Here is a 72,089-nt window from a genome sequence, read left to right as displayed (position 1 = left end):
TTTCATCTGAGAGCAGAGTTCAACAATGACAACCTTAATAGCTTGTCTTATAACACCAAATTGATAGGCACCAATATTTCCAGGAAGCTTATTCAAAATGGCAGTAGTTACCCAATTTGGTAAAGAAGCAATGAAGATTTCTTTCCATTTGGGATCTAGAATCATGTCAGAAGAAAGAGTATGCAGACGATGGAGATATTCCATAACATATTCATCAAAATGCTGGATATTAGTAAGCTTCATGGATGTAAGTGCGACTGCAGCAAGTTCATTATTGATCTGAGGATAACCACAAAAATTGACAAGAATGCCATGCATTAAGCAACCAATCATGTTATTCACAGGTAATGAAGTCTGTGGATCCATATATGTAGTATTATCTGGGTTCATTACCACAGATGTTTCCCAAGAAGGAATGAGGACAGGATCATAATGAATTTCTGCTTTAAGCCAAGAATCAAGGAGTCCTTTGAATCCACTGATGATTTTCCTGGTTGCATTTATTGGAGAAATGTCATCTGCTAAATATGTGCGGTAGCAAACCAACATGGAACTTAATGTAGACAGTATTTCTGCTTCAGAACAATTGTCAATATTCCATGAATATGTGGAAGAAGCAGACCAATCTTTATGATATTATGATTTCATAACATCTCTTTTATCAGGAGCAGGTGACCAAGAAGAATTCCAAGAACTTCTATCAGATACTTTATGTACAGTTGTATCTTTGGGTTCTTCTTCATCAGAAAATGAAATCAGATCAGGAATGTCTTTTCCTATCTAAAAAGTTTCTTTATCAGGAGGCGACAAATTATTCACAAGAAATTCAAAAACTTCTAGAGTAGGAGGAGCAAAGGGTGCTGCTTCAAATTTGTTGAGTACTGTATCAGAACTGGAAGGCTTATCAGGATCATCTCTTGATTTCAACCACTCAAAAGCTGTCATTTTATGTTCAGGGCTTGAAGAGTTTAGACTGGAAACATGCTAGGATTAGCCATAGGAGCATAGACAAAGGTAGTTTCTAGTTTAGGAAAAATGATATCACCAGGATTCTTCGTTTTTGATTGAAGAGTAGTAGGAACAACATGGAAAGGCAATTGATCTTGAGGATCTCAGAAATAAGTAGTAGCTTTAAAAGTAGGATTAGGAGTGTTTTTCTTTTTCAGATTTTCAACAGAAGTAGAGACAACCCAAACTTTTTTCTTTACTACTTCAAGTGACGTTTTTAAGCTTGTCATTATAACCCTATTCTTATCTGCTACTGAATGTACTTTTCCAATCCATTTAGAATTATCATTAATCCCTTTTTCTAAAACATCAATAGTTTTAGCAATATGCAAATCATTTGATCCAAGAGTTTTTATTCCATCTAGTAATTGATCTCTGGTAAAATCTACCTTTTGAAGAATTTTATCAATTATTTCTTGGAGCATTTTATTTTCTCTGGCTGCATATTGATGATTTCTTTCTAGATGTTTAATCAAACTATCTAGAGCAAGATTTGTCTTGTGTGTTGCTACAGCCGATTCCCTGTCTGAAAGATGAGACTGGTCAGACTGAAGTGGAAGTAACTTAAAAATCTTATCATCTTGTCTGATAACAAGATTTTTCCAAGGAGGAATTGCTGTCTCAATGCTAAGAATAGTGCCATCTATTAATTCCCATTTGTGTTGTGGCACTTCTGTCTGTAAAGCTGACCCTTGCATCATATTCACTCTAAGGGTTTGATAGATGTGTTCTAACAAAAGCTGCCCTTTCATCTTAACAGACTGTAAATGTTTCAGAACATTTGATTTTTGCAACATATTTTTATATTTATCATCTATGTGAGGGATGATAAGAGGTCCAGGAATTTAGCCTGGATTTTCCTTAATCTTTGTTTGTATATCTTCGCAAGATAGATTCTTGAACTTTTTGACCAAAGCCATTTCTACTTCATTTGTACTTGGATAATAAAATTCATAAAAAGAAATCCATTGGTTATTCTCTTCCATCCAAGCTTTCCAATTTTTATTGTTGACTTTGTTGATTGTTGACCTATCTTTCTTTGAATAGGTTTTCATTTCTTCATAGTATCTATACTCTTATTGATGAGTATACAGATCCTAGTTAAACATTTTCTTATACCATTCATTTGAGGGATCATAATGACTTATTCCTTTGTATATCTTAATAAATTGAATGATTTCTTCATCAGAAGGAAGCTATATTTTACTAGGAATCTTATTCCTAGGATCCAATCTGTAGCTGGGGATTTCTTCTGGATATCCTAAGCCTTTTGTAGCATTTTTTCCTACTTATTGAAGAAAAATTTCTTCATGAGCTGAAAAAGGAGTAAACTTTGTATATTCCTATGTTTGACTTCCAGAACTTGGAACAAAACGAATCATGTTTATTCTTCTTCTGTCTTTATCCTGTTCTTCTTTTTCATGGGGTTTTGGAAGACTAGGAGTTTGCTGAAAAAAGCTAGGAGAACATTGAGGATGATTACATACAGATGGTTGTGGAAATTGTGGAATTTGGAATGTTGATTGCATATTAATTGTTCTAGGAGGAACAATATTTGAATGCGGAGACTGAAGAGTTTGTGCAATCATATTTGATAACATATGCATGAATTTTGGATCAGAAGTAAGATCATATGAAGGACTTGGTGATCCTTTAGGAATAGATGCAATAGAGGACATTTGTGGTTTTATTGCGACTTCAGTTTTTACAGGGTTTTGTATAATAGGAGGAGGAGGAGGAGGTCCACCATGCTCAGACTGTGCATACTATGATTGGGGAAAGAAACGAGTTCGAACAAGGCCATTATCTTCTCGAATAGAAGTTTGAGCAGTGATAGGCTGTGGATAGGGAGAAGTACAAATAGAAGCCCAATTTGTGACCCATTCTGTTGGCGGTTTAAAATCTCGACGAGATATCATTTGAGGAGAAACAAGATTTAAGCCATAGTCATGAGTGATTAGAGTAGTGAACTCAGAGGTTTCAGAAACTTGTTGGACAACAGAAGGAGTGGTCTTCTTATAAAATTTAATGACACATCGCCAATGAATAGCAACATTATTGCGATTATCTTCAAAATCATCATATCCATGTGTTTGGATGCAGAGCATTAGAGCATTGATGGCATTAGGATCATCTAAGAAAATAGAAAAATCAGGAACACATGACCAAGAAATTGGACCGTAGGCTAATGTTCCTTGACATCCTCCAATTAAAACTTTATGAAAAGTTTTCCATCGGCGATCAAACACACAAGAGAAGACAACAACGTCTTGACCTTTTCTATGTAGTGGATGAATTCCAATTTGGATATGACCAAAATTCATTCTGCAGATATTCCCTCTCATATAAAGCATCTTAATATATTCTACAAGAGAGTAAAAGAAAAAGGTATAGTTTTATCAGATTCAAAAATGAAGTTATTTCAAACTACGATAGATTTCTTGGGATATGTGATTCAATATGGATCATATTACATTATGCAACATAGTCTTGATTTCATAGATAAATTTCGAGACAAAATCACTGATAAAACTCAACTACAAAGATTCTTGGATACTTTGAAGTACATCTCCAAATTTGTCAAACATTGTGCCCAAGATAGAGTCTTATTGGATAACAGATTGCAAAAAGATCCAATTCCATGGACAGAGGATTTAACAAAGGCAATCAGAAGAATTAAAGGAAAAATTAGGAATATTTCTCCTTTAAGCGCAACCAATGAAGAATGGCCTAAAACCATCATTACAGATGCCAGTGATATCGGATGGGGTGCAATTTTCTACCAACATGATCCTAATAAAAATAAAATGGAATATGAAATTTGCCAGTATGCCTCTAGAATTTGGTCAACTACACAAAAAAATTGGTCCAACCTAAAGAAAGAACTTAGAGCTATCTACCTTGGCATTGCCAAATTCAAAGATTTTGTGAGCTATAAACATTTTACAGTCAAAACAGATTGCCAAGCCTTTAAGTTTGATATCCATAAATGTGACTTTGAAGATGCAACAATGGTTAGATGGATAATGACATTGGCTCAATATCATTTTGATGTAGAGTTCATTTCTGGAGTTAAGAATTCCTTCGCAGATCTTCTCAGTCGGGAATTTTTACAGAGAAATGACGTAAATAATCTCAGATGTAACATCATAAGAATATTAGAAAATGAGATTCACATTGAATGTGTTGATGGTTCTCACACTGAATTTGCAGAAACCTCTACTCGATTATCAAACAGATTGGTTTCAAATAAAATAAATCAAATATCGGCATGGAACTGGACAACATTATTTCTCATGGGATGATCAAATGCAAAAAAATGATGAAGCTTTTGAAGCTTTAAGCTTTCTTCAAGATTTGAGAAATCTTGATTTCACATTACAGAGAGATGCAGATGAAAATCTAATCTGCTGTGAAATCTACATTGATCGCTTCCTATTGCCACCCAACTTTCAGAACTATGAAGATCATGAATGCCAAGAGAAAGCCTAGTATACAGGTATGTGTTTTGAAAATAAAACTAACTCGTTTTTCTATAATGTGTAGTTTTCTTTTATATATCATGGGATGCAAGTTACACAAATCGAAGAACAAGACCCCACACCTGAATGGTTTAAATAATGGTGGAACATTTATGGTATCAGTCCTCTATTTTTTTACCCATTCTCTCTCTGGTTATTACAACTTCCTGGATTTACATAACCATGGGCACATCAATCAAGAATTTTATACAAAAGGATTTTGGATATCAGCAATATCACCAATTATCACATGCTTGCAACACTCCGCACCAATGGATCCTTTCATTGGTTTATTACACGAAATCTTTTCTTCAGAAGATTTGGGGGAAATATGAATGGCTCCTATTCACATGACTATGAGTCATTTCATGCCATGACAGATCCAGATTTAAATCCTTTTGGCCCACTACTTTTTCAGGACGAAGTACCAGAATATGCTGAAGTACCAATTTGGGAATGTGAGGAAGAAATTTACTCACAGTATTTTAATAATGACTCCTTGACTAGGTTCAGAGAACATCATTATTCTCGTGAACAACTAGAACATTTTGTCATTTTTTAATGTCTTTCCGTCCGACTTTGGTGGCAGACAGGTTTTTCGTAAGGTTCCCTGAAAAAGAATCTCTTACAGTGTAATCAATCCAACATATATAATTAAATAAAGGGATAAGAATAAATATAAAATATTTTATGATTGAATTACTCTGTGGATGTCCTCCGGGTTACCCAAAAGCAGGATTCTCTCATATCTAATGCAAGGATTTGATTTTGATGTAAAGTAAGATACTGTGCAGATGTCCTCCGGGTTACCCGAAAGTAGGATTCTCTCTTATCTGATGTAAGGACAGGATTCTCTCTTATCTGATGTAAGGACCGGATTCTCTCTTATCTAATGTAAGGATTTTATTTTGATGTAAAGTAAGATTCTCTCATATCCGATATGGAGGTATCACCAAACCCAGAACTAGGAGGATCTATAAATAGATGAAGACTAGGGAAGAGAGGCATTCGTGTTTTGAGAAATTTATAGAGCCTTTCTCCTGGAGAAGTAACTTGGTATTGCTTGAGAAGAAACTTTGTAATACTTGAGTTTTGAAGTTCATCAATAAAGATTCCTCAATTTCTATAAATCTATGTCTCCTTTGTAGATTATTTTGGATTCTATTCTCGAACTTGTATTCAAGAAGATAATGGCCTTGTTCGAACTCGTTTCTTTCCCCAATCAGAGTATGCATAGTCTGAGCATGGTGGACCTCCTCCTCCTCTTGTTATACAAAACCCTGTAAAAACTGAAGTCGCAATAAAACCACAAAGATGATTTCTTGAAGAGTTTGTGCAATCATATTTGATAACATACGCATGAATTTTGAATCTAATAAAACTATACCTTTTTCTTTGACTCTCTTGTAGAATATATTAAGATGCTTTATATGAGAGGGAATATCTGCAAAATGAATTAGAAGATCGTCAATATATTTCTTCAAGAAATCATCCATACCTTCAAAAGTTTCATCCATAATCCTCTGGAAGGCGGATGGAGCATTTACTAGTCCAAAGGGCATAATATTCCATTCAAAATGTCCTTCTGGTACTGAAAAAGTTGTTTTCCACTTATCTTCTTCTTTTATCCCTACTTGCCAGAAACCAGACTTTAAATCAAACTTGGAAAATATTTTTGACTGTGATATCCGAGACAAAAGCACTAAGGGCTTTGGCAAGGGATACGCATCATAATCAAGAATATTATTCAGAGGCTTGTAGTTTACTACCAATCTTGGTTTTCTTCTGATAATCTCTAAATGTTTGTTGACATAAAATCCAAAACAAGCAATAGGGCTAGGAGATTTTCTGATCAAACCTTTTTGTAGTAAGGATTTTATTTCTTCTTTACAATACCTGAGTTGTTCAGAATTCATCGGTATTGCTTTTGATCTTCTGAGTTTTCCATGAAATTCCTTTTTCAAAGGCAATTCTACTTCATGTTTATGAATATGCCAAAAGGCATTTGGATCTTCAGAACAACAAGATTTTAGTTTCTCAGAGATCTCACTTATTATTTTTCAAATTTGCCTTTCAGAAGATTTTCATCAATCTTGAGCATTTCTTTCTTCTTCTCCATCTTTTTCAAGGTATTCTGTAACCTGTCAAATCTATTCAATCTATTAGGAGAATTGGAATGAATAAAAGGATAGAAATAATCTATACCTTTGAAGAGAAGAAAATATGCCCATTTTTGTGATTTTTCATCATAAGTGCTTCCATGTCTTCTAAAATTGCTCAGGAAAGGAGTTCCTAAGTACATAGCACAATCAAGCCCTGTGACTAATGGAGCATGAACTTGAATTCCTTCAGATTGAGAAACGAAGACATCTATTATAGCTTCTTCCGTTGTCTTGATTTCTCCATTTGCAATAACAACTCATGGACACTTTGTCTTTTGTCTTTGAGGATAGGGAATTACATCGCCACTTACTATGTTCAATCTTGAACCTGTATCAATTAGAACCTTCCACCATTCTATGGAAGAGCCAATTCTGATTTTCATTTTTACACAATACATTACATCTGCGTTCATTGCATTCATTCCTAATCTAGATCTAGGATCTTCAAATTCTTCATCTGGAATTTCAAACTCTTTATATTTGAAAATCCCTTTCATTGGATCATGATATGGATCAGGCTGTCTTTCTAGTTCTTTGTGTTCTGTCTATGAAGATTCTACTTTTGTGGGTTGTGCATGTAAAGAATGTATATTGTGCCCTTGATGTGATTCAATGCATAGCCTTCTATTCTCTCTGACTTCTTTTCTGAGATCTTTGATAGCTTGACTAATTGCAGGAAGTGTTTGAGGAAGATCATCTTCAATTGTTTGTTGTCTGAATTGTCTTGTTAGACCATCAACTGAAAATAAGGCTGTAGAAGGAATATAGCTATGTTGATGATTTATCTGTAACTTTTGCTATTCTTGATATTGCTGTGACTTGGACTGTTGAAGATGGGTCATCAACAATCCTTTATACATTTCTTTGAGTTTTCGATCATCAGCATTAACCATTTGTGTAAATAATTTCTAGAAAGCTCATCATGATCTAAGCTTTCATTTGATATTGGTCTGAACATCCTGACTGCATTACATTTGCAAATGTCAGGATCACTGCATTCACAGAGTTCTTGAAAACATTCATTACAGTGTGGATCTTTGCAATATTCAACTTTAGAATATTCTTCTTCATAAACAGCATGTATCTGGTCATTTAGATCATAATAATTTTCTGAATCTGTTAATTCTTCAAAGCTAGAAGGGAGATCAATAATATTTACCTTGCCAGATTTATTCTTATAGCTAAATTGTTTCTTCTTCTCAGATTGTTTTTTTAGTTTTGGACAATTTGGAGCAATATGTCCTTTTTCATTGCAATGGAAGCAAAATATTTGCTTCTATTTTGGCCTTTGATGAAACTGGCATGTTTTTTTGTATTCTTTGAGAGGCCTTCTATGAATGATTTTTTTGTTTTCTGCAGATCTAAAATTTTGCTTAGAGTAAGCTTTTCCTTTTAGAGCGATGACAATCATACCCCACTAAACTTTTAGAGCCATGTAAATGCCATTTTTTACATAATTGTTAATAGGCATGTGGTTTAGTGGAGCTGGTGGCAGCTCGAGCAACTTTCATTTGAGAGAAGAGTTCAACAATGACAACCTTAATAGCTTGTCTTATAACACCAAATTTATAGGCACCAATCTTTCCAAGAAGCTTATTCAAAATGGCAGTAGTTACCCAATTTGGTAAAGAAGAAATGAAGATTTCTTTCCATTTGGGATCTAGAATCATGTCAGAAGAAAGAGTATGCAGACGATGGAGATATTCCATAAAATATTCATCAAAATGTTGCATATTAGTAAGCTTCATGGATGTAAGTGTGACTGCAGCAAGTTCATTATTGATATGAGGATAACCACAAAAATTGACAAGAATGCCATGCATTAAGCAACCAATCATGTTATTCACAAATAATGAAGTTTGTGGATCCATATATGTAGTATTATCTGGGTTCATTACCACAGATGTTTCCCAAGAAGGAACGAGGACAGGTTCATAATGAATTTCTTCTTTAACCAAGAATCAAGGAGTCCTTCAAATCCATGAATATGTGGAAGAAGCAGACCAATCTTTATGATATTATGATTTCATGACAATTGTCAATATTTATCATGGATTTCATGCAGGTGACCAAGAAGAATTCCAAGAACTTCTATCAGATACTTTATGTACAGTTGTATCTTTGGGTTCTTATTCATCAGAAAATGAAATAAAATCAGGAATGTCTTTTTCTATCTGAAAAGTTTCTTTATCGGGAGGAGAAAAATTATTCACAAGAAACTCTAAATCTTCTAGAGTAGGAGGAGTAGAGGGCGCTGCTTCAAATTTGTTGAGTATTATATCAGAGCTGGAAGGATTATTAGGATCATCTCCTTTGTAAATTGTTTTGGATTCTATTCTCAAACTTGTATGAGCCTTGTTAAGGTTGAAGAAGTCACAAAGACACAGAAGTAGACCGTTGGGCCAGAGTTCGTGTTTTGGCACGAGGATATTGTTCAGAAGAATTGTCAGATATTGGAGTGATTAAACAGACCTGGTATTTATTATGAACTAATACTCTTGTTGGCATTCATATTCAAATATATTCAAAAATAGATTTGTGATGCTAGATTGTGTAGTAGAGGAGTCTCTTCCCTCTCTGTGATTAAAGTATCAGTCACCGATCTTGTTTATTTCTTCATCCCTCTCTGTGATTAAAGTATCAGTCATAGATCTTGTTTATTTCCACATTTCCGCATTCTCGCTTTCGCTGTGTGCGCTTTGTAGTTGGTATCAGAGCTGGAAGGCTTATTAGGATCATCTCCTAATTTCAACCACTCAGAAACTGTCATTTTATGTCCAGGGCTTGAAGAGTTTAGACTGGAAAACATGCCAGGATTAGCCATAGGAGCATAGACAAAGGTAGTTTCTAGTTTAGGAAAAATGATATCACCAGGATTCTTCATTTTTTATTGAAGAGTAGTAGGAACAACATGGAAAGGCAATTGATCTTAAGGATCTGAGAAATAAGTAGTAGCTTTAAAAGTAAGATCAAGAGTGTTTTTCTTTTTCAAACTTTCAACAGAAGTAGAGACAACCCAAACTTGTTTCTTTACTACTTCAAGTGACGTTTTTAAGCTTGTCATCATATCCTGATTCTTATCTGCTACTAAATGTACTTTGCCAATCCATTTGGAATTATCATTAATCCCTTTTTCTAAAACATCAATAGTTTTAGCAATATGCAAATCATTTGATCCAAGAGTTTTTATTCCATCTAATAATTGATCTCTGGTAAAATCTACCTTTTGAAGAATTTTATCAATTATTTCTTGGAGCATTTTATTTTCTCTGGCTGCATATTGATGATTTCTTTCTAGATGTTTAATCAAACTATCTAGAGCAAGATTTGTCCAGTTTTTTGCTGCAATCGATTCCCTATCTAAAAGATGAGACTAGTTAGACTGAAGTGGAAGTAACATAAAAATCTTATCATATTGTCTAATAACAAGATTTTTCCAAGGAGGAATTGCTGTCTCAGTGCTAAGAATAGTGCCATCTATTAATTCCCATTTGTGTTGTGGCACTTCTGTCTGTAAGGCTGACCCTTGCATCATATTCACTCTAAGGGTTTGACAGATGTGTTCTAACAAAAGCTGCCCTTTCATCTTAACAGACTGTAAATGTTTTGGAACATTTGATTTTTTCAACATATTTTTATATTTATCATCCATGTGAGGGATGATAAGAGGTCCAGGAATTTCAACTGGATTTTCCTTAATCTTTGTTTTTATATCTTCGCAAGATAGATTCTTGAACCTTTTGACCAAAGCCATTTCTACTTCATTTGTACTTGGATAATAAAATTCATAAAAGGAAATCCATTGGTTATTCTGTTCCATCCAAGCTTTCCAATTTTTATTGTTGACTTTGTTGCTTGTTGACCTATCTTTCTTTGAATAGTTTTCATTTCTTCATAGTATCTATACTCTTGTTAATGAGTTTACAGATCCCAGTTAAACATTTTCTTGTACCATTCATTTGAGGGATCATAAGGACTTAATCCTTTGTATATCTTAAGAAATTGAATGATTTCTTCATCAGAAGGAAGCTGTATTTTACTAGGAACCTTATTCCTAGGATCCAATCTGTCGCTGGGGATTTCTTCTAGATATCATAAGCCTTTTGTAGCAGTTTTTCCTACTGATTGAAGCAAAATTTCTTCATGAGCTGAAAAAGGAGTACACTTTGTATATTCCTGTGTTTGATTTCCAGAACTTGGAAAAAATTGAATCATGTTTATTCTTCTTCTATCTTTATCCTGTTCTTCTTTTTCATGGGGTTTTGGAAGACTAGGAGTTTGCTGACAAAAGCTAGGAGAACAATGAGGATGATTACATACAGATGGTTGTGGAAATTGTGGAATTTAGAATGCTGATTGCATATTAATTGTTCTGGGAGGAACAATATTCAAATGTGGAGGCTGAAGAGTTTGTGCAATCATATTTGATAACATATGCATGAATTTTGGATCAGAAGTAAGATCATATGAAGGACTTGGTGATCCTTCAGGAAAGTGCACACAACGAAAGCGAGAATGCAGAAATGCGGAAATAAACAAGATCCACGACTGATACTTTAATCACAGAGAGGGATGCGGAAATAAACAAGATCCGTGACTGATACTTTAATCACAGAGAGGGAAGAGACTCCTCTACTGCGCAATCTAGCATCACGAATCTGTTTTTGAATATATTTGAATACGAATGCCAATAAGAGTATTAGTTCATAATAAATACCAGGTCTGCTTAATCACTCCAATATCTAACAATTCTTCTGAACAATATCCTCGTGACGAAACATGAACTCTGGCCCAACAGTCTACTTCTGCATCTTTGCGACTTCTTTAACCTTAACAAGGCTCATACAAGTTCGAGAATAGAATCCAAAACAATCTACAAAGGAGACATAGATTTACAGAAATTGACGAATCTTTATTGATGAACTTCAAAACTCAAGTATTACAAAGTTGCTTCTCAAGCAATACCAAGTTACTTCTCCAGCAGAAAGGCTCTCTAAATTTCTCAAAACCCGAATGCCTCTCTTCCCTAGTCTTCATCTATTTATAGATCCTCCCAGTTCTGGGTTTGGTGATACCTCCATATCGGGTATGAGAGAATCTTACTTTACATCAAAATAAAATCCTTACATTAGATAAGAGAGAATCCTGTCCTTACATCAGATAAGAGAGAATCCTGCTTTCGAGTAACCCAGAGTCTTACTTTACATCAAAATCAAATCCTTACATCAGATAAGAGAGAATCTTGTCCTTACATCAGATAAGAGAGAATCCTGCTTTCGGGTAACCCGGAGGACATCCACACAGTATCTTACTTTACATCAAAATCAAATCCTTGCATCAGATATGAGAGAATCCTGCTTTTGGGTAACCCAGAGGACATCTGCAAAGTAATTCAATCATAAAATATTTTATATTTATTCTTATCCCTTTATTTAATTATATATGTCGGGTTGATTACACTGTAAGAGATTCTTTTTCAGGGAACCTTACGAAAAACCTATCTGCCACCAAGGTCAGACAGAAAGACATTAAAAAATGACAAAATGTTCTAGTTGTTCACGAGAATAATGATGTTCTATGAACCTAGTCAAGGAGTCATTATTAATATACTGTGAGTAAATTTCTTCCTCACATTCCCAAGTTGGTACTTCAGCATATTCTGGTACTTCGTCCTGAAAAAGTAGTGGGCCAAAAGGATTTAAATCTGGATCTGTCATGGCATGAAATGACTCATAGTCATGTGAAGAGGAGCCATTCATATTTCCCGCGAATCTTCTGAAGAAAAGATTTCGTGTAATAAACCAATGAAAGGATCCATTGGCGCGGAGTGATGCAAGCATGTGATAATTGGTGATATTGCTGATATCCAAAATCATTTTGTATAAAATTCCTGATTGATCTGCCCGTTGTTCTGTAAATCCAGGAAGTTGTAATAACTGGAGAGAGAATGGGTAAAAACATAGAGGACTGATACCATAAATGTTCCACCATTCTTTAAACCATTCAGGTGTGGGGTCTTGTTCTTCGATTTGTGTATTAACTTGCATCCCATGATATCTAAAAAAAAATTGCACATTATAGAAAAACGAGTTAGTTTTATTTTCAAAACACATACCTGTATACCAGGCTTTCTCTTGGCTTTCATGATCTTCAGAGTTCTGAAAGTTGGGTGACAATAGCAAGCGATCAATGTAGATTTCACAGCAGATTAGATTTTCATCTGCATCTTTGTGTAATGTGAAATCAAGATTTCTTAAATCTTGAAGAAAGCTTAAAGCTTCAAAAGCTTCATCATTTCTTTGCATTTGATCATCCCATGAGAAATAATGTTGTCTAGTTCCATGTCGATATTTGATTTATTTTATTGGAAACCAATCTGCTTGATAATCGAGTAGAGGTTTCTGCAGATTCAAAGTGTGAGAACCATCAACGCATTCAATGTGAATCTCATTTTCTAATATTCTTATGAAGTTACATCTGAGATTGTTTACATAATTTCTCTGTAAAAATTCCCGGCTGAGAAGATCTGCGAAGGAATTCTTAACTCCAGAAATGAACTCTACATCAAAACGATACTGGGCCAATGTCATTATCCATCTAACCATTGCTGCATCTTCAAAGTCACATTTATGGATAGCAAACTTAAGGGCTTGGCAATCTGTTTTGACTATAAAATGTTTATAGATCACAAAATCTTTGAATTTGGTATTGCCAAGGCAGACAACTCTAAGTTATTTCTTTAGGCTGGACCAATTTTTTTGTGTAGTTGACCAAATTCCAGACGCATACTGGCAAATTTCATATTCCATTTTCTTTTTATTAGGATCATGTTGGCAGAAAATTGCACCCCATCCGATATCACTAGCATATGTAATGGTGGTTTTAGGCCATTCTTCATTGATTGTGCTTAAAGGAGAAATATTCCTAATTTTTCCTTTAATTCTTCTGACTGCCTCTGTTAAATCCTCTGTCCATGGAATTGGATCTTTTTGCAATCTTTTATTCAATAAGAATCTATCTTGCGAAGATATAAAAACAAATATTAAGGAAAATCCAGTTGAAATTCCTGGACCTCTTATCATCCCTCACATAGATGATAAATATAAAAATATGTTGCAAAAATCAAATGTTCTGAAACATTTACAGTCTGTTAAGATGAAAGGGCAGCTTTTGTTAGAACACATCTATCAAACCCTTAGAGTGAATATGATGCAAGGGTCAGCCTTATAGACAGAAGTGCCACAACACAAATGGGAATTAATAGATGCACTATTCTTAGCACTGAGACAACAATTCCTCCTTGGAAAAATCTTGTTATCAGACAAGATGATAAGATTTTTAAGTTACTTCCACTTCAGTCTGACTAGTCTCATCTTTCAGACAGGGAATCGGTTGCAGCAACAAACTAGACAAATCTTGCTTTAGATAGTTTGATTAAACATCTAGAAAGAAATCATCAATATGCAGTCAGAGAAAATAAAATGCTCCAAGAAATAATTGATAAAATTCTTCAAAAGGTAGATTTTACTAGAGATCAATTACTAGATGGAATAAAAACTCTTGGATCAAATGATTTGCATATTGCTAAAACTATTGATGTTTTAGAAAAAAGGATTAATGATAACTCCAAATGGATTGGAAAAGTACATTCAGTAGCAGATAAGAATTAGGATATGATGACAAGCTTAAAAACATCACTTGAAGTAGTAAAGAAACAAGTTTGGGTTGTCTCTACTTCTGTTGAAAGTCTGAAAAAGAAAAACACTCCTAATCCTACTTTTAAAGCTACTACTTATTTCTCAAATCGTCAAGATCAATTGCCTTTCCATGTTGTTCCTACTACTCTTCAATAAAAAATGAAGAATCCCGGTGATATCATTTTTCCTAAACCAGAAACTAACTTTGTCTACGCTCTTATGGCTAATCCTGGCATGTTTTCCAGTCTAAACTATTCAAGCCCTGGACAGAAAATGACAGTTTCTGAGTGGTTGAAATCAGGAGATGATCCTGATAAGCTTTCCAGTTCTCATACAGTACTCAACAAATTTGAAGTAGTGCCCTCTACTCCTCCTACTCTAGAAGATTTAGAGTTTCTTGTGAATAATTTTTCTCCTCCTGATAAAGAAACTTTTCAGATAGCAAAAGACATTCTTGATCTGATTTCATTTTCTGATGAAGAAGAACCCAAAGATACAACTGTACATAAAGTATCTGACAGAAGTTCTTGGAATTCTTCTTGGTCACCTGCTACTGATAAAAGAGATGTCATGAAATCAGAATATCATAAAGATTGGTCTCCTTCTTCCACATATTCATGGAATATTGACAATTGTTCTGAAGCAGAAATACTGTCTACATTAAGTTCCATGTTGGTTTGCTACTACACATATTTAGCAGATGACATTTCTCCAATAAATGCAACCAGGAAAATCATCAATTGATTTGAAAGACTCCTTGATTCTTGGCTTAAAGCAGAAATTCATTATGATCCTGTCCTCATTCCTTCTTGGGAAACATCTGTGGTAATGAACCCAAATAATACTACATATATGGATCCACAAACTTCATTACCTATGAATAACATGATTGGTTGCTTAATGCATGGCATTCTTGTCAATTTTTGTGGTTATCCTAAGATCAATAATGAACTTGCTGCAGTCACACTTACATCCATGAAGCTTGCTAATATGCAGCATTTTGATGAATATTTTATGGAATATCTCCATCGTCTGCATACTCTTTCTTCTGACATGATTCTAGATCCCAAATGGAAAGAAATCTTCATTGCTTCTTTACAAAATTGGGTAACTATTTCCATTTTGAATAAGCTTCCTGGAAAGATTGGTGCCTATAAATTTGGTGTTATAAGACAAGCTATTAAGGCTGTCATTGTTGAACTCTGCTCTCAGATGAAAGTTGCTCGAGCTGCCACCAACTCCTCTAAACCACATGGCTATCAACAACTATGTAAACAATGGCATTTACATGGCTCTAAAAGTTTAGGGGGATATGATCGTCGTCACTCTAAAAAGAAAAGCTTACTCTAAGCAAACTTTTAGATCCGCAGAAAACAAAAAAAATCATTCATAGAAGGCCTCCCATAGAATACAAAAAAACACGCCAGTTTCATCAAAGGCCAAAACAGAAGCAAATATTTTGCTTCCATTGCAATGAAAAAGGACATATTGCTCCAAATTGTCCAAAACTGAAACAACAATCTGGGAAGAAGAAACAATTTAGCTATAAGAATAAATCTGGCAAGGTAAATATTATTGATCTCCCTTCTAGCTGTGAAGAATTAACAGATTTAGAAAATTATTATGATCTAAATGACCAGATACATGCTATTTATGAAGAAGAAGATTCTGAAGTTGAATATTGCAAAGATCCATATTATAATGAATGTTTTCAAGAACTTTGTGAATGCAGTGATCCTGACATTTGCAAATGTAATGCAACCAGGATGTTCAGACCAATATCAAATGAAAGCTTAGATCATGATGAGCTTTCTAGAAATTATTTTACACAAATCGTTAATGTTGATGATCCAAAACTCAAAGAAATGTATAAAGGATTGCTGATGACCCATCTTAAATAGTCCAAGTCAAAACAATATCAAGAACAACAAAAGTCACAGATAAATCATCAACATAGCTATATTCCTTCTGCAGCCTTATTTTCAGTTGATGGTCTAACAAGACAATTTAGACAACAAACAATTGAATATGATCTTCCTCAAACACTTCCTACAATTAGTTAAGCTATCAAAGATCTTAGAAAAGAAGTCAGAGAGAATAGAAGGTTATGCATTAAAGCACATCAGGGGCACAATATACATTCTTTACATGCACAACCCACAAAAGGAGAATCTTCACAGACAGAACACAAAGAACCAGAAAGACACCCTGATCCATATCATGATCCAATGAAAGGGATTTTCAAATATGAAGACTTTGAAATTCTAGATGAAGAATTTGAAGATCCTAGATATGGATTAGGAATGAATGCAATGAACGTAGATGTAATGTACTGTGTAAAAATGAAAATCAGAATTGGCTCTTCCATAGAATGGTGGAAGGTTCTAATTGATACAGGTTCAAGATTGAACATAGTAAGTGGCACTGTAATTCCCTATCCTCAAAGACAAAAGACAAAGTGTCCAAGAGTTGTTACTGCAAGTGGAGAAATCAAGACAACAGAAGAAGCTATAATAGATGTCTTCGTTTCTCAATATGAAGGAATTCAAGTTCATGCTCCATTAGTCATAGGGCTTGATTGTGCTATGTACTTAGGAACTCTTTTCCTGAGCAATTTCAGAAGACATGGAAGCACTTATGATGAAAAATCACAGAAATGGGGATATTTTCTTCTCTTCAAAGGTATAGATTATTTCTATCCTTTTATTCATTCCAATTCTCCTAATAGTTTGAGCAGAATTGTCAGGTTACAGAATACCTTGGCAAAGATGAAGAAGAAAGAAATGCTCAAGATTGATGAAAATGTTCTGAAAGGAAAATTTGAAAAAGAAATAAGCGAGATCTCTCAGAAACTAAAATATTGTTGTTCTGAAGATCCAAATGCCTTTTGGCATATTCATAAGCATGAAGTAGAATTGCCTTTGAAAAAGGAATTTCATGGAAAATTCAGAAGATCAAAAGCAATATCGATGAATTCTGAACAACTCAGGTATTGTAAAGAACAAATAAAATCCTTACTGTAAAAAGGTTTGATAAGAAAATCTCATAGCCCTATTGCTTGTTTTGGATTTTATGTCAACAAACATTCAGAGATTATCAGAGGAAAACCAAGATTGGTAGTCAACTACAAGCCTCTGAATAATATTCTTGATTATGATGCTTATCCCTTGCCAAAGCCCTCAGTGCTTTTGTCTCAGATATCACAGTCAAAAATATTTTCCAAGTTTGATTTAAAGTCTGGTTTCTGGCAAGTAGGGATAAAAGAAGAAGATAAGTGGAAAACAACTTTTTCAGTACCAGAAGGACATCTTGAATGGAATATTATGCCCTTTGGACTAGTAAATGCTCCATCAGCATTCCAGAGGATTATGGATGAAACTTTTGAAGGTATGGATGATTTCTTGAAGAAATATATTGATGATGTTCTAATTCATTCTACAGATATTCCCTCTCATATAAATCATCTTAATATATTCTACAAGAGAGTCAAAGAGAAAGGTATAGTTTTATCAGATTCAAAAATGAAGTTATTTCAGACTATGATAGATTTTTTGGAATATGTGATTCAATATGGATCATATTACATTATGCAACATAGTCTTGATTTCATAGATAAATTTCCAGATAGAATCACTGATAAAACTCAACTACAAAGATTCTTGGGTAGTTTGAATTACATCTCTAAATTTGTGAGACATTGTGCCCAAGATAGAGTCTTATTGAATAAAAAATTGTAAAATGATCCAATTCCATGGACAGAGGATTTAATGAAAAATTATAAAGGAATAAGTCCTTATGATCCCTCAAATGAATGGTATCATATACTCTTAAGGTGAGGGATAGCATTCATAATCATCCAACATGTGATGTGATGAATGCTAAAGGAGATGAGGAGAAAGTTCTAAGTGATCAATGAGGCAATGGATCTTCAGAGTCATTAGATAGAGAAGGCCATATAATGAGAGCAAGGTTTAAAGTAAATGAAGGTGACAATGAATGGCAGAAGAAATTTCCTACCATCATAAAAATGAAGGTCAACATGACAACTGGTTCTCATGCTAGTAGACATGTTGTTGCTTCTATTCCAAGTAATGGTACACATGGTTCAAAGAGTGTGGATAATAAATTAGCAGGGGAGTCTCACATTCAACAATCTCATAGCTCATATGATTATGAGGCCCAGTGTACGAGGATAAAGGAAATTGCGGCACAACGTACAAATCAACTACAAAAAGAAGAAGAGAGAGAGAACAAAAGAGAAGAAGGCAAGGGCTCTTACAAAATTAAAAGAGTTGAAAAAAAGGACTGCAACATTTCAGGAGGGGTTTAATCCTAAAGGTAAAGCTATATCTAGTGTTGTGAGTGACATAGATAAGGAGAACAAGAAAGTTGGAATTGAAGGCACAGGTATTCTTCTATCTCCAGGCCAAGTGGTTGATCAAGAACTTCAAAATCAAATGGCCATTTTCAAGAGTGGTCTGAAGGAATAGCGGCCACTCTCAAACCCAGTCAAGTTCATCCAAAAATGATGAGCATCAAATCCCTACATATCAAGAGGATTCCGGGGCAGAATCTGACACTACAGATGATTCAGATATTACAAAAGTTGGAGCTGAGTTATGTATGGCTGGAGATCAGACATGTGTAGAAATTCTCACTGTAGATTAAACTGATTATGCAATGTATTAAAGAAAAATACTTAATCTACTTCTACAGTAAAACTTGCAGAAGCTTAATTGATTTGAGCAAGAGCAAACAGAACACATATAACAGAGAAGAAGAATTAATACACATGAAACACAGAAGAATACTCTGGGGAAAGCATCAGCTAAAAACCCGCTATCTGTATTATCATACAAGGTGGAAATACATCAAGATTACACAAAGCTTTAGCTCTCACAACTACCCGGCTCTCAGTGCAATCTCCCACTACTGCTCATAGGCAAACAAGGCTTCTCATAAACCTTCTCCTCTGCCCTCCAAGCCTCCTATTTCCTTGTGTTGTTTCTCTGGGATGATTCACCTTCAACCAAGTGAAACACTGCTCTTACACACTGTAAAACTATGCAATCCTCAAGGAACCTTATTCCTTCTACATGGATGAGTTTCCTTTATAGGAAAATTCCTCCAACTGATAGTACAATGTCTTTGTCTTTAATCTCAATTGGGTCTTTGTCTACACTGACATGCATGATTTATTTATGAGAGAATATTCAGTTATCTAGAGAACACTAGTTGCATGCATGCATGCATTAACTGACTGAACTCACAATTAGTTCCACATACTGTTTGGAACTAATTTAACTGGACTTCACTCAGTTAACTGAGCTAACTAATTACAACTCATCCTTATCTCCTTAATTAAGGGATAATCTCCTTAATTTAAGGGATAACTGTTGCATGACTTCACAAAGACTTCTAGTTTGAATTTCTCCAACTAATTAACTCAAGATGAATTAATTAATTATTTTTCAAACAGCTGGTGAGACTAAATTCGAATTTTAATTCTCAATTCTAATTCAAGGAAAAATTAAAATTGGAATATTCTGAATGTTATTTTTAGCATTTCTTGTTGCTATTTTCAACAACATGTTTAGTTCCTTATGAACTAATTCTTTGAATTACCAAACTTGAAGCAAATTGTCTTTGGAAACATGGAATTATGGAATTCTTGTTTGACAGAGGATAGGTATAATGACAGTGAAACTCACATTATCATGCCATGGTTTTGTTCCATTGAAAGACAACTTGAAAGAAAATGTTCAAAGAAGGGATAAAAAATTTATTTCCCTTTCAAAAAGGAAGGATCAACACAATAAAATATGTACATAATTGTTATCCTCATGCAAAACCTTAAAATTGGTTGGACAAAAATTAAAATTAAAACAAAAGTAAAATCTACATGCATCAAATTTCAGAAGAAGAGTAGAGAAAGGGTTGTGTATTTTTTAATGTTATAGGATTTTCCAGAAAATCAAGAAATCAAATTATCAATCAAAATGCACTAACCTTAACTTTGTTGGCCAACAAAATCAGTGTTGAAGGGTTTTATTTATGGAAATTATTTGCCCGGAAGAGTTGTTAATTGGTTGTGGGCCTAACCAGAGTCTTTAGTTCAGTGTGCCGTGAGAAGAGTTGTTAATTGGTTGTGGGCCTAACCAGAGTCTTTAGTTCAATGTGCCTCAATATTGTTAGTTTTTGCGTAGTACACTTTAACTCATTAGAGAAAAAAAGCAACAAGGAATCAAAGAAAAATTCCATACATAAATATAGATGAATATATATTTTCTTTCCGAACACTCACCGTGAAGACATCCTAACATCCTCTATGAATCATGTTTGAAATCTTTGTAAATAATGTTTGTTTCCCATCAAAAGTGATTCCATGTGCTCCTCTTCCATGGTATTTTATTCCCTTTCTCCCTCTCTCAATTATCACGGAACCAAAAACATAAATATGAACAAAATTACATACTAAAATATCACACATAGCACAACTCAATTGAGACAACACTACATAACTCACATTAAAACAAACACTACATTGAAACAACACTACATAACTCACAATAAAACAAAACACTACATTGAAACAACACTACACAAAACTTCACATTAAAACAAACACTACATATTGAGCTACTCCACACAACACACCTTCACATTTCCTGAGAGAAAGAAAGAGACAACCATTAAAGCTAGAAAAGCATTATGGATTCACGTGTTAAGAGAAGGAAATATTAGTAACCCAAGGCGGTGAGGGTAATCTATATTGATCCCAAGCAAATAGATGTAAATTGCAGTGGAACACCATGTAAGTAACATTATCCGTCTTGCCCATCACATTTACAGTGTCAATGACCCTAAAAACCTATCAGACTTCACATACAAGGTCCATTTGACCCTCTTTGCATCCGGAGCCTGGCGATCCAGGTGAAAAAGATATTGGTTTTTCGGATGGTAAATGACATTCAATAACCTTTTCATCTAATCTCAATCTCTCAATCCCCCTGCGGCTACCCTTTATCAGGTATGTCAACGTAGGTTGGCTGTAGAGGCCTTTCAAAACCATTGTGGATTTGGATTTGAACCTGGGACGTCCTAGTGAGAAAATAAATGCCTTTGAATGTCCCGTCCAGGAGTAGAAATCAAGTAGAAATCAACATGACCAGGACGCTCGCCAATCGACGAAACGTCCATTTTCTTTCCGCAGAATGACGATGAAACGTGGATTGGTGCCTTAGTAATTCAAATGAGCACCAAAATTCAAGACACCTACACACCCTCTACGTCCTCTCCTCTCCCACGGTGCTGCTTTTCCCACTCCCACGTGTTCCATTATCCGTGCTCGACGCTAACACGGCTGCGGTTTTTTTGGCAAGTGACGCTAACATGGCTGCGGTTTTTTTTTGGCAAGTGACGTTGACACCATTTTGTTTCATGCCAACACCACTGTTTTTTTGGCATAGTGCCCAATGCACTCTCAGCTCCCACTCCCATGTTTTATTTTCTATGCTGACAGGTGGAAGACATAGATTTTCTTTTCACCACGCAACTCGTTAACAACACATTAATTGAAAACTTTTTGAAAGGTTAGCATATGTTTTTTAATGGTGAAATTAATTGTTAGAAATGATAACAAATGTCATATAAAGTAGTGGAAAAAGGTTAGCATATGTTTTTTAATGGTGAAATTAATCGTGGCTTATTTTGTGTTGTGCCTTATCTTTTCTTTCCCTTGGCCTCTGGATTCTCAAGGAAAGCCTCTAGAAATGATAACAAATGTTCATATAAAGTAGTTGAAAAAGGTTAGCATATGTTTTTTAATGGTGAAATTATTCGTTAAATCATATATATAAATGATAACAAATGTTCATATAAATTAGTGGATGCCTTGTTTGAAAAAACAAATCTGTAAGGAAAAAACAACTGTTATAAACCAGTGGACGCCTTGTTCAAAAAAACAAATCTGTAAGGAAAAAACAACTGTTATAAACCAGTGGACGCCTTGTTCGAAAAGACAAATCTATCTAAAAAATCAGAAAAGACCGACTTATCAAGGTTGATTCACTGGATGACGTGGACTCTATTTCATCATCCTACGGTCACTTAATTTTTTTATACTTTTATCCATTAATTAATATTTGTTAATCCATTCATTTGAATCCAATGTTTCAAAATCAATCAATTTCGAAAATTTTATAGAAAAATGGGGAGGGATGTAGGTTAATAATAATTTTCAAAATTGATTGATTTTGAAACATTGGATTCAAAATATATATTTTAAAATATTATACTATAATAATAATAAAAACTTTAATATTAGGTTAGGTATTTATTTGGTATTATTTGGTATTTATATGATATTATTTCTAAACAGGGGTTATATAGTAATAGTGATTAGTACTAGCGACCTAGCTTAAATATAGCTTAATTAAACTAAAAAATAATAAAGAGAAAAATTTCATCACAAAAATAAAATACTATAACAATTCATAAAATACTATATTGTTGAACATCATCACCAAAAATTAAGAAATATGATTAACTAATATTGTTTGTATTAACATATATACACTTTAAAATATATGGTTTTTTTAGATATTTATGTGTTTAATTTTTTTATATTTATTATATATATATATATATATATATATATATATATATATATATATATATATGTTTTTAATATAATTACGCCGTAAGGCGTTCCTCTCTGAAATCAACTCCCCTCTCGTCTTACTTGTCATCACTGTGTGCGGTTAGATTAATTGTAGATGATTAGAGGATTCTTAGCCCTTCGATCATGAAAAGGTAGTTGGAATGAATTGGTTAAGATTGTTCTTAGTTCTGCCTTGTTGTAGATACTAGAATGCAAGGCTCTAACATCCCTTGCACTTGGTGACTTCCATAGTGATGGGAAATGTCTGGATGTGTCAGCCAAATTTTAGCGGGATGCAATTGAAGGAACCTAAGGTAGCGTTTTAGCGGGATGCAATTGAAGGAACCTGAGGCGGCGTTTACAACATCTTGAGTGTGTTGTTGATAACCCTAATAACAATACTAACAATAATAATTGTGTTAACAACAACACTAACTGCAATGAAATGGATAATGGTGTCTTAGATGAAGATGTTGTTGAGGTTTGTTCTGAACAGAGCATTGGGGAAGGGGACAGACAAGAAGACGGAGATGGAGTTGTCGAGGTTTGTTCTGAAAAGAGCATCAGGGACAGTGAGGGACAAGGAGAAGGAGATGGCGATGGATATGGAGATGCACTTGGTGCTTGTCATTAATTCACTATTTTAATTTCAAAGCAATTGCAGGGGTTTTAGAAAAGTGAAATCTTAATTGTAAAGAAGTTTGGTGCAGGGTATTCATTTAATGTACTTTTTTTGGTTCCAAACCTCTGTACAATGGTTATAGAAATCTTGCAATGTTGACTTAATGTTCTTCTTAATTTTTTTTTGTTCCAAACCTCTATACAATGTTTACAAAATTCTTGCAAGGTTGACTTAATGTTCTTCGTGGGAGGAATTCGAATTAAAGAGATCTCATTTACAATTTTTTTCCTTAAGCAATTTAAAGACTTATTTCAGCTTCCAATATGTAGGATCCTTCAGACTCAATGGGCTTGTGAAATGCTCACAAGCTGTGGAGGTGAGCAATAGATTAATCTTGGCATAGTTTTAGTTTATATTTGCTATGGTAATGTTAAATTCTAGGGAGAAATACATTATGTCGGTGTTGATTTCAATAGGATTAGAAATGTGAAAGTAGATGGGCATCTTTTCTCTGAATATTTTTATTTAGTTTTAGTAGGCAACGGCCATGGTTCTGGATGGATGGATGAGGAGAGGTAATTTTTGTTTTTGATGTGGTTTATATTTTGTTTAAGCTATCTCTTCATTAATATTGTGGTGAGCATCCCCTTACCCATTTTGGGAGTATTACAATAGAATGTAACCAAGTATTCCTTCGACTAGGATGTGACCGAGAAACATGTCCCTCGAGGATTTGAACATTGGTTTGGGTATGAAACACCTTGACTATACTATCAAAGGGAACCAAACTTTCCCAAAATCCTGATCAAAAGTTTTTCCTAAATGCATGAGAGGGAAAGTTCGTTGGTATTGGATCATTGGTGATATTGGTCTCCGAAATTGAATTCTCATTTTGTTACATGTTTTCTCAGCTCTACTTCATCTATCCCATCACAGCATATCAAGATTTAAATGAAATAGAGATGTGGTTTCCATAAATCCTGATGTTTCAGCTTGTGGGAATTGTTGCAAATGATTGCAACAAATCTTGGTTTCAATTCTAACTACGCATTTTCCACAGTGATCGCCTCATCGAGGATTGATTTATCCTGCCTGGTTATGTTTAACTAAATCATCTAATACAACAAGAACCCAATTGCTATGTGAAACAATGAAAACAACTAAGGTCTCAATTAACCCTTCTCTCCCAACATGATCAATCCTTCTACAAAAGCTTATAGGACCTATTGTTTCTGTACAATTTTTTTTTATTGTTTTACTCTTTCGTGTCTTAGTAGCTTCTAGAAAAAATATGGAAAATTAGTATTTAATCACAGTTTTGGTTCATTTCAACTGGTCTTTCCGTATTGAGTGTGATAATCAAGTCCTGAAGTATATGTCAGTAGTTTCAATAGAAATGGAATCCTTGAAAGAATTTCTAGCGCCCAAGTCAACTCCACAACTTTTGCTCTAAAAGAGAATTTAAGCTATCTCCTCACAACATGGCAGGATTTAAATAAGATGAAGATGAGCATGTTACTTCTAATATGATTTTCTTAGGTTCACTATCTATGTAAGGATCTCTCCAATGGGTGGTTTGCCTTTCTCTCCAATCATCCACTACTTGACCTTGATTTTTCTCCATTGAATGGATTCATGTTTGGGATCCACCTGTATACCTCATACGACATGAAAATGTGAAAGAAACCACATCCATTCTCTTGTTGTAACTCTGGAATCCTGTTGAGTATTCCATTCACCTCTTATTTCCTTCTCTATAGGTTTTAGTGCATTTTGAACATTCTTGCTTGCTATAGATTCCATTGCATCCCTTTCCCTTTGGTAGTAGTTTTTTAACATTTTTGGAGGAACCTTTCAACAAAATTTTCTCGAGATATTCATCATGTGATGCAGATTCCAAGTGACAAGAGTTCTGACTTAATGAAAAATAGTTAATTTTTTGGTATTAAGGGTGTTCTCAATGTATGATAAAATTCAACTAGAAATTTACATATGCCTTGTCAAGGGTTATTTCCATGAACAAAACCCAAAACTTTCTATTTGCGACAGTTGTAAACACGGTGTGCATTATTCATCAGTTGCCAGAGCTGCAACTGTCATCACTAGGTAAGTTGGCAGGTGCTAAAAGAGAAACACAACCAAAAAATGGTATTGAATACTTCATGTGGAAAACTCTTAGCTTATTTCCTCCTGCATTATTCTGCTAGTCAACCATGAAGTGTGTGCATTCCCTGAAACAAGTAAAAGAATGTTATTACATCATAATGTACAAAACTACCCTTTTCTCTTTGACCTTTTTGACATTAAAATAGAACTCAAACAAACTAGTGCCAACGTATAGTTCATAAATACACAATATTTGGTATTATAATTACACATTGTGTGCATCTACTTGATGAAGAAATCTAACATGCCTAGTAGTAAGATATGTATAGGATAAACTCACTACAATCATGTCTCCTTGAAAACTAGAATACTTACTTGAGGTCTACTTCATAGTAGCTTGTGTGAAGGGTAAGAGTTGTACTCCAACAAGGATCCTTCCTTAAAGTGTATTGAACAGTGTATACAACAGCAGTAGCAAGCATTGATGGACTGTATACTTTATATCAAAAAATTATTAACATATTTATCTAATATTGCTTTTAGTAAAAATATATAGTTTTAACTGTTCTCCTTGTTAATCCATCTCAAGAATATCAAAATTCTTATATTTCCTTTTTGTTTCTCACTTTAAGGGGTTGAATTTTAAATTCTCATTAAATATATGAGTGGGATTCTTTACAAGTTCATGTAAAGATCAAAATCATGAGAGTGCCACATGAGAATCAATCATCCCTTCTTTATTGGATTACTTAATTTGATAATAGATTTTATGATATGTCAGTACAGCAGGGGATTATAAGAAAAAGTAAAAGAGGAAAAAACATCTAATCTAAGATTGAATGAAAGGTCAAAAAACTAAGGTCCCAATTAACCGTTCTCTCCCAACATGATCAATCCTTCTACAAAAGCTTAGAGGACCTATTGTTTCTATGCAATTTCTTTTTATTGTTTTACCATTTACTGTCTTAATAGATTCTAGAATAGAGATAGAAAATTAGTATTTAGTCACAGTTTTGGTTCATCTCAATTGGTATTTCTGTATTGAGTGTGATAATCAAGTCCTGAAGTATAGGTGCAATAGTTTTACTAGAAATGGAATCCTTGAAAGAATTTATGGTGCCCAGGTCAACTCCACAACTTTTTCTCCAAAAGAGAATTTAATCTATATCCTCCTAACATGGTAGGATTGAAAGAAGACAAAGATGAGGATGTTACTTATGATATGGTTTTCTCAGGTTCACTATCTGTGCAAGGATCTCTCCAACAGGTGGTCTTCCTTTCTCTACAATCATCCACTGCTTGACCTTGCTTCTTCTCCACTGAATGAATTCATGTTTGGGATCCACCTATAGACCTCATACAACATGAAAATGTGAAATAAACCACATCCATTCTCTTTGTACAACTCTGAGAATCCTGTTGAGTATTCCATTCATCTCTTAATTCCTTCTCGATAGGTTTTAGTGCTTTTTTATCATTACTTATTTCTATAGATTTCACTACTTCCCTTTCCCTTTGGTAGTGGTTTTTTAACATTTTTGGAGGAACCTTTCTTCAATTTTTCTCGATATATTCATCATTTGATGTAGAGTTCAAGTGGCAATAGTTCTGACTTTGTTCCTCCCCAATTAGCTATGCATCCAGAATCAGTTGAAGTAACCCTTTATAGGTGTAGAGCACACAAATTCATAGGAAAAGCCTGTGAATGCAAGTGTAGCTACAACTGACAATTATAGTAAGCTAATGGCATATTTGGAAATTGGATAGAAATAATCAGTTGGGAAGTTACTTCAATAATACAAATAGGAGCATGGTACATGAGATTGCTGCCAAAAAACAATTACAGACACAAAGCATACAAACGTGGCCTATTAAGCATCCTTTATTTTTTCTTATATTAAGCAATTCTAGATACTCCAAGTTTGCATTCATGAATACTAAATATTTTGCTGACCTTTGTGTCATAACCTCTTCTTATTATCAACAATTTGAAAAATGTTAAGAAATCACTTCCATTCAGAACCATTTTGATCCTGTATCAGTTGCTTACTCTCAACATGTCACCAAAATAGGCAAGTTAGCCCTTTTTTACTGCAATATTTGCTTATTTCATTCTAGGAAAGAAGTTGAATGCTTCCACTTTGAATCTATATGCATTAGTGAAGGTTCATAAATTGAAGCATCAATATTCTTCAAGCATTCTAGGGAAATATTTAAGATCACCATGGACATTCCTAATTATAATTTTGCATTATGGTATGCATGGATGATTAATTGTACAATGATTGCAAACCTGTTAATGTAGTAAGAGCCCAATTATCTGGTTTGTATTCTCTGAGCATTCTCTCTTGAAACAAGCATTGTTCAATTTTTTCCTATCTCCTTCCATAATTCAAACATCCACTATGTTAGTGGGTTCATTGACGAGGATTCATTCAATGAATGTAGTCCTGTTTTCTTGGAAGATAAAATTGTTTGCTTTCTATTCCCCCTTTTTCATGAGCATATAGCCATGGGAACTTATCTTGGGTAAGAAATTGGAGAAGAACTACATTCCATTGTTGGACTCTATCTATTAGTATCAAGGCATACAACCACCACCTATAGCATGGCTAGAAAAGTCAGTAGCCAGGGTTTGAAAAGCACCTGTTGTTTATGTTGATATAGCAAAAGTAGTAGATATATATATATATATATATATATATATATATATATATATATATATATATACCCCCATAGCTGATCCAGTCATATTTATCTACTAGAGAGATCAAACAAGTAGCTAGAATTAAATCAATTTCTTTATTTACCTTTTCCTTGAATTGGGGATTAAGTCGATATGGTGGATGCTTAACTTGATTGGAATCTAGATGAAGCTCTATATTCATCTCCCCCAACTCCCCTTGTATTCCCTTCATTTCAATGAAACTCCGTGGGAATAGATCTAAATATTATTTGAACAGAGACTCAATTTATTTCATAGATTGTTCATCCCTTACCTATAGAGGCCATCTTGGGCTTCTCCTCTGTTCCCAAATTCACTTTCTGCAACTTCATTTAGAGTTTGGAGATTGGATATGTATATAAAATTATTTTTTTCATTCGTTGTACGATTATAACATGGATTTTGGTAATGTTTAGCTGAATTTATAAGTTTTGTTTTATGATTCGAGACATCATCATTACCATTTTATAAATGAATCAAAAGCCAATCTCCATACTACTTTTGATGGATGGATGGGGAGAGGTAATTTTTGCTTTTGATGTGGTTTATATTTTTTTTAATCTATCCCTTCATTAGTACTGTTGTGAACATCCCCTTCCCCATTCCAGAAGTATTACAATAGAATATAACAGAGTATTCCTTTGGTTGAGATGCGACTGGGAAACATGTCCCTTGGGGATTTGAACCTTGGTTTGGGTACAAAACACCTTGGCTTTTTTATCGAAGCGAACCAAACTTTCCCAAAATTTTGATTAAATTTTTTCCTAAATGCATGAGAGGAAAAGTTCGTTGGTATTGGATCATTGGTGATATTGGTCTCCGAAAATGAATTATCATTCTATTACATGTTTTCTTAGCTCTTGTTCATCTATCCCATCATATCAAGAGTTAAATGAAATTGAGACATGGTTTCCGTAAATCCCAATGTTTCAGCTTGTGGGGATTATTGCAAATGACTGCAACAAGTCTTGGTTTCAATTCTAACTTCGCCTTTTCCACAGTGATCATCTCATCAAGGATTCATTTATCCTACCTAGTTATGTTTAACTAAATCATCTAATACAACAAGAACCCAATTGTTATGTGAAAAAATGAAACCAAAAATATAGGGGGTTGGGAAGCAAAACATACTCTTGGGTCTCCGAGATGTTGTTCTGGGAGCAGCCGCAGCAACAATAGAAGTGTTGGGCCGCTACCATCCATCACAACAACAACGATAATTTGTAAGAACCATACCTGAAATTTTTAGTCTTTTCATGGAGTGCAGAAAATGTATGTCAGTGATAAGTCAAGGGCATGATCTATGAATGTTATTTATGATAAATGTCACTTACGGACCTTCATAACACTTTCGTTTTTATTGGGAATAAAAGATAATTAATGTGGAAAATCTCCCTGGTCATTGGAGGACCATCTTGGTATAAAGCAACTTCTTCTGTAGATCTTCCAAGCATGTGAACAAGGTGTCAATGGAAACCAAAAATTCACAATATTCTATTATTTATGCTTCTATTCAAACAAAACAATATATGGATTTGAAAGATTAAGAATATTCACAATTAGTATTTTGCTTCAGAGCAGGTTAAAACCTGGATTCCCGCCCCTTTGATTCAAGTTGGGGTTATGGTTATCTATTGCTCTTTCCACTTGGAATTTCTCTTGGAATGGTTAAAGTATGTTTTTTTTTTAAAGATTATTCAATCATTGAGTGATAAAGTTTTGGGAGTGCATTTTAATCAGAAGGGTTGTGGACAAGGAGGTTATGTTAAAGAGTGCTTTAAAAAGTGGTAACAAAATTCATATCTCAAAGACCTCAAAGGCCTTCCTTTAATAGTATCATGGGGAATTTGGAAAGATAGAAACGTTGAAGCCTAATCTAGAAAGATAGAAATGTTGAAATCTTTGAAGACATGTATATAACTCTTTTTCAGTGTGCCTTCTAAGGTTAGTCAATCTTCTCAAACTTTTCATCAACCCCTACACATAAAAAGTTGATTCATGCTCCTATGGAAAAATCTAGAACATGGGGATTACTTTGATGGATATAGTCAAGGTACCCCAAAAAAAGGGGAGCTAGAGGTGTTCTCTATCTCAAATTCTCAATAACTCTCATTGTATCAAAATTTAAAATAGATTTAGGTGAGGATAAAATAACTACACCGAGCTTATTGCCCTAACAATACTCTTAAAACTAGAAGCCCATAGTGGCATTTAAAAAATACAAGTGTTTGGTGACTCATTGTTGTTAGATAGTGTACCCCAGATCATATTCTACTAGGTTGGAGCACACATGGAAGATATGTGTTAGTCTTGTTTTCTGGGAAAATAAAATTGTTTGCTTTCTATTCCCCTTTTTCGTAAGGACAACCATTGGAACTTATTTTGGGTTCCTTTTGACTTCCAAAGTACTACTTTGGTAATGTTAAATTCTAGGGAGAAATATGTTGTGTTGGTGTTAATTTCAATAGGATTGGAAATGTTAAAGCAGATGATCATATTTTCTCTCGAGAAATTTTATTTTAGTAGGCAAGGCCATGGTTCTGAAATCAACATCTCTTCTCAATTAAGGGATCATCTGCACATTATTTCCAAAAAATTCGAATTTTTTTGATTGTTTGAAGTCCTAGTGATTTCAATTTGTTTTGTAGGAAGAATCATATTATATGGTTTATATTTTCTCGGAATTCATTTGTTAATGCTTATGGTTTCTCTTTTTTTTATGTTGTTTATTGATTAAAATTTGATAGTTTTTCAAGATGAATTGATAAGGAACTATGTGTTGACTGCAAACTTGTTTTGTAGAATGAAATGTATTATCTAGTTTGTATTCCCTGAGCTTCCTCTTTGTATGTTGAGTTTTGGCTGAGTTTTACATGATCCATTAAAGAGTTATGCGCTGACTGCAAACTTACTTTGCATAATGAAATGTATTATGTAGTTTGTATTCCTTGAGCATCCTGTTTGTATGTTGAGTATTGGCTGAGAGTTTTATGAGATCCATTGAAGAGTGATGTGCTGACTGCAAACTTGTTTTGCATAATGAAATTGATTATTTTTTTGTATTCCCTGAGAATCCTTTTGTATGAGGCTATGCTTTGTCCATATTTTCTGCTTTGCACAATTTCTATTTGATTTCTGCTATATGCATTAGTGAAGGTTTATAAATTGAAGCATCAGTGTTCTTCAAGCATTCTAGGGAACTATTAAAGATCACCATGGACATTTCTAATTATAATTTTACATTATGGTATGCATTGATGATTAAATGTAAAATGATTGCAGACTTGTTAATGCAGTAAGAGCCCAATTATCTGGTTTGTATTCTCTGAGCATTCTCTCTTGAAACGGGCATTGCTCCTTTTTCCCTATCTCCTTCCATAATTCAAACATCCACTATGTTAGTAGGTTCATTGATGATGATTCATTCAATGAATTTAGTCCTGTTTTCTTGCAAGATAAAATTGTTTTCTTTCAATTCCCCCTTTTTCATTAGGGCATAGCCATGGGAACTTATCTTGGATAAGAAATTGGAGAATAACTACATTCCATCGTTGGATTCTGTCTATTAGTATCAAAACATACGACCACCACCTATAGCATGGCTAGCAGAGCTAGTAGCCAGGGTTTGAAAAGCACCCACTATTTATGTTGATCCAACAAAAGCAGTATATGTATATACCCCATAGTTGATCCAGTCATATTTATCTACTGGAGAGATTAAACCAATAGCTAGCATTAAATCAATTTCTTTATTTACCTTTTCCTTGATTGGGGATTGATTCGATATGGTGGATGCTTAACTTGCTTGGCATATAGATGAAGCTCTATATTCATCTCTCCCAACTCTCATTGTATTCCCTTTATTTTAGTGAAACTCTATGGGAATAGATATTAATATTATTTGAACAGAGACTCAATTTATTTCACATTTTTTTCATCCCTCACCTATAGAGGCCATCTTGGGCTTCTCCTCTGTTCCCAAATTCACTTTCTACAACTTCATTTAGAGGTTGGAAATTGGATATATATATAAAAAACATTCAGTTGTATGATTATAGCATGGATTTTGGTAATGTTTAGCCGAATTTATAAGTGTTTTATTTATTTATTTATTTATGATTAGAGACATCACTGATTCGATACATCACCATTACCATTTTATAGATGAATCAAAAGCCAATATCCATACTACTTCTTCATGGATGGATGAGGAGAGGTAATTTTTGTTTTTGATGTTGTTTATTAAATTTCAAATCTATCTCATTTTATTATAAAAAAATTATTAATTACTTCTGGAATTTTTTTTTTGATGTGGTTTATTAAATTTCAAATCTCTATCATTTTATTATCAAGAATTTATTAATTATTTCTAGATTTGTTTAGGTCAATGGTGTTTTTTTCATTTCCAACTCCTTTACTTTGATTATATAGAAGAGAGTACAAACCACTAAGTGAACTCGATCATGGGGTAATATGTTTTTCCTTCCTAACCTGCCCTATGACACTCTCATATATAAGCTTAGTATTGGACTTGAAATCTCTTTTCATTCAAAACGAGTGGTTTATTTTTAATGTGCAATAGGTGTAGTCAATGTCTTTTTTAGATAAAGGTTTTATATTTATTGCAATTGTAAAAGGTAAAATGATCATGATGTGCCTGAAGTTTGAGAGTTTCACTAAAAATCATAACATCCCCATAAATAAAATAATATTTTATCCATAACAGTTTTTCTCGGTTGACAAACTAGTAGTGTTTACATCCACATGCTCTTTGTTGCCAAGAAAATCAAAAGATTATAGACTTGCCATATTCAATCAATTTAGCACACCTGATATCCTCCAAAACAGTTAAGAACATACCTTATATTGTAATCCTAATATGTTTTACCTATGTCAAAGAAATGAATTGTTAATGATGTTATTCAAATTAAAAACCTCACAACAAATATTAGCATATGATAAATCCACAGATATGTTGTTATAAACTTCTCGACGAATTTTAAGTATTTTATCGTTTATGACGAAGGCGATGCTAGGTAGGCTTTAGTTACAATGGTGCAAGCTCTGAATCATGCTAAGAATGGAGTCGATATTCTCTCAATTACTGGGGTACATATATATTTTTTTCCTTGAACCCATTCAAAGTAGAGATGAATTGGATAGAGCCAAAGTTGTACAAGTATTAGGCTTTTGGAAAATTTAAGGTGGGAAAATTAAGTAGTAATGACATGCTTAATATTTTCTCTCAAATGTTAGAAATCAACCAAAGGAATTATCAAAATTTTTCCGAGGAAATCTGATGTTTGGGCTCTCTATAGGGAATGGCACTCTGCTTGGGATGAGCACATTCTAGTTGAAGTTAGACACAATTATGATATGGTAGAGGTTCTTGTTGGGAGCTAAACTTGCATGTGTTTACTTACCTTTTTATCCTATTTTCCTTCACATTTGCACTCCTAACTAAGTTATTTCATATCCTAAATCACGTAGGTACACCTATAATCATGTCTTTATGAATTAGTTAATCATTTAAGTATAGTCTAGGGGATTATTACCAAAAGCGCTTGCTAAATTTTATCTTATGTGCAGATTTCTCAGTCGAATGGCTAAGCTTAAATCATCGAGCTGGCATCACTACTGTTAAACAACAGCTGTAACGGAGGAACTAATCTAGACTTACTCTTTTTATCTTTTGTATTCGGTTTTGGCTTATTACAACCATTGTGTAATCGCATGCAACAATTACCTTAATCTCAGGAACTGTTTTGTATATGAGAGGATAGAGAGTTTGAAATAGGTGGTGGACATATGAGAGAGTTGAGCTTTGTAACAGTGACTTTGTATTAATGAAATTTACAGCTTTCAGATCATTTTTTTCTTTTTTTCTTCTGAGTTGGTGAGTTCATCATAGCCCTGATCAGGTGTTACTGAGATAGTTTGTGCTTAGTTTTCTTTTTCATGAATGGATTCCTTCTTTTCGCTATGATGGTTTGATGTAAATGTTGTGAATCGAATTGTTGTTATAAGCTAATTATTGTTGTCATTTCCATTTGTTGTTACATTTTTTTATCGTTTGTTAATGAATCCTTGTCCAATTCTGGGCTGTACAATTGTTCCTGCATATACATTGCGCTTTAGCCTTGCAATAACCAATAGATCCCAGATTGAAATTTAATGTGGGAAAGGTTTGAATAGTATCATTCACACTTGGACACCACTAGTTCTAACAGATTTCACCGAGAAGTTTGGAGTGAGGGTGGCTCCATTAGTAAAGGTTTATGGATACAAGAACATTTTTCAGCGGTAGCAAGTTGGCCCTCAACATGTTTCTGGATGAGTCGTGTCGAAGACAAAGCTTCTTAGGTTTTCACATCAGATTCCTGCAAGGAGGCTTACAAAAAAGGAGATGCAAAACATTCCTGATGTTTGTTGCAGCTGGATCCTGTAGTAACCCCAGTTGGTCTTGTATTTAAAGGAATTTTGTTTACTAATTTTTATCTTCAATTATTCTTTATATGTCACAATGCTTCTCAAATTTATGCCTTATGGCATTTCCTTTGCAACATTTGGTGCAATTGCTAGTAATAAGTCATCTTAAATTGAAAATATGGAGAAAAAACTATAATTCATGAAAAGGGAAATAAAACGAAAAAAATCAAAATAGAAAAGTTAAATAGAAAGGAAATAAAACTAAAAACAAAAAATTAGTAACTAATAGAAATGGAAGTTACTAAACGACCTATAATAAGACCTCAACCAATCACCTTACAAATAAATCAATTTAAAAAATGATAAAAATTACAAAAATTGAATACCCAATGTTAAACTATGGATAAATAGCATAAATTTTTGGTCAAAGACAAACTAATATGTAGTCAAAGGAAAAACTAATGCATAATACCATGCTTGTGACAGGTATAATAATTGATTAATATATTTTATTGTTAAGAAAAATAAAAAATAAAAATGATATATCAAATTATGTCAATAAGTGTTTCCTCCACGAGCTTGGGGTGAGGATATACTGTTCACCCCAACCAATAAGAGGTCTCCATTTTTGTCCTCTTTCATCCAATTATAAACTATCATCATTAGTGTCTGGACTCGGTCACAAATTTGTGGCATCAATATTCCCTGTATCTCCCACGAAATCTACACATTCAATATTTCACCCTACCCAAATCTGCATCATCGTTTGGGTTTTTGCATTCCATGCATCTCACATAGTCTCTACCCATTCAATCACCTCACATTCAATGTTGTTGGGAAAAGTATCTAATACGGAATGACCCTATCCCACTCTAAGGGTGATAGTACCTCAGCATCAATCAAAGCAAAGCTATTTGAGATTACTTCCTTATGAGATGTAAGAGAGGGGAGAAAGAGATCCACTAACCGATGTCTTCTGCTAATGATTGATCCAATCTTCTCTCTTTGCTGTTTGCTTCCAGCTCCTTGCTCTTTCACTGGCCCAGCTACACCAAGATCCTGCAAAATGGCAAGAGAGGGAAACTACAAGAAGCATACATTCATAATTGATTCAAGGATTAGAATAAATCAAATACACAAGTATAACAATACACCATTGAGACACATGCATATAGAAGAACCTCAAATGCTTTATTAATGGAAGAAGTAAAGTTCAGGAAGTGATACAACCATAGAAGGCCCAATCCAACATCACCTCCCAGCAGAAAGAAATCTCCTCTTCACCTCCTTCAAAGCAAATCACCCAATAGTTCTATACTCAAACCAACAGCACTTCCTTACATTCACCAGATTCCAGCCTCCCTAGACCTCATGAGAGAGATCTATATATAGGATTTTTGGAGAAAGGATGAGTCAGCTTGAGCTTGGCATGAAGCTGACTAGTGTCCTCTCTCACTTTAGTTATTCTTCAGTTCTTGAGTCCACTTGGAGGTTCTTGCTTCCACTTGGAGATCTAGACCCTCTTACTCATCACCAGTCGAATTCCCTGATCCAAGTGTCATTTTGGAAGCTTCCTGGGCATTGACACCTTGAGGAATGACTGTGCCACTTGTCCAAACTCGCCCAGCGCAGGTAGCCTTCTTTGCAGTTGACATTCAGCGCAGGTACACAGTGGAGCACTTGACATTCAGCGCAGATGCTCAGTGGAGCAGTTGACATGATCCAGAATTAGCTTGTTTTTGAGTGTTTTCAGGTGGAGAACTGCTATTCAGTGATGTGGTTTGCTGACCTTGTTCCTCTAGGGGTAGGAACAACATGTTTAGGGACTTTGGATCCCTTAGATTATGGACATTTCATGCTTCATGCTGTAAGGCACAAAAATGTCTATAACAGTTGCCCCCTAAAGTATGAGGTCATTTATCGGGTGAAATGCTTTATCAGGAGGATCCAAAGTTCATTCAATCGCTGAGAGGTGACCTGTAATAAAATACAATACAATACATTATTTTTCATTCTGCTTTCATGATCTAGCTGAGGCGGGCATTCCCATGCTCAGCTTTATAAATTCATTTTGGTACATAGAACAGACGATCGTCTGATGATAGACTGATAATTCTCTGCTGAAATTATCATCCTTTGAGTAGGATGATCATCTGCTGCAATGATGTACATGTCAAATGTCTTTATATTTCCTGAATATATATCGCAGCCCGAATGGATGAAACTAGATCCGTGGTCTTCAAACTCGTTCGATCTTCACTCTAAGTACAAGTCGATCCATGTGAGAATTGCGCTGAAGTCGAACATGGAAATACATCGCTTGATTACCGGTCAATGATGTAAACCGTTAACAAGCGCGAGAGGAATCACCGATAATGATAATGACCCTCAAGGTACTGCAGTACAATTCACGTGGTGTGAATAAAGGACTTGGCGTCAAACACCACACAAAATCTTCTGGTCGAAGGTCATTGATGTATACCTGTCGCCGGAAGTGAGAAACTTGCCATTGAGGCATGCAAGCTTCAAAGTACTGAGGGGGGTGTTCCTAGATCAACTTCCTGGATAATGAGCTGAAGTCGACAAGAAGCGATCCGTCAAAGGAGGGCCTTAATGAATCCCACATCAGTGACACGGAACAGAGCTAATGACTTTAATGGAGGTGAAAACAATCTGTGACATATGATTCAGGGTGGCGATCATGGATGGATGAAGGATAATGTATGGCAGTGGATGGGACACGGTTGACTCTTTCTGAACAACATCTCTTGAACATATAACGACACTGATGCGATGGATCGGTAGCATTACCCCAAATGTGGATGGTTTGGCGAGACCATGGTGACGAGACCGGTGAATGAAACAACCCAACCCGATGTGATACGGAGGAAAAGTGTCATTTTCAAGAGCGACTTGCTACCATTAAAGCTTTGAGGTTCTCCCAATTTTTCCCCAGTCATTTCTGACCAGTACCTCTTTATTTTTGTCAAGATTGAGGAGGATAACATATGCTTGTTCTATAACCTGCCCTTCGGGCAAGCCCATCGCTATGTTTTAACGAGCCTAGCGATAGGGAAACTCGTTCTCGTCTAAAGACAAGTTTGTCGCTATTTAATCATTTTAACGAGTCTAACGACAAGGAAAACTCGGTCCTTTTCATTTTTAGAGAGTCTGAAAAGGTACAGAAAGTTAACTCCAAAATTCCTTTTTCGTCATCTAATCCCTTAAGTCCGAAAAAGTGTAAAACAATACAAAAGGGATGAGTTTTCGATAACTTTAACGAGCCGAATAAAACAAGCGCTCGACCTTTTTGTGCAATAATCCCTCAGGGATAGCTCTTCCGGTCACTTTAACGAGCTAGAAGGCCAAAACTTGGCAAACTTTTCATATTTTACGAGTCAGATGAAAAGAGCTCAAAGAAGACTCGTCTTTTGAGGAACGAGTGATAAACAGGGATAGCAGCAGATTCCAGGTACAGGTTGGAATTTTCCAATCACGGCAGTGTCACAAGGATGGCTAGGTGAAATCACTCTTCGCAGCTGTTCCTCAAAATGGGTAAACAATCATATGGAGGTGAACGATCGGCCAAATGACAGTGGAGGTGGCAGGTGCAAAACACGACCAAGGCTTTTTATGGCTGATAAATTTACGATCACAAAGGTTATTTACCGGAATAGGTTCATTTTTTAATGAGCTTGAACTCTGGAGGAAACTCTTGCTCACAATCGCTTTTCTATTTTTTAACGAGCATAAATTCCGCGTTAAAACTGCTCGATATCGCTTTTCTATTTTTTAACGAGCATAAATTCCGCGGTAAAACTGCTCGATATACCAGTCATAAGATAAGAATGTCTCCTGAAAGATCCCATTTTTTATAGAGCTTGCGCCTTACCAAAGCTATGCTCACTCATCCTTTCTTTATGCAAGTTTGGAAACGGCTAATCCCAAAAATAGATAAATAACCGCTCTTAGCTTGCACTCCAAAAGGCTTGCATGCCCCCAGGTATAAAGTAGAATTTCAAGGCTGCCCCTACTTATCCGTCAAAACATTTGTTTTAAAGGGTGAGGCTTACCTCTTTCTGGTTACCCAAAGATTGTTTCGTTAACTTCTTCAAACTAAAACATTTCCTCGGCACTGTCTACCGAAATAGACAAGGGTGAATGACCTTTGTCAAATGCGTAACCTTGACAAAAGAATCCTATTCCAGAACAACCCCTCTTCCATTCACGGACGGGGTACGGACTGGTCATATTCTTTCGCGGAAATTCTATCTTATACCCAAGGTTTTCTCTGCCCGAAGCAGACCAGGATGCATGCCCCCTGGGTTCCAGTCCCATCTTTCCGAATCACTCGCACTCATCGGGAAGGAGGACTGGGGGTGGAGACATTTCTTGGTTGAATAGACCATTCAGGGTTGGTATGTGACTATTTGCGATGCGTGATCCTGGAAATGAAAGTTGGTCTACGAGCTTGACCATCCTTCCTTCGTGCGGAAAACACATTACTCTAAAGACTGAGGAGACTATTGCTCCCATGCAATATATATAGTCTTGTCCAAGGAGTAGGTTATAATCCAAGGGTCCTTGAACGACCATCACGTTCATTTGAATGGTCTTCCCTTTCAATGTAACAGGCACATTGGGGAGGATCCCTAATGGTCGACTGGTTCCTTTATCAAAACCCGAGAGATTTCTTATCTCAGGCAAAAGCGCCGGGGAACCCAGTGCTTTCCAAGCAATAGAGGAAAGGATACTCACAGATGCCCCTTCATCAATGATAGTGCCAGCCATTACCATTCTATAAATTTGGACTATGATTCTGAATGGTATACTGGCTGGAAACCGGGGTCTGCCTAGTTGGTTCCAATCAAAGGACACAACCAGGTTGCTTGGTGGTGGGACCGAATATACGGCCGGATATGACCCTGACGATGTTCCTTCCTGCGATAAAGGAATGGGCGCATTGCCTTGATGCTCGTCAGAGTCTGTGTTGATGAAAAGAATCTGGACGGTGTCATCCTTATTCTCTTCAGTGAGGGTGTCATTTGAAGATGAATCTTCAGTGACGGTGTCATTTGAAGATGAAACCTCTGAAGGCAGAACTGGGTCGACTGCCGTTTCGACCTTTGGACTTTCGTCCGGTCTGGATTCAGTAGGTTCATTTTCAATGACTGACGCTTCAGCTGACCATTGAGCGGGCCAGCTGTATTCTCAACCAACGAAGGACTTGGCACGAGTTTTTTGTATCCAGGAGGAAGTCTCAACAGTGAAACCGGAAGATCTTCCAAAACTCTCTTCGCTTTGTCTAAGAAGGGACAACGGTGGATGGCGTGATCGCCTTCACACAGTCTGCAGGGGGATCTTGCTCCCCCTCTTTGTCTTGAACCTTCACTTTCGCTGGTTGACGGCAAGCATTCAACATGGCTATCAGAGGTTGATGCTCCCGAACTGTGCAAACGAGGGGACCAGTCCCTTAGTATCCGGGGAATACAGGGACAATCTCTATGGAAGTGGTCTCCTCTACATATGACACATGGCGATTTAGGCCCGGTCTGTGCTGTGTGTGGATTTTTGTCAGATGTCTTTTGCTTTCCCCCAGTCGCCTTAGGCTCCTTCTTCTTCTTCTCTTTCTTCTTCTTCTCCTTCTTCTCCATGGGAGCTTGGCTTTTGCCGGCTCTACCTTGCGAAGATGAAGGATTGGAGGAAGAGTTATAGGAAGTAGAAGGCTGGTGGGCGGCTCTAGACTGATCTAAATGTTGACTCGACTGTTCAGGAACCATGGTGTTCTGAACTACATTGGTTGAGAATAGCCAAATTGGCAGGCCAATTGTCAGTCCTGGAAGCGACAATGTGGCCATGTGGGGCGCACCAACTTCTCCCCAAGAGGAGAAAGGACTAGGATTTCCATCATGTGGAATTCCTTGGTTGGGGCGTTCCATGTTCTCAACCTACAGATCAACGCAGGAATAGGAGGTGATTATGTTCCGTTTAAAATAAATTTTATAACGATGCTTTAGACACAACTTGCTTTTTCACTTTTTAAGAGTTGAGAAAAAGCTAAAGATGACTCTAGTCTCCTTCGATGTTTTAACGAGCCCGAAGTGACAAATGCTCGGATGGAATTTTTCAGTTATAGAGTTTGAAAAAGGCCAAAAGAAACTACTCTGGAGTTCTAGGCAGAGGGTGTGCCAAACTTTTCGCAAAACCACAGAATACGTTTTACGGTACGAGTGGTCGATCTTCGTGAATGCTGTGTTCACTGCATTGCGATCAGTAGGGCGGCCGACACGGCTTCCTATGGATAAAGGCTTTGTTCCTATAGGGGTCTCCCAATATATACGCGACGGTACGTGGGAGCACAAGTCCGTATTGATACTTATCGCTTCACCGTGGAGGAATCACCCAACCACTCAACGCTAAGATATCACATTTAACGACGCCGGAACACGTCTCTAGCTTAGACCTCTATGTGTTTGCGTTATGTTTCAATGCGTTGTTATGTAAATTCAATTTATTTTAAGGTTGATCTTGTTTAGCAGTTTGCCTTTATGGATCACCACGAGATGTATAATACAACTTCCTAAATGCAGTCTAAGATGATAAGCAAGCTTTTCAATCTTTCAACTTTGAAAATCTTAACTACTGAGGGAAAAGAAAGACATCATCTTTTCACACAGATCATAGAGCACACACTAATGCACTTTTTCCCTAAATCAACATGCAAGCTGTCAAAAATGCACATGCACGATGCAGGTATTTCTTTTCTCTTTCTTAATGTTGATGTAATACAAAAAGAAAGCTGTTGTATAACTTTGAATTCAATTTCAAGTGAAAGCAAACAAGCTTGTCCAAAATCAAAAGACACCTTAAGATTTACTTGTTTCGACACTAGAAATATATAAATTCAAACCATATGACGAAAGCAAAAGCTCAATCAGCTATGAACAACAAACAAACTAACTCTTAAGATCAAAACGACACTTATCACAGGTCTAGATCTAAGAGGTCACAGCAAGACTAGTTCACTTTCGTTATGGGAAACTGCAAATGATATAATAAATACACAAAGAACAAGTACAATTTCTTTATACAACCAAGGTGGAATAGTGGCAAGGAAAGTTGGTTTCAGATAGGTACATTGACTGATAACAGGCTGCAAAAACAGGGATGAAAACAGGGCAACAGAAAGCAGGGAACCCCAGTTGCACAAGGAAAAACTGGTTCAGCGCAGGTAGTACACTATCAGTTTGACATTCAGCGCAGGTAGCCCCTTCGGGACCTGCGATGAAATGCAGACTGCCTTCACAGTGCCTGCAATGAAGAGATAAACTTTCGTTTTTCTCAGTTTCCGGGTTACAGATTGCTCAAAAATTCACAGTTTTTGGCCAAATCAGAAGCTATCAATCAAGTACACACTAAGGAATGAAAAGGAGGATGAAAAGCTATCACTAAGAGCTATTCAGAGTCCTTGTGGATCAGCTCTTCAAATCATAAACATGCCCAGAAACTGAGCTAGAGTAGCTGCCCTCTACTTTGCATTTGAAAGATCCAAATGCAGTTCGATTCGGTACTCCCTGTGTTTATGACATGAATAGCAAAAAACACAAACAACCAACAAGATACGATCCCCAGCGGAGTCGCCAATTTGTTGTTGGGAAAAGTATCCAATACGGAATGACCCTATCCCACTCTAAGGGTGATAGTACCTCAGCAACAATCAAAGCAAAGCTATTTGAGATTACTTCCTTATGAGATGTAAGAGAGGGGAGAAAGAGATCCACTAACTGATGTCTTCCGCTAATGATTGATCCAATCTTCTCTCTTTGCTGTTTGCTTCCAGCTCCTTGCTCTTTCACTAGCCCAGCTACACCAAGATCCTGCAAAATGGCAAGAGAGGGAAACTACAAGAAGCATACATTCATAATTGATTCAAGGATTAGAATAAATCAAATACACAAGTATAACAATACACCATTGAGACACATGCATATAGAAGAACCTCAAATGCTTTATTAATGGAAGAAGTAAAGTTCAGGAAGTGATACAACCATAGAAGGCCCAATCCAGCATCACCTCCCAGCAGAAAGAAATCTCTTCTTCACCTCCTTCAAAGCAAATCACCCAATAGTCCTATACTCAAACCAACAGCACTTCCTTACATTCACCAGATTCCAGCCTCCCTAGACCTCATGAGAGAGATCTATATATAGGATTTTTGGAGAAAGGATGAGTCATCTTGAGCTTGGCATGAAGCTGACTAGTGTCCTCTCTCACTTTAGTTATTCTTCAGTTCTTGAGTCCACCTGGAGGTTCTTGCTTCCACTTGGACATCTAGACCCTCTTACTCATCACCAGTCGAATTCCCTGATCCAAGTGTCATTTTGGAAGCTTCCTGGGCATTGACACCTTGAGGAATGACTGTGCCACTTGTCCAAACTCGCCCAGCGCAGGTAGCCTTCTTTGCAGTTGACATTCAGCGCAGGTACACAGTGGAGCAGTTGACATTCAGCGCAGATGCTCAGTGGAGCAGTTGACATGATCCAGAATTAGCTTGTTTTTGAGTGTTTTCAGGTGGAGAACTGCTATTCAGTGCTGTGGTTTGCTGACCTTGTTCCTCTAGGGGTAGGAACAACATGTTTAGGGACTTTGGATCCCTTAGATTATGGACATTTCATGCTTCATGCTGTAAGGCACAAAAATGTCTATAACATTCAATAACAATATTCACTACGATATTCATTCACTTCGATAACCATAATATGTTGTTAATAAGATTTAAACCTGAATAAAATCCACTATTACACATTGTATAAATCTGTGTAGGGAGACCAAAAACACCCTCATGGGTCAAATAAAAAGCCAAAAAAAACCCTAAACCATCACAAGTATTTAACCATTTATATTAGCGGGCAAATGACAAATACTTTACCATTAATCTTCTTAGTCATACTAAGCCATATATGTCTAACTAATTTAGAAAGTCTTTTTGAACTCCGTGCCATTGGAGACATGCCCACAAATAAAGCTTTAAAAAAAAAAAAATCCACTATTACATATTATATAAAGATGTGTAGGGAAACCAGAAACGCCCGTTTTGGTTGAATAAAAAGCCAAAAAATCCCTAAACCATCACTGGTATTTTAGCATTTATATTAGCGAGCAAACGATCAGTGCTTTACCATTAATCTTCTTAGTTGTACTGAGTTATCTATGTCTAAATTTTAGTAATTATTCTTGAGTCTTATTTAGGTCCATTGTTCATTATTCTTGCTACTATTAGTATTGGGATTGCTACCACGTATAATTGTAGATTGTTATTGGACTTGCTTATTAGGCCATGTAGTTCACTATAGCTATTGGTCTTTATAGTAATAAAGAAATATATAAGATTGGTATGTTATTAATTGTACTAGTAGGACTAACATCAAAATTTTTGGTGGAATGTTCTATCTAGTGCAAACAAATAATAGTCATACTCCTTGGAAGTTCATTGATATATGACTTCCAAATATACAGTCTTTAACGAGATTATGGACTACATGTTGCTATGCTTCTATTATCTTTCAATTGCAGACAAGCCCACTAGGAATTGTCTCATCATGAATAACCATACAAATTCTTACAAGAGACTCCATTTTGCATAAATATAACCCATAACACAATGAAATAGAAGAAATGCCTCATTCTTGTATAATTTACCTACACATGTGACATGTAGGAAATATCCTATCTATTTGAGAGGTCACATTCTCTTCAAACAACATCTGCACTGCCATGAAATTTTTCCTTCCTCGGAAAAAAGTCTATTGTAGCATTGAAAAACTCTAAATTGGTCTCCCATTCAGGCTGTTTAAAACCCTCTCCCTATGTCCTTTAAAACTTTCGCCATCAATTGTTTCAACAAAATGGGATGATATATTAATGTCTGCATGTATATATTTGATGGTCATCCTTGGTCTCTGACATGCATCTGCTTTGTTCCACTTGGAACCTCTACCAAACGCCAACTAAATCAAGTTATATGTTGTGTGCTTTGAACTGTATAGGGGTCATTTTTTGGCTTTTTGTCAACTTTCAATATGGAAATAGTTGGCTAGATTATTTCATATTGCACACCCTTTCTAATGCCAAGTGTCTATAGTGGGACATATGTTTCTCTTGCAACAAATGTTTAGAACCATGATTTAAAGGAAAGAGGAAACCATTAGAAATTAATATTATGAATCGTAACTATTAGAAGCTTCAGAAATACTAAGATTTATCATAAAGTTAGGAAATATTGAGCACCAAAGACAACGTAGTTCTACCAGACTAACAAGAAAGGAAAATGTATTATGTTTATGGGCATTTTGCATTCCTGCACCTACAATTAATTCCCATACCTGGAAAATTTATACCACAAAGCTCATGCATATACTTGCTTGTATGCATACGGTCATCTTTGCATTCATAGATGTATAGTTCATTTGAACTGACAAAGAAAACTTGCAACTGCAAGTATACAAGTCTTACTTCTTTCTTTCTTGTATGTCTTGCTACTTCTCTCATTCATTAGTTTTTCTTCTTCTAGCTTATGTTTTTCCTTCCATCATTTTTCTTATATAAGTTTCTCTGGCACTCCTGCAGTTTGTTACCACTAACTGTTTTTTTAAGTCTGGTTGATCTACCTTTAGGTCATTACTAGACATTAATAAAATTATGTTATCTAACTTTTTTTTCCATTTCAAAATTATGCTAAGCTTTCTCTGCCCCATATTATGTATGGTCCCTAAGATGAACTTAATCATTGTAACTATCCATTAGAAAAATATTAGGATAATTAAAAAATATTAAGACTAGAATTATTCTGCTATTTCGTAAGGTAAATTATCTATTCTTTACTTATTTCATCTAACTTTAATTTTTTTTGTCACTTGAAAGTTCAAGTTATGCCAAATACTTTCTACGTCAATAGTGTATGGTCCATGAGCTCCATCATTAGAACCATGCACTATAAATATGTTAGGAAAAACTAGAGATCTTGAAACTAGATTTGTTGTGTTATTTCTTTATGAAAAACTATCTTATCTTTTCTCTTATCTAACTTTTCCTTTTTTCTGCTATTTCAAAGTTCTGTCAAGTATTCTCTACTTCATTCTTGATATGGCCCATGAGCTCCACCATTTTGATCTATCCAATAAAAAAATGTCAAGATAAATTGGAGATCCTAATACTAGAATTGTCAAGCTAAATTGGAGACCCTAATATTAGAGTTGCTACCTAATGTGAATAACCTGATACTAAAGTGGAGAACAATTATATTATTTCTATTGTTTCTCCTCACAATGCCTCTTACTGGTAAAACAAGATTAGGGCATGTGGGCTAGTGATTTTGAACTCACAATTGTGGGTTGATGTAACAGCCCTGGTAAAAAATCCATGTAAAAACTAATAAAGTGATCAGGTGCTCAAGTTTATGCTCAAAAACCAAGTGTCATAATTTTTTCAAACTTGGCTTTAGATCAAAGAGCTCATCATTCTGAATCCAATGGTGCGAATGACACTCAAATCCGAGATCATATGCAAAAGTTAGAGCAAGTCAAATTTCAAGTTTGACTTGTCTACATGGCAGGATTGGATGACATGGCAAAGGTCCCAACGAATGAGGAGGCACCAAGTGGTAGGCTGCCATTGGCCCTTGCATATCACATATCCCAATGCAGACAGGTTGTGATGCGATCTAATTGCAATCCCATATCACATATGGACAAGTATTACTGAAATCAACCCCCGACAGGTTGGGTTGCGGTGCGATATCACAATCGCATATCGCAGGAAACACAAGTTTCACTTAAGCCTACCACTAGTTCTTCGCCGATTTCAATGAGGTAAGACCTTGGACATGATATGTTATGTGTTACATTTTATATTCCGTCGAGTCCACTGATACCATCGATTAATGTTCCTGCGCTGATTGTCGATTGCAAAATACAGTAGTTCCCATACGCGATATGTTTATGAGCCACAGTTTAAGTTCCCGTCGTGTCTGTCGATATCGCATCGTACAATTGCATATTTCTGCCATGTTCACGGACTTTAAGCTGCATGTCCTTGTCGATTATGATTTGTGATATGTTGAACAGGTTATGGCCTGTGGCACGACTAAATTCTCGTTCAGTTAGTGGATTTTGGAGCGAATTTGTGGGATTATGTCACTTTTGGAGCAATTTGTGGAACAAATAGTGGGAGAACTAGGAGAAGTCATAACTTCTTCAGTTGTCATCCAAATTGGATGCAAAAAGAGGCTGAATAGCCATTTTTTAGCATTCTAAACTCATTGAGATAGGTTTTAGAGGCATTCGAGCATTGTAAACACACTTTTGTTGTAATTTTGAGCATAATAGAGAGGCCCAAGCATTGGAAGCTGGACGAAGGAGACGTAGCCCAGGAGGGGTGAAATACTCATCAAATCTATGTGTTTGTGTTGTATTTTGATGTTTTCTATTGTTATTTTGTTGTTCTTCAACATATGTTTTATGTTAAATTGTTTATAACATTTACATAAGAAATTCTCATGGGAATCAGTTAATTAAGCAAACATGGTTAATCCTTAAGAACTTTATAAGAAAATTATAAGAATATTTGGTTTTATTGTGAATGGGGAATTATTATAGCATTACTAATATGCTCCATTTTAGATCAAGTTGGTATCGGAGCGCTGGTTTTTGCTTACTAGATTTTCTTTGTGAAAGATGGATTTAATTGTTTTCAAGCTTGTGTCATGCTAACAAGGTTAAAACTCAAAAGAGGAGAAGGGAAGATGGTTTAAAGCCCTATAGTTGGCTCAAGGGGAAGAAGAGAAAGGTTTCCAAAATCCTATACACTAGTACATCCTCAAGTTGCAGAAGTTGTAGTTGAGTCTTCAGAGACTATGTCTCATGAAGGAGAACCTACCATGACAGAAGATGAGAAGACCTTCAGAAAGGCTTTCTTTAATATGACAGAGATGGTGAAGGTCCTCTATGAAGAGAGGAATAGTAGATTGCAAGGAGAAAGTTCCAAACCCCCCAAAGGAGAAGTTTCTTCAGGAGGAGGTAATGGAAAAGGAGGTAATGGGAATGGAGACAAACCTCCACCCTCTCCACCATCTTCTTCACAAGCATCTTCACAATCTTCCACTAATACAACCCTTACTCATACTCATCATTATTCTACAAAAGGAACTTGTAAATCACCTTTTATAAAGCTTGATGTTAAATTCGAGTTGCCTATGTACAATGGAGAAGTTAATAAAAAAAGTTGTATAATTGGATTCGTCAATTGGAGGTGTATCGTAGAATTTAGAACTTTCAAGAGGATGATATCAAAATTCAGTTGGCTTTGTTGAGAATGGAGGGTGCAACAATCATTTGGTGGGAAGCAAGGACTCAAGGCGAGATCAAAAAACATGGTAAGATCTCTATTACTTGGTCTGATTTCATTGCTACTATAAAAAGACAATTCTACCCTTTAGCCCATATGAAAAAAACTATCATGAATTGGAAAAATTTCAGACAGTTAAAAGGTCAAAATGTGCAAGAGTATACTCAAGATTTTAGGAGGAGAGCTCTTATGCTAGGAGTAGACTTACAGTCACAAGATACTTTGCTGAAATATATAGGAGGCTTGCATATGTATCTTCGACACACCATTCTTATTTTTAATCCCACGAATCTTGATGAGGTCTGTGTTCAAGCTATGCACCTCGAAGCAATAGGGAAAAATGTACAAGAAGAAGGTAGTAAAAGTCCATTCCAGAGTGGTGGAAAAGGAAATAATTTTAAGGGAAAGCAGAAGAAAAATGCTTTTGTTAAGAAAGAAGGGGAGAAACCCATGTGCAAGAATTGTTCCAAAGAGGGTCATGATGAAGGACATTGCTGGAAGCTTCATCCTGAATTACGACTGAAGAAATTTAATAATAAAGGCAAACAGAAGACAAATGTTTTTGTACAACAAGATTTGGGTTCTGACTCAGGTGATGAATCAGGTGAGAAAAGTCGTGACAAAAGCAAGAAAAGAGGAACTTGTGGCAAGCACCAATGCAACAAATAACTCAAACAATGTTTCAAATGAGGAAAACATAATTGGGTTGTTCCACATTCGATTTATTTCCAAACACACCAAGATTGATACGTTGTTTGATAGTGGATCTCATGCAAATTTAAATTCTACAGACTTGGTCAAGAAATTGAATCTGGAAACCGTGCCTCATCATAAACCATATCTGTTGGGTTGGATAACCAAGGATGCAAATCTTCAAGTCACAAGGAAATGTGCTTTTAGGTTTGCAATTACTGCCAATTTCGTTGATGAAGTCTAATTAGATGTAGTGTTGCTGGATATTTCTGGAATTGTGTTGGGAAGCCCGTACTATATGACAGGAAAGTTGTTTTCCATAGATTTGAGAACAAATATCATTTGTTCAAATATGGAGTGGAGTATTTTATGAGAGCCCATTGTAGGAAGCTTAATCTATCTTTCGCAAGCACACGGCAAATGAAGTGACTAGTCAATTCCAACAAGAGTCTTGTGCCCCTTATGATCAAGAAAAAGAATGACACGAAGCATGAATACTTTGCAGGTCTTGACGTGAAGCTGAAAGTTGAATTGGTTGATGTGGTCAATCAATATGGAGATTTGTTTCAAGAACCAAAGGGATTTCCACCAAAAGGGGAATTCAACATGAAATTCAGATACAGTAAGACTGTCCATTTCCAAACATGAGTATGTATCGAATGTCAATTCTAGAAAGTTTAGAAATTAATAAACAAGTCCAGGAATTGTTAGATAATGGTGTAATCCATCCCTCTACTTCGCCATGTGGTCCATCAATTGTTTTGGTACCCAAGAAAGATGGAACCTAGTGCATGTGTGTAGATTATTGAGCTTTCAATAAAATTACTATATAGAATTGATACTCACTACCCATAATACATGATTTGCTAGATTAGTTGAAGAATGAAAAATATTTCACTAAATTAGACTTGAGAAGTGGATATCATCAGGTTAGAAAAGTTGAGGAGGATATTTGGAAGACTGCTTTTAAAACCAAACAGGGATTGTTTGAGTGGCTGGTTATGCCTTTCGGTCTTTGAAATGCTCCAACTACATTCATAAGAGTTATGAATGATGCTTTAAAATCCTTTATTTATGAGTTTTTATTTTTCTATTTAGATGATATTTTGATATTCAACAAATCACAAGAAGAGCATGTCAAGCATGTGAGGAAAGTGTTGGATGTCTTGACGTGCTCGATTTTAAATTGTACCTTTGACCATAAAGCATACTTTTATCTCTTTTTTGAGCTCTGTTAAATAACGAAAAAGGAACCCCCTTGGAGTCCTCCTTAAGCTCTTTTCATACTCTTTAAACGTGAAAATATTGTCGAGCGCTTGTCCTTTTCAGCTTGTTAATAGATTGGAAATGACATCTACTCAGTATAAGTTTAACCCTTTTTCAGTATGAGATAGATTAACTACAAAAAAGGAATACGTTGATTGAACATGGTCAATAAGTTCTCTCTTGTATTGTTTTATGCTTTTTCAGGCTTGAGAGACAAATTTACAAAAAACAACTTGTGGAGTTTTCTTTTTGTCCCTTTTCAAACTCTCTAAACATGAAAAGGATCGAGTTATATTTGTCATTAAACTTGTTAAAACATCAAATAGCAACAAACTTGTCCATTTAGACAAGACTGAGTTTCACCTTCGCTAGATTCGTTAAAACATCACATAGCGATAGATTCACCCGAAGGGTGGAATTATACAACGAGCATATGTTATCCTCCTCAAGCTTGATGAGAAATAAATAGGTACTGGTCAGCAATGAATGGGGAAAATGGGAAAAAGGGGAAACCACTTTATGGTAGCAGGTCGCTCTTGAACATGACACTTTCATTTCATCACCGTGACTAATTGGGCTGGCTTATAATCTTGATGGTTATCATACGATTGGTCTATCATACCATCCATCACTTTGTTTTGGGTCAATTCTACCAATTCATTTTAGTGTTGCCGACATGTTCAAGAGAAGTCATCCAATTTAATTTCATCCTTTGAAATACCATATATCTTCATTTTCATGACTGTTATTCCTAAACCTTGTGTCATCAGTCAAATTCCATCTCCAAAATCATTACACTCGTTTCATGTCATTAATGTGGGATACATCAAGGCCCTCCTGTGACGAGTCGCTTCTTGTCAACATCAACACATTACCAAGGAAGTTGACTTAGAAACACCCTTCCAATACCTTGAGGCTTGCATACATCAATGGAAGGTTTCTCGCTTCCAGCAATAGGTTGACATAAATGGCCTTCAACCGAAAGACTTTGTATGGTGTTCGACTTTAGATCACATATTCACATGGTTAGAATCATACTTGATCGAACAATTGAATGAGATAGAAGACCCCGGATCTAGTTTCATCCATCCGAGTTGTGCTTTCAGGAGTATTAAATCGTATGTACAATGAATTTACATTGATGGTCATTTCGATCATGGGTCTATATCTATAGACGACTGTCTGTGTACATGTAATGAAAGTTTATATGCTGAGCATGGATATGCCTTCCCTCGGCAATTCATGAAAAAATAAAAATAAAAATCATGATATATGTATTGTAATTGATGCAGGTCACCTTCCACTTCGAAACCTCCTCATCACATCGTAAAGCATTTCATTCGACATTAACATTTTTTGACTTCATGCTTTAAGGGGCAGATGTTACAGAACCAATTGGGCACATCACTCCCATCATCTAGATCGGTGTTTTAGGGCTCATCAAACCATAATTTCGGTTGCTACATGCCATAAACAAGTCACCCTTTTGAATGCCTCCTTCCCAGATAGTTTCATGACTTCAAGACATCCTAAAATGATCTCTAAAGGGACCAGCGTAGGTAGGCCCATGTAAGGGTCCACTGGAGAGCAGTTGAGTCCATGCTAGGGTGCTCTACAGAGCACTTAGGCCCTCTTTTACCTTCTCTGGGTGAGATTGAGCGAAATTCACATAGGGTTTGGGGAATATTCTTATCTCTTGGAGTCATCTAGAAGTTTCCCTCACTTATCAACTCCTATGAGCTCGAAAATGGATGAGGAATGAGTTAAGATGCATCTTATCCTCTCATCCCTTCCTCCATGGAACTAATTCTAAGTATGAAAGGCCATCTAGTAACCCCATTTATGACATAACCTTCTTCATCCTCCTATAAATTGAACACTCATCTAAGTGATCAGGGGCTAGACTATGTTGAACTGTAAGGAGATAGTGTTGCTATGAGAACTGAATTTGGGACAAGTATTGTTATGCTACAAGTTTTTCATGCTTTTGATGTGATATGGATGGGATCCAAGCTGGAGGAGTGACTTCGAATCAAACTTGATGGTTGTAATTCCTTATTCTATTCATTAAAGTATTTGAACCTTTTTCCCATATGCTTATCTTGTTATATGATGCTTATATGTGTGAATGTATCTGATTCCATTTACTTGTATTCAATAGATATTTTGCTTTTATCGGTTATTTGTCTTGTGTTGATGTTTACAGGTACTTCTCAAGCGTGTTAAGTATGGGAAGGAGTGACAAGATCGATACAAAGGAGACAAGAGGAAAGCAAAACTACAAGTAGGTCTTCTCATCTTCTTTGTTTTATCTATTGCTTATAGGAAAAGGATGAAGTTCTTTAAACTATTGTTCTAGATATGGCTACTTATCTAGGGAATTACTATTATCCGTAGATACCAAATTATTCAAAACAAAGACAACTATAAGTAATAAAAAATTGTTTTAGTATTATTTCATATGGAAATATCTACTAATCAATCAAGTATTCAGTAATTATATTGCAACCAGTGCAAACATTATCATGTTAGCATTGTACTATGTGTTGGTGTATGTTTGAATCTATAGTAGTACAAAGGGTTAGCCCTTGCATACATTTAGCTATTTATGACCTTCTATCACACTTACACTAGTATGAACACTTTGTTTTAAAGGCGAAACTTATTGGCACATAAAGTTGCCACACTTACACTAGTATGACCACTTTGTTTTAAAGGCCATGCCACACTTACACTAGTATGACCACCTTGTTTTAAAGGCCAAACTTATTGGCACATAAGGTTCCCACACTTACACTAGTATGACCACTTTGTTTTAAAGGAAGGCTAAACTTATTGGCACATATGGTTTCCCTGATATATTGGATTTTTTTCCATGTTTCCCTCATTTCCAAGATGATATGTAGGGAAAACCCTAGATTATAGATTATTAAGGCCACAAGGCCAGTGGACAATAAGGATGAAATCCATTAGAGAAATATACTCTATATGAGATCAACATGTCACTTGTGGGAATCGAACCTAGGTGGGGAGAATGATAATCATTCCTCCAACCACCTGAGATAAATCCATTTGTACGTTAATGCATTAATTTGGTGGTACACTAGATAAAATATCTAATGTTTATAGAGTTTATATGTTAATGCATTGATTTTTGGCATACACAATTTATATATATCTATATATCTATATATTAATTTAAAAATATTACATAAATTTTAAATAGATTTAAAATTTTCTCATTATCAATGTTTTAAGTTTTATTAAATTATTATAATATTTTAGATTATACACACACACACACACACACACAACGTCAATAACACAATGAGCCTTTTAACATTAAAACTCTCATCCAGCCATTATTAAGCACACCCAGGGAATTGAAAAATACAGGTAAAAAAGACTACAAAAATATCATAAATTATAAAATAGTAATACTAAGTTAAAATATTTGCAATTAAAAGATTGGTTTAATCAATAGTAATTAAAAGATTGATTAAATTTAAATTTGAACACAATAGTCCAAAAAAGCAAGCATAAAACTCACGATATTGGTGCATTGATGAATGAAGAATGCGGGGAGGAAATTGACGAACGAAAAGGAGGTGATCGAAATTTTTGCAGTCTGAAAACAAAAACAAGGAGATCAAGTGGATTATTCATGGAGACGACAATTTTCTATTCCCTTTAATTTGTTTGTTTATCTCTTTGTTCATTAAATTGGTTAGCTAGGGAAAGGGAGTAGGCGATTGAGTAATTTTATGTAACCTCACAAAATATTTTATTTTTTCAATCTATAAGTTAATCATGGGTGTTCTTTCGCTCTCAAGCACTCTAATGTAATGTTGTCTGTCTTATGGAGCGCTTCATAAATGTTTTGTGTATTATTGTATGCATCAATGTCATGTGTAGTGTTGTGGTATGCTTGTAATGTGGGTTGCATCCTGTGTAGTGTGTAAATATTTGTTTTTTGTGTCTGTTAATTGAGAGAGAAAGAAATTCCAAGCTAAGGAGAATATGCGCTGGTGGTTGAATGGAATACTTGATAAACAAATAATACATTAAGAGCGAGTTGGTACTCATGGCAATATTTTCTTGAATTATTTTTAAATTCATTCTAGGACCTTTGTTATGTTTCTTTTTTTGATGAGTTGGAATTTTATATGCAGGAGCTGGAGCAGCATTTCCAGTGCTTTTGGAACATAGAACGAGGAGTTGTCAGTGATTTTTCAACAACAAATGAGGAGTTTCTAGCTCTTTTGCAAGCACGAGTTTGCAAAGTTTCAATAGCAAATGAAAGGTTCTTAAAAATCAAGGTTAGTATTGTTTGTGAATGGACTTGTTCTCCTTTTTTTCTTGGTGCAATTTACAAATATCTCTATGATATAATTACAAAACATGTCCATTGCAGAATAGTTATGCCAATTGAGTCAGTTTTAGTCCTCTGTGTCAGTCTGTGTTCACATAAGTGTAACAAGTCATGTCGCCCATCAATCTTTTTGGCTATTGACAACAATGGTCTCTCCAAACCCCCAATTGAGCTCCTCCTTTTCTCATTTCATGCCATAGCCCATTGAAATTGAAGTTGATTAAACTAGGATGTTGGGTAGTTTTTAACCCGATGAAGCATATTATGCATGGGTAGATTAAGGATATTATGAGAAGGTGGTTTATTCAGTTGAGAGGCACCACCAAAAACCTACATATAGAGAGGCACCACCCAAAACCTTACATGGGAAAACCCTACAGAGCCAGATCTACACATTCATGAGAAAGACCCAGCCCTTTCTATTGATTATGCAATTCATAACAGTGAGGTCGAAAAAACCCCAGAAATGCCCGTCGTAGGGCTTAGTAGGAAAGAAATGTCGGCTACATAGCTAGTTACAGATCCAATTCTAGACGAATAGCTACATAGACTAGTTACAAATCCAATTATGTTTTAGATACCTTTATGTTTAATACAAAAATTCAATGAATATTTTGACTTACTAAGAAATAACATTGAAATTACTTTTGATGGTGTTTTCTTCCTGGTCTTTTCAATAGAATTATTGTCAAAGAGTGTGGGTGTTGTAGAAATTGTACTCCAATAGCAAGAAATTGTACTTTGTTTTGAATATCATAGAAAATGGATTCTGCAGATGGTTTGAAGATGCATGTTGTAGTTACCATTTATATTCCTCATGAAATATATTTTTCAAGGGCTTTGAGGATTCCTTCATTTTCTCTAGAGTTGGTTTTTGTTTATTTCTAATTATGAGACAAAGGCTAGCCTATAAGTTATTTAGTATAAAAATATTTAAAAAAATACAATAAAAGGTGTACAATTATTTATAAGACCTGCATGAGAAATTATTTCATCAAATAGGTCTTTGGTCATAAATCCAACTCGGGATTCTTAGGTGAAAATATTTCCCTGGCCTGTAATCGAACTCGGGATGCATGGATGAAAATGTGGTAAAAAGAGTCATATATATTTAGTATTCATATCATATTCTCTATTAATTAATTTGAATATCATTTATCTATTTTTTCTAATTTTTAGGAAATGTATTCTAAGGTTTCAAAGATTTGTTTGTGTGGAGTCTGTGAAAAGAATAGAGAAAACAACCTGAGAAATGATCAAGCATTTAATTCCCACTTAACTTACCAGATTAGAATATATAAGGGGATTCAATTTTTGGCTTTCAGCTCTTACATCCAAGATAGCTCATAGGCTCAATATTTTCCAAGTTTGTATTATTTCCATTAATGTGATTTATTTTGTGCTTAGATTTAAAATATACTCATGAAGTGGTCAATTTTTTTTTTTTGTAAAGTTCAATATTGTTATGGCATTTTCTTGAAATATTAGACCCGTAATTCTTGAAATCACTGGCACTAATTGAGAATAATAACCAAATATATTTTCTCTTTGAGAAGATATTTCTAGAGTTGTTGGGTGAGGAGGGTATCTACAAGACCGAACGCACACCATAGTTGTTTTCAAAAACTACATTTATTTGGTGATACTATTTCTATTATGATTTCACCCACTATCGTCACTGCCTTGGTGCTTCTGTAAAATATATCGATATAATCGAGGAGAAGATCGCTAAAATCTCTCAAGAGAATGATATTTATGTTTGTGAAGATTCTTCCATTTTGATTTAGAAAATATACCCATTGAGTTCATCTCCCTCTGTCATCCTTGCTATATGGAATTTCAGTTAGGACTGGAAAGTATATTATGTTCATCTAGCAAGTATCACGTGGTACAACACCTGTTCTGCATCAATATTCATCACATGTTCATCGATGTATTTCGAAGTCCTCATCGATGTGTTAGTAACTTAGTAGTCAATGAATGTTTTGATTTGTTAAGAAATAACGATGAAATTACTTTACTTTTTATGGTGTTTTCTCCACGCCTGTGCCCCTGAGCTTATTATTGTTATTTACGGTCAAAGAGTTTGCACGCGTGTCACATTATTATTGTTCATGATTAAGCCAACTAGAGAAGGTTCCTCTTTTTTAAATCCAATCCACACCATAGTGATTGAATTAAACAATAATAATAATCCCAAATTGAAATGATTCCAAATCAACCCCCAATTGCTTTCAACATCTGGAAACATCGTGTGGATAATTCCTAAATAGGTGAGGCTTAGTAGCCTCAGGAAGCCCTAGTTAAGTTTTGGTTATGAGTCCCACATCCATGCTTGGAATATGGCATGGGGGTGATTGGTTGAAAGAAAGATTTGGTTCAACCAATCTATGGTTGGGTGGTTTGTGGAAGTCCCATACCCAATTGGATTTTACATTCATTAATAAGAGTTACTTTCCTTGGTATTTTATGAGAAAATGCATTGGTTCATATGTGGCATTTATGGTTTATGTATCCTTATTACTTCTGTTTTTTATATGCTGGTTATGAGTATGTTTTATGACAGTGATGATGTATGGATCTCATCATGTTTTGATTGTAAGTGAATGTACAATGAATGTATGACATAATATATGATGATGCAGCTAATGTGATAAGGAATCAATGCTTCTTAGCGATTCTCAGATAAATATGAGACCCCTATGCTCAGATGTGTTGTTATGACCTGTAGATTATATATTCGTGACATGTTTGATGAAATTCCTCTCATGTCTAGTAGGGGTCCAATTGAGTCTTTTTTAAAATATTTGCATTTGTATCCATGTACCAATGCTACTTTTCATTCCTGAAGGTTTCATGGAGTTATGGGCAGTGGCCTGAGTCCTAGCCCCGAAAAGGTGGCATAGAAACCAAGGTCGCAAATTCAGAATTACCTAAAAAAAGACCTTAGTTGCTTGCATACCCATGCTGGGAGAGTGCCTAGAGGGCCCCAGTTGCACGCATGCCCATATCATGGGAGCGACTGATGCTCTAGGGCAATGCAGTGTCAAGTTTCCTCAGGGGTTGATCACATGGAAGGGTTGGTTGGTTAATGTAGGTTGTTTTGACATAGATATAAGGTTAGATTGGTTGTTTTTTGTTGGTCCCACTTCCTTAACCGTACATGGGGATTTGAATCAGATTTTAGTAGCCACTCGTCACCTGTTTACCCCAACTGACTGGTTAAACTGGATAAATGTGGAAGGAGGGTGTTGCAAAATCACAGACCTTTATGTATGGAGTTCCTTAACAGAACACCCCTTCATTGTCAATCCAAAGACCTATGCAATTTTTTTTTAAAGAAACAGTTAAGGGTTTTGCATTAATAATACTATATTATGGGCTAGAACCCTTAGAAGATATTTCTATTCTCTAACAATGTAAATATTCACCAAATCATACAAAATTAGTGCCATCTCTAGGGTTACATTTCTTCCCTAATCTAAATATATATCTCTTTTATGAATATACATAAGATCCCAAGTATAAGAAGGTATGTACATTACAACATATATCAAAAATTTCTTGTAACTAAAACCAATGAACTCGTCCTTAATTTTTCCCATCAGCAACGTCTAACACTAGGATTGTCATTCCTCTACGAGCGAAGAGGCTTTTTCTTATTAGGAACTACACTAGGAGAAACACCTCCAAGAGAAAGCTGAGCACTGCCAACCTACAATTCTCTAGAGTTGTAACCTAAGTGCTGAGTGCAATAAATTCCTCAGGGAATTCATTCAAATAATTTTCCAGACTACTCAGAAGTCAGAGGAAAATAATTTCTAATAACAATTGTGAAGAATAGAATTGTCTCCCATCCATGTAATCCTATTGTTTCCTAGAAATCCTTGAAACACCTAAACCAAATGCAAGACTTTAAGAAATAATGAACCAATATCAAGGCTCTCTATAAAACAATGAGGTTCTTCCATTTGAGGAAAGGGTCATTGAACTTGACTTGCAAAAGCACCAAAAAGCTTAACCCACACCCCAAGACTAGCAAGGTAAGGCTTCCAATTTTTATTTTTATTTTTCTGGAGTTCCACATAATCTGTTATAAAATTGAGACTGAAACACTACCATGAGCCATACTGAGGAAAACTTCCATATCCAACCTAAAATCCTTTGGAGGATGATGAATAGACTGATGATTGAAAGTGCAGGGTTGTGAAATTAACTCCAACCCACTTCTCAAATAAAGAATCTCCATAGCCATTTTGAATTCTAGTTGCTCCCACCAAATAAGAATTAAATTCATATGCTTCATTTTGTAGATGAGAGGAAATATGTCAAGACACATAATAAGGTGCATGGGACACCTACATAAAAATTTTGAAGACCGACCTTAGAAAATAAAAAATCTCCAAATCTCAATACTACTTAGCCTTTTAACAAGAGCCGTAGACCATTTAGAGTAGGAGGAAGATGTCCCATCCCCACTTTGAAACATAAATTTTCCATAGATATCAAAATTTGAATGAAAGTGAATATGCCTTAGGGCTCTCATCATGGCTATGGTATATAGATGATTTTGAAATTTTGTTGATCCAAATAATCTTCCTTGGCCCAACGCAGAGCCTTTCTTTTCCAAAGTATCTTCCATTGAATTCAAATGTCTTCAAACATGGAAAAACTCCAAATGCTCAAATTGAGAGAGAAGTATTATAATCCTTTGGAGAATAAGAGGGAAATCAAATCATGACTCCAGCGTAGCCTTTTCACCTAAAAAATTATAAACATTTAATCAATGAATACTATAATAATGTTAAAATTTATTTCCAAATAAGTTTCTAGACCCTTCCATAGATCAAGAAACTCCACTTGGTTATTAGTCGCATAACCCAGACCCCATGCAAATTATGCCACAATTTTTTCATTGGGGTTGAATAATGCTCCTTTTTCTCCTGCCTTCCCCATAAAGGGACATTATTATTAAAATAAGAAATATGACGTATTATGTAGGATATTTGATTTCCATAATGATTAGTTATGCTAGAGTAGAAACATCAACATTCTCCATAATGGAAACCATTCCAATTTCACTCGGAAACCTTTTTATTATCTTTAAAACAAAAGTAAACATAAAAGGTTAACTACATAGCTTAACTAATATATTTCCTTTAATATGAGGTATATAATGTCATTTCCCATTCCTTTTAGCCTTAGAATTTGATGTTTTGTTACAAGGTAACCATTTCATACTTTGAGGGTGTTGGTGAAGGTTGTCTTGGATCTACATGTATGAAATTGGCATGGTTTCAATTGCTTTTTCGTTTTTATAATAGACAAATTACTTAACTTGTGCATTTTATTCACATAACTTAAGAGGCTTGTTTTTTCATTTGGAATTATCTTAGTTGGTTGGGAGAAACAATTGATGTCCTCCAAACCTAGGTTCAATTCTTGCAAGCCACATGTTGAGGTTTATTGTACAGGATATGAGCCTTGTTGTTGAGTCTGATTAGTCCCTAGAGAACCAAAACACGTATGTTCCTCATATGAAATATAAATATATTTGTCATAAGGAGGGGAGGAAAAAAAACATATGAGATGTGTTTTGGCTTTTGAAATCCATTCCCCGCATTATCAATGTTTCCATTTTATTGTATTTTAGAATCACAATGATCAATTTAACAAACTCTGATGATGTAAGACAACTATAAGTAATCAAAATTTGTTTTAGTATATGGAAATATCTATTAATTGATCAAGTAACCAGTAATTAGTTTGCAACCAGAAAAAACATTATCATTTTAGCATTGTACTATGTGTAGTGTATGTTGAATCTATAGTGGCACAAAAGGTTGGTGTAAGTTTGAATCTATATTAGTACAAAGGATTTTCACTTGCATACATTCATCTATTTATGACCTTCTACGACACTTACACTAGCATTACACTAGTATTACACTAGTATGACCACTTTGTCACTAGGGGAAAACCCTTGGATAATTTCCCTCATTTCAAAGATGATACATAGGGAAAACCCTAAATTAAGATTATTAAGGCCAAAAAACCATTAGAGAAATATACTCTATATGAGCTCAATATGTGAATTGAACCTAGGTAGGGAGGATGATAATCATACCTCTAGCCACTTGAGATAAATCCAATTGTATGCTAATGGATTAATTTGGTGGTATATTGGATAAAATATCCAATCTCAATGAAACATTCGATGGCAAAAAAGCTTGAAAGGGTTGTTTATTATATAATCTCTTCAATAATAACATTATTTAAATATATAATATTGAATAGTTGTGCATAGGCAAATACCTCAGTTAAAAGTAAAAGATGGGAGGAATAAGAAAATTGACCATGGAAGTTGTGACATACATAAATAAAGATTTTAATGTTGATAAAGAATGAAAACGATAATAATGACAAGAATATATACCAAGATAGAAAACATCAATAAATACAAAGTCATCTAGCCAAATAAAGTTGAACATTGTTGAAAGTAAAATATTAACTTTTACTTTCTATAATAGGTCTTTCTATAATGTAAAACAAATAGAATACGTATCATAAATATAAATATATATGAGTATGTATGGTAAATAGAATAAAAAATAGGTCTTTCTAGTTTTTTACTTAATTGTTGGTTATGGGCTAGTGCTTTCAAATATAAAAGAAGAAAGACATAATTAAAATGATAAAATTGAAAAACAGATAGATGAAGGACACAATTGAGTTTTGAAAAATTTGAGTGGAATACATTTATATTTTTATTGGGAAAAAACAATTCAAATGTAAAAACCTCCCAACAAATTACCTATAAATCATGAAGATGCAAGTTCCACCGAAATTTTTTCTTGGATGAATATCACTAATTATATGAAGATTTGCACTTTCTAAGAAATTTTTTATTCAAATGCAACGTAACACTAGTCATGATATGGAATTAAATATTGAACAAATATTAAATTTAATATTTATAGTTATTGCTCTTTATACTTACTGACAACATGCCTTTTGGACCAGATTAAAGCACGGTGAAAAGGATGTAAATTTAGATCTCAGAAACAATTAAACAAAACCACTTTTATAAAACATTAAAAACTTAGAAATCTTAAATGATTAACTTGGATAAATGAATCTATTTAGTTTTTCAATCTAACTATTTTTTATATATATATATATATATATATATATATATATATAAATTTTTCAATAAATTTTATATATAGATATAGATATATAAATTAATTTTAAAAAATTACATAAATTTTAAATAGATTTAAATTTTCGAATTATCATTGTTTTAAGTTTTATTAATTTAATATAATATTTATTTTATATATATATAACACTACGCTACGAGCGTTTTAACCTTTAACTCTTATCCCATCATTGTCATGCGTAGAGAATTGAAAAACTCAGGTCAAAATACCTACGGCAATATATAAAATAGTAATAGTGACTTAAAAGAAAGATGGATAATTAAAAGATTGGTTAATGATTCATACAATCACGATTTTGCACTCCCATAGGATTGAAAAACGCAGGTAAAAAAAACTCCAGCAATATCATAAACTATAAAATAGTAAAATAGTAATAGTGAGTTAAAAGATGGGTAATTAAAAGAATGGTTTAATGAAGAATAATTAAAAGATTCGTTAAAGAAAGCTACATTTGAACACAACGGTCCAAAAAATCAAGCATAAAATGCCCTGATGAATGAAGATGAGAGGGAAGCATAAAACTCACAATACTGGCGCTCTGATGAATGAAGGATGAGAGGGATCGGTGATTATTGTGATGAATGAAGAATGAGATCAGGAGGAAATTCACGAAAGGACGAAAATAGCAGCAGGGAGATGGAATGGATTATTTATGGAGAGGGTAATTTTTTGTTCCCTTTAATTTGTTTTGGTATCTCGTTTATTCAACTCGTTAACCAGGGAAAAGCAGTAGGCGTTTGAGTAAATTTATGTAACCTCCTCACAAATTGTTTTCTCTGTTGAATGTACAGGTTAATCATGGTGTTATTTCTCTCTCAAGCACTGTGATGTAAAATTGTCTGTCTGTCTGTCTTATGGAGCGCTCCATAAATGTTGTGTAGTGTTGTATGCATCAATGTCGTCTGTAGTGTTGTGGTATGCTTGTAATGTGGGTTGTGTCGTTTGTAGTGTGTCCATGTTTGTTTTGTGTGCCTGTTAATTGAGAGAGAAAGTTCAAGCTCGGAGGGGAGAATATGCAGCCGTGGTTGAAGCGCCAATTCGATCAACAAATAATGCATTCATTCAAAGTGAGTTGGTATTCATGTAAATATTTTCTTGAATTATTTTTAAACTCATTCCCGACCCTTTTTTCTATTTCTTTTTCTGATGAGTTGAAATTTTATATACAGGAGTTGGAGCAGCGTTTCCAGTGATTTTGCAGCCGAGAATAAAGAGTTTCCCGCAGTTTGCAGAGTCTCAATGGCAAATGAAAGATTCCTAAGGAGCACGGTTAGTATGCTTTGTGAATGGCTTTGACCTTGTTCTCCTCTGTTTCTTGCTGCGCTTTACGAATATCTACAGAATAGTTATGCTAATTGAGTCATTTTTAGTCCTCTGTGTGTTGGTTTGTGTTAACGTAAGTGTAGAGGGTGCTCACATGTGAGGTATTAGGCGATTTTCCATTGGCCATTAATCTTTTTGGCTATTGACAACATTGGTCTCTCCAAAGCCCCCATTGAGCTCCTGCTTTTATCATTTCATGCCTGCCCTGCCCAGCCAATTGTCCCATATCCATAAGAGTTGTATAACCCTATGAAGCCGAAGTTGCTTGAAGAGTAATAGCACCAGTACTCATAGAACCACTAATTTACGTAGCAGCACAACCAGTAGGTAGCATATTATAGGTGGGTAGATTAAGCATGAGATTGAGAAGGTGGTTCAGTTAGTTGAGAGAGGCACCTGCAGTTCGGTGATGCTATTTCTATTATGATTTCTCCCACTGTCATCACTGCCTTGGTGCTTTTGGTGATATAATTGAGTAGAAGACCGCTAAAATCTCTCCAGATCTAGCATGATCTGTGGTCATCCTTGCTCTATGACATTTCTGTTTGTGAAGATTTTTCCATTGCTAAAATCTACCCACGGAGTGCATCCCTGCTATATGGAATTTCAGTTAGTATTTTCCGTGTTCTTCCTTGAAGCGAGAATTGTTTGAATATAATACCCTGAACTTTCACCATTGGTGTATATTATGTTCATCTAGCTGAAAGTATCACCTCGTACAACCCCTGTTCTGTGTCATCGATACTCATCACCTGTTCATCGATGTATCTCGAAGTCCTCATCGATATGTTGCAAGCCGACATAACTGGTTAGTGGTCAATGAATGTTTTGATTTGTTAAGAAAGCAAGCACGGTAAAATTACTCCACATCCGTGCCCCCCAAGCTTATTATTGTTATTTAGGGTCAAAGAGCGTGCGTGGCTGTCGTATTATTATCGTTCATGATTGAGCCAACCGGAGGAGGTTCCGCTTTTTAAAATCCAATCCACGCTACAGTGATTGAATTAAACAATAATAACAACAATCCCCAATTCAATTGATTCGAAATCAACCGGCAACAATCCCCAATTCAATTGATTCGAAATCAACCCGCAATTGCTTTCAGCATCCGGAAACATCGTGTGAATAATTCCTGAATAGGTTAAGGTTAGGGTTTTCAGTGAGCGTGTGTATTCTAAACAGAGCGTACGATTTAGAACATGGTTGCTGGCCCGTATTCTAAACAGAGCGTACGATTTAGAACATGGTTGCTGGCCGGGGACCACAACTACCAGATACTTCTTATGCATCTGGGTAGGAATTACCAGATCATGTGCCTATTATGCATCTGAATCATAGCGTTAACAAAATCTCTAAACATTTTGGAATAACTGCAAAAACTTCTGTCGTAATTTCCTCTGCTTAGCCCTACTACATTACTGCCCATTACCATTGATTTAAAAATAATTAATATGATGAACACGTGGGTTAGATCAGAGACATAAGTGTCACATCCGAGGAGCCTCCTGGAACCTGACACTTAGGTCTGCTATTATGTTATTGCTGCTTGCTATCACTTCTTGATATTTCATTAATGCAGGCCCAATTAAGTGATAGCTACCCGCCACATAAAGAGAATGGCCCCGCTCGCGCCCAATACAGTACCAATTAGCCACATAGGAACCTAACCTCGAATGCCCAAATTTCCCTAACGCCGAGGGTAGAGAGATCATATGCATCATACATTACAGTACCTGCATTCACATTATTGATCGAAGAGTTTGCCATGGATTCAGGTACCAACAACGGTTCGAATAGTTGAGGACTTCATATGTGTATCTGTTTTTCTTATTAAACCAAATTCTATTTCAATATATCCAATGAGAGAAGGTGTACAACTTTCGTCCTCTACACAGGCCTCTTTCTACTCATCCCTCTACTTTCACGCCACATCAGGCCTCTTTGTCATCCTCACTTTCATGCCTCTTTAATAATATGCTATATGTTTATAATTATCACCTGTTCATCGATACTCATCACCTGTTATGACAGAAGTCACGAGGAAGCCATAACTGGTTATGAGATGAAAAGGCACATGAAAACCATAAATTATGTTCTCGAAACTGAGAACTCAGAAAGTGCACTTGAAAATAAAAATTACTCATGTTGTTAATTCGTTAATAATAATTTCATATTTTGAATGATTAGGTATAATCCTATTCCTTACCCATTGAATGAGATTTAGTACTTATTGGTGGTCTGCTGCAAAAGATGGATTTCTAACAGGACCACTCCTCTCTGTCAACTTTTGAGTGCGAAAATACATGTGAAAACATTCCGAACAAAAAATGAAATTGCATTATAGTTTGACCTACGCCTATCATAGGTCAAACCCGCATGGTAAAATGAAATTGCATTATAGTTTGACCTACGCCTATCATAGGTCAAACCCGCATGGTAAGTTCAGCATGAAGAGTAGAATATTTAACCTGCATGGTGAGTCATTACTCTGGATAGAGGGTTAGTTCCTTTGACCGTAGTGGTAACATGAGTCGCTTCCTCATCCATTTCCATTTCCATTTCCATCCTTGATTAGTCGCTTCCTGATCAAAGTTTCCAAGTAGTTGTACTGTTTCGAAGTTAGATCTGTTAGTGGTCATGAGGAGGTCATAATTTGTTATGAGATGAACCCTTCAGTTTTTTGCATGCGCAGACGGAATAGTGGGCAATCGGAATGTCATGTTAAGACGATGAGATAAAACAATCATGCGACTTAACAATGATCTCTGTTTTAAAGGGTTTCACGTGACAACTCTTTAGATAATCAAATATTCCTTTTCCCGCTATGTTATTAATTACGTAGTTTTATTAATCATATGGCAAGGTGTTTTCTCTTTCAACATTTATTTTTCTCTCTTTGAACGTTTATTTTTTAGTATTGAAGTTTCCGGTTTATTTTTTAGTATTGAAGTTTCCGGTGTAACATTTATTTATTTTCAGGGAAGGGAAATATATTTACCGATTTGTGTTGTCGATTTAGAATTTCGAAAATAAACATCATATATTTTATTATAATTATAATTAGTTATTATTTTTTATTTTTTTATTGTATTTTAATTTGAAAAACATATAACATTTAATTGTTGACAATGTTATTTACTCAATAAAATTTTATTAATAAAGGTATATTATTGTTATATTGAAGTTAAAAGTTATTAAATATTTTTTTCCTACTTATTTTCAATATGCAATGATTAGATTTAATTCTTATTATATTAAATTTATAAATTATTTGTAGCACTTTATATAATAATATTGTATTCATGTTTTTTTCTTAATATTTGTTTGTTATATATATAATGAATTTTTTTTGAATGGTGCATTTAATTATGTTACAAGTTGTTAGGATGGGTTTGTATACTAACAATATAATTTCAATGTTGTATGTTGCAGAAAAATTATCAATACCAAAGTTGCTCTGTGGAGTCGAAGACATTATCTATTTTGATGTTTTGTAATGTTGTAATTTTTTTTTTAGATGGGCCCATCAAATAATGTACATGAACACAAACTATCCTTAATAAAATGAGTAGACCTTTTTTTTTGTTGGAGGGGAATTCAACCCCTCCAAAAGGCTCTTAGGAAGGTTAAATGGTAACCCTCCTTTGAGTTGTGTTCCTTGTGCTCATGGTTTTCATGATCTTCAGATTTACTAACTCCAATATCCACAAACACAAAAATTACCATTTTATTATAATAGTAATTTATAAACATGTTTTAAACATCTTCCCAACATACACACAAATGAAAAAATCACTTTTATTCAAATAAATCATTTAATATTTTTTCAATGTTTTAAACATCTTCCCCATATACACATAAAAATGGCAAAACCACTGTTATTCACATAAATCATTTAACATTTTTACAATGTTTTAAACATCTTCCCAACTTGCACACAAACAACAAAATCATTCTTATTCACATAAATTATATAACAATTTTAACCCAAATTTATTTATATTTTTTTTTTTTTTTAGATTTAGATTTTATTTTCTTAATTATATATTTTTATTATAAGTATGTTCTTAAGATATTTATATTATATATTTTTAAATATAATTTAATATTTATATTGATTTTTTATAAATTTAAATTAAATATTAATATATTATTTAGAGTGCTTTTATATTTATGAATGCATTCTCTGCTATACTTGTGTGTATATTATTTACTTATATTATTTACATGTATATGAATCTATTCTTTGTTGCATTTGTATGTGTATTGTTTACTTGTATTCTTTGTATGTGTGTGAATATATTCTTTATGTGTATATGAATCTATTCTTTGCTACATTGTATGTGTCTTCTTTCCTTGTATTCTTTGTATGTGTATGAATATGTCCTTTATGTGTGTATGAATCTATTCTTTTCTACATTTGTATGTGTCTTGTTTAATTGTATTCTTTCTATGTGTATGGATGTATTCTTTTTGTATATGAATCTATTCTTTGCTACATTTGCATGGGCCTTGTTTAATTGTATTCTTTGTATGTGTATGGATGTATTCTTTGTGTATATGAATCTATTCTTTGCTACACTTGTATGTGTCTTGCATAATTGTATTCTTTGTATGTGTATGGATGTATTCTTTGTGTGTGTGAATCTATTCTTTGCTACACATGTATTCTTTGTGTGTATGAATCTATTCTTTGATACATTTGTATGGGTTTTGTTTAATTGTATTCTTTGTATGTGTATGGATGTACTCTTTGTGTGTATGAATCTATTCTTTGCTACATTTGTGTGTGTATTGCATAATTGTATTCTTTATATGTGTATGGATGTATTATTTGTGTGTATGAATCTATTCTTTGCTACACTTGTATGTGTCTTGCATAATTGTATTCTTTGTATGTGTATGGATGTATTATTCGTGTGTATGAATCTATTCTTTGCTACACGTGTATTCTTTGTGTGTATGAATATGTTCTTTGCTACACATTATGAATATGTTCTTTGCTACATTTGTATGTGTCTTGCATAATTGTATTCATAATGCTAGCATGAATATTTTGTTATATTTGTATATATATTATTTACTCATAAATATACGAGTGTAGTTTCTGTGAATATATTTTTTTAAATATTTATATGATATTAAATATACTATCATTATTTCTATATATAAATATATTGTTTAGAATATTAACTCGTAAATAAATTAGTTTAAATATTTTTCAAAATGCTATTATTATTATTATTATTATTATTATTATTATTTTTAGTTTCTTGTTTTAATTTTTTTAATTTTTAATTTTTTAATTTTATTTTCTTTTTTAATCATTTTTTTTCATTTTTGATTTCTTTCCCTATAAAAAATTAAATATTTGTAATATTTATTTATCATTTTAAAATGAAAAATAATATGCATATTACAATAGCATTAAAAAGTACATAATATTAACCTTCCAAATACAACTCAATTAATGATTATTATGTTATAAAGGAGTATGCAAACCATGAGACTCAAGGTTCAAATCACCTCTTAAAAAAAACAATAACCTGACATTTATAATAGCATCAATTTGTAATAACACATATCAATTAATTATTTCATATTGAAATCAATACAATAAATAAATTTAATTAATTTTATTTAAAAATTCACTAATTTTATATAATAAAAAAACAGAATACTAAAATTTAATAATATGTGAAAAAAATTATTAATTCTAAAATTTTGTTAATGATAATCATTGTTCTAAAAATAATAAAGAAAATAAATACTTTTCAATTTTCATAACTTACTAATTAACTTATAAAATTAATTGTCAACATCATAATATCTATACTCAATCTCCATCACATGCATAATTTAATGTTAATTCTAAAATTCATAATAAGCATAATAAATGTGATATGTGTGAACATGTCACCTTGTGAGTCAATATGTGTAATGTTTGTGGGTATGTGTATGTTTGTGTGCACCCTTTGTTTGTTGTGTGCATGCATGCATGTGAGTGATTGTGCCTCATTGGAAATGGATTGTGAGGGTGCGCGTCAGTGGTTAGTCTCATTCCAATGATGGACCGTTTTTGGGGTCATATAAGCTCTCACCTTCACGTGGTTGACCCTGTTAGTAGAGATTTTACATCTCCAAACCAAGAGGAGCTTTTTACAAAGTGTTTTTTAATTTATTTAAAACATAACATTAATTTCAAAACATTAAAATAGTTTTTTAATAATATATTTTATTTTTTATTTAATTTTAAAAACATTTAGATATCCCATCTTAATATAAAATAAATTGAAATATTCATTCATATATATATATATGTATATATAAGTTTCTAAACTATATTAATTATTGAAATGAACTAATATAATTTGAACAAATATATAATGGTGGATTATTATCATGTTTTATTATAAAACTTATTTAAAAAAAAAAATTATAAACATCATTCATATTTAATTATTAAATCTTTATAATATAATAAAATATTTCTTTTTATAATAAATATATATTTCTTTTTTTAGAGATGCTCTCTCACTTAGTATAGAAGAAATATAATTTAAACAATTTAATGAAGTCTAAATAAAATAAAAAATAAAAATAAAAATAATAAAATAAATCTAAACCTAAACCTATAAAAATAAAAATGACTGGTGGTATTTAAAAAAAATGGTATTCATGTGGGATATAGTCTATTTAAAGGGTGAAATTAAACTAGCCTAGATATTTAAAAAACATGGTATTCATGTGGAACATAGTCTATTTAAAGGGTGAAATTAAACTAGCCTAGATCAAATCTCTTTCCACTCCAAAAAAAAATTTCATTTCAAGAGATTAAATCCTTCTTAGTAGGATGAAATCTAAATTGCTTATATTAATTTCCTACTTTTTCATTTTATCATACATTTTATAATTATAAAATAAATTAATATGAAAAAAATATTATTATATTATTATATTTATAGAACACTTTCAATTATTAAAACATAATATAATGGGATATAATAAAATAAAATAAATATATAATATTTATTTAACTAAAATTTGAAATATAATTAAACTAACATTAAAAAATTATATCATTAAATATTAAAAAAAGTCATTTCAAAACAACAAAACTATTATATTATTATTACTATTATTATTATATTATTATTATATTATTATTATTAATTAACCTTAAAAATTAATAATAAATTATTATTTATTATATAACCTATTATTTAAATGATTATTATAAAACATAAATTTAACCTTAAAATATGTAAAAATATAGTGTTTTATTAAAATATCAATAATTTTATAAAATATAATTTAATAAAATTATAATAAAATAATCAAATAATATTAAAATTAATAAAATATATTTTATAAAATTATAAAATATTTCAAATGTATATTAAATTTTTTATATATTTTAAAAATCGACGATAAATATTTTGATGTGAGGAATATAAAAATGTTAAAATAAAATTACTTTTATATATAAAATAGAATATAATATATATATATATATATCATGTTTAATTTGGGATCTTTGTAAAGTTTAATTATTGTTAGGTCATTATTAATGTGTGTGTCTTAATCAATATTATTTTTCTTTAAATTAATTAATATGAATTTAAATTTTAAAAGAGGAGAAGTAATGATAATATATTTACATTATAATTATTATCACAAGATAATAATTGAAGTGAGGTTTTAATATAGCTAAATTTTTAAAATAATGTTAGATGCAAGAATTTTTCATTTTAGTAGAATAAGAAAATTAAAAAAGAAAAATAATTTTTTCCCAATTAAAACTGAATTTTAAAATAATTTTTACAATATTGATATTCCTAATCTCTTAAATCATGATAACCATGATAATGGTGAGATATTTGTCTTATTGGTTTTTGAGTATATAAATATAAATAAGATTTTAAATAAACCTAAAAAAATATTTAATTTTTAAATTTTAATAAACTAATTATTCAATCATCAAATCATCATCTAAACATTTCTATATCCAATTCAATAGTATAATTAAATCAATTTCTTAGAATTATGTTGGTTTTTAATTCCATTTCATTAATAAAAAAATTTCTTACCAAATCCATTTAAATCCTAAATTTTTAGGATAACAAAACTCTTAATTTTACACCTCTCAAGTTTTAAACATTATGGATTTATTTTAAATTTAAAATATTGAATTGTGTTCTATATTTCTAAACGGACATAATCCTCCTCAGTGAGTTTCAAAGCATTTACCCAGAATATATTATTACATGACTTTGCCCAATTTCTTAGAGCACTATTTCTTAGCTCAAATTTTTATATACCAATCTAGAAAATATATTATATTTTATGCTTTTTATATACCAATCTAGAAAATATATTATATTTTATGCCATTATTAGGGTTCTTGTTCTGTTAATTTTTAATGAAACACAAATTTATTTTTTCATGATTATGTTCCCCTTCTGTATTCCCTCTTTAACTTTACTCATGTTCGTTTATTGGAATCCATGGATGAGTTCAGTTAGACATAGTACATCCATATCCCTATTTTTTTAATGTGATATTAGCTAAAACTTATGTATTGTTGTTTTCTCTATATGGATTTTTTTCTTTCTTTTCTCTTTCTCTTTTTTTCTCCAAGGAAAAGCATAAAGTGAAGAAATTGGAAAATCTTTATTTAAGATGGATCTATGCTCGTGAATAAAAAAAATACATTAGAGATGTAAACTAAACTTTGTGAAAGTAACATCTCTATTAAAAAAATTTGAAATATTAATAAAAGAAATATTGCTTTCAAACTAACTAATTCTTAATTTAGAACAAAAAAAAAATACAAATACAATATTTTCTAAAAACTTTAGCTCTCGCAAAAAGAAAAA

Source organism: Pinus tabuliformis, chromosome 3_1, assembly GCF_031772625.1.
Source record: "Pinus tabuliformis cultivar Carrire ecotype Pingquan chromosome 3_1, CPIR1, whole genome shotgun sequence".
NCBI lineage: Eukaryota > Viridiplantae > Streptophyta > Pinopsida > Pinales > Pinaceae > Pinus > Pinus tabuliformis.
This window is presented reverse-complemented; position numbering follows the sequence as displayed.